This window comes from Cyclospora cayetanensis, unplaced genomic scaffold (genome assembly GCF_002999335.1).
Source record: "Cyclospora cayetanensis isolate NF1_C8 unplaced genomic scaffold, CcayRef3 CcayRef3_contig_88, whole genome shotgun sequence".
Classification (NCBI taxonomy): Eukaryota; Apicomplexa; class Conoidasida; order Eucoccidiorida; family Eimeriidae; genus Cyclospora; species Cyclospora cayetanensis.
The window spans coordinates 1-55,438 of NW_020312761.1; the positions used below are offsets into that span (position 1 = coordinate 1).

The following is a 55,438-nucleotide window of genomic DNA, read 5'->3' on the forward strand; positions in this document are numbered from 1 at the left end:
AGGAAAGGGAGAGGCTGAGGAGAAGAAGGAAGGCGTTGAAGGTGTGAAGGCAGCAGTGCTGAGCAAGCCGGCGCCTCCTGCTGCTAAGGCACTTGGCCTCAAGATGCCTCCTCCTCCTGCTGTCAAGGCTAAAGCGGCTTCTGGAGTGAGCGAGGGGGAGGGAGTGGTTGTTGAGGGTGAGGGTGCGGCAGGAAAGGGAGAGGCTGAGAAGAAGAAGGAAGGCGTTGAAGGTGTGAAGACAGCAGTGCTGATCAAGCCGCCGCCTGTGGTTGCAAAGTTCGTGGGCGTTGGAGAAGCGCCTGTGAGTTCGCCACGCACTGAGGATGATGAAGGTTTGCAGATATTTGAATCGCGATCGCGTGCCACTGTTGCATCAACGGATGGCTTTAGGGGCATGGAGAAAATGGAGAATGGCAGCAGAAAGGATACTCAGCTCCGGATGCTGGCTAGTCAGTTTGACGTCGCAGGTAGCTCTGAAACAAAACAAAGGCTCATCGTAGCCTCCCAAAGTGTTGCCGGCTCAAAGGTTTCCCCACTGCATCCACCGCTCAGAGAAGATGCCTCAGATCTCTCGGCAAGCAGCATGCAAGGCTTTGGCGATACTACAGAGTCGTCCAAAGGCGCGCCTCTGAAACCGTCAGCTGTTATTGAGAGAGATGAGGCACTCCTCATGGATCGTTCAGCAGTGTCTTTTATTAAAGCACCGGATGCGTCTAGGGCGAGCTATTACGGCTCACTAGGCTTCGGGGATGAAAAGCAGGTGGATAAAAGAGTTCTTTTGTCCGCTGGAGAATTCGGGGCAAGTCAGCAAGACCCTGCAGAATGGTTTTTCCCTCAATCAATTGTTGATGCTGAGCTACTTCACCTCGAGACGAGAGACTACGTTTCAACAGGGAACTGCTTTTACAGTCTAGGCCCGAAGGCGGTTGTGGAATCGCTGTGCGATTCTCAAACGGAGTCTGATATCCAACAAACTGCATCTCCGAATTTGAATGCCAATGAAAGTATACTTATTGCTATTGACAGAATTAAAGGCCTGTACGACTCACCCACCAATCTCCTGCAATGGGATAGCAGCCAGAGAACCTCAGCGAGCATTAGCTGCACGCAGATTGGCAAACTCCCATCTGTGCAGTATGCAACAGTCCTGAGTTTGTGGAGCGAGCTTCTGCTTTATCAGAAGAGCCAGGTCATTTTGGTGGTTGGGGAGCCTCCACAAAGTAAGGTGCCGTACACTGACGCTTCTCGATATAAATTTGGCTTTTTGACGTCTTACGATGGATTTTCGGGTTCCTGTTGCTGAGAATCACAAGCACTCGAGTATTTACATGTGTCGACGTTCACAGACAAAGATCGAACTGTACCCTCACTTCTTTGTGGCTTTGGCCTTGTAATCGGATCCACCGTTAAAGAGCAGACATGGTTTGCAAGTAGAATCAGGCGCATCTATGACGTAAGTGCCACCCTCTCTAGGTGCCTGAGTTTCCCCTGGGCCGTACAGCCATCTGTACCAAAGTCCATTTCTCTGCCCTTTCTTAGCCCTTACCCAACTATCGATTTCTGTTTACTTTACAGGCTGTGACGATGTGGAGCACAGTTGTCTCCAATACATATGACAACGCATCTGTGTGTCGGTGGAGGTGGAGTCTCGGGTTTTGTAGTAATGGCAAGGCTAGAAACATCTCGCTTTCAGGAGCATTGCTAAGTGATGGGCCCCCTGCTGATGAGGGCTCCTTTGTAATTGTTCTTCATATTGTTCAATGTGAGCAAGAAAACACTACACACACACATCAAGAACCCGTAGGTACCGCTGCTCAATTATCCACCAGCTCGACACATTCGCATTCAAGGTGTATCCTTCTATCTTTTCATGCTTTTTCTACAGGTGCTTTGTCCGACTATGCCACTCCTCAAATCCTAGGAATCCCGAAATTGCCGCTGCAGGTTCTCCAAAGCTCTCTGCTACATGGCGATGCAGTGCACATCAAAACGGGCTCTCACACCTCGAAGGGGCTTTCAGCCGTCTCAGAAGAGCTGCAAGCAGCTTTAGGATTCAGTACTGCGGAGGTCAGCAAGTATTACACGAAAAATCGTGCTGTTGCACAAAGCGAGTTACAGTACTGCAGATCCTTCCTGAAATGCTTTGATTTGTTATGGTGTTACTACAGGCGGTGGCTGCAGTACGTATTTGTTTGGCTTACTGGATTCTGTCTAAAGGCATCAGTTTGAGGCCTGAAGACGCAGATGTTACTGAGATACTTCTAGGATCACAGGCAGGATCAGTGCAGTCGCTGATCCAACAGTGCACCGGGAATCAAGAAGATGTGCTGCGTCACCTACGAAATGCTCTTTATGATGATCTATTCGAACACGTCGTGAATCTGACCAATAAATCTTTGCAGGTCAGTTACACCGTGTGAGCCTACTAATCATATTGAATACGTTCTCAAACTAATTGAACTAACTGCGTAATTTTCTGTTGCGTGGGGACCCTGGTGTTCCTGCAGAGCGCTTTCCAACAACTAGTCTCAGCGATCCCATTAGCTCCGCAGGGCAAAGCTCTCCAGATAATAATTGAAGGTAGGAGGCCTACATTTACTTTGAAATAATGATTGATACGTTCTGGTTGGAACAGCCATCAGCATCTCTTCGGTAACAAAAGAGTGAATTCTTTGGGTGCGTACAGAGTCGCCATACTCGAAGTTTGCAAAAGATCGTCTGTCGTTCAGGGGCCTCGCTTGCAGAGCTTTTGAGGTACCTAGTGCGCTGAAATATCATATTCCCTTGCAAGCAAAAATTTTCTGGCTTGTTTGCTTGGCTTATAGCTTGGGATATTCTACAGTGAGGCAATGAACCAAATGGAATATTCGCTTTTGTGTGTCGCTAAGCCGCTTCCACCAGTCAGTACAAGAGATTTCCTTAGCCGATCGGAAAAATATACTGATGCTTAATGTTGCCGGTGGCTCACAGGTGCTGCAACTAGCATTTGCTTTTCGCGGCCTTCATAACCTTCAACGCATCATGGAGACTGACAGTGTGAAGCTTCCACCGTACCTGGAATCGATAAGGCGGACGCCTCAAACTCAACTTCTTGTGCAGATCCTTTTTTCCAGATATGGCGGACTTATACCATTTCTTGCTCAAGAACCCCGAAAGCCTGCAGGTTGGCAGAGCATCGATGCTTATCAAAGATCCGTATCAGCGTATAAGTTTTTGTCTCGCGGCCACTGTGTTCATGACTGGGGGTCCTTGTATCTGCAATAGCCATGGATCAGCCATTAACTGTTTCCTGGTGCAGACGTATCAAGGTGGATGGCTTGGATGACCGAAAAGCCATATATAAGAGAAGTCTTGAGAGTAATGCCCAACGGGTCGTTACTTGTCGACTGGCTGGGAAGCTGGGCGAGCACGAGCTTAATGGAGCTAACCGCAGCTTCGTGGACCGTTGATGGGTATACTTATAGCAAGATAGAAAGCTTGCTTTGCTCAGTAAGCGATCGAAATAGCAGTTTTGTTGTTCCTGTGGGCACTATGTAGTTCGACATGTTTCAAGCACTTGTCGATAAAGACGGATAGTGGAAGGATATAACCCAGCAATTGTTGAACTTTGTAATACATACGTCTGTGCAGGCATCAGCTACAAGGATGTGCAAAAACATGATTCATCCCGGTTATGCGCTTCGCTTGTTTCACGCCGTCAAGGATTCTCTAGCGACTGAACTCGTGGAAAGGCCCGTACTAGTCGTACGGTCGTCGGACTCGCGTATGTATGCACTTGGCAAAGTACCATTCGGTCTTGGCAGGAAATGGGACAAATACATCTTCACAACTTATCAGATAATGACTCATACTTCTGTCTTTATTCTCCGCAGGCCTGGTTAACTGGACGCACCAAGAGCTAAGGATAGTAGAAGACTGGCAGAGGTATGCAGGTTTTACGAGCGAGGCGTACGCATGAACTTTATATGAGAATCATAGGTAAGTATGAGAGACTATGAATTTTTGCAGGCTTTGTAATTGTGAATGTGTATCTCAGTTTTGGCTTTCCAGTGCTGGCGCGATTGAGCGATCTGCCAAAGTACTGTCCTCATCTTTTTGAAATGGGCATGTTTTATGGCCACGAGGAATCCTGGCAGGTTCTTGCGGAGTATCTCAACACGGAAGACTTTGCCGTTGGTAAAGCTCTCATTTTTGCAAGGAGTTCAGCCTATAACGCTCTGTATGGCTTCGAGTTAGCAGCTAAAGCTATTGAGAAAGACCGCGAAAACCGGCTACAAACCCTTCGGGCACAGTGGGACAAGCTGCAAACATTGAAGGCCGAGCTGTATGGTGGCGCTTACATGGAAATTCTACCTGAACAAATGCTTTCAGAACCCGTGGTAAACGATGTAATACCCGGAATCTTATTGCGACCAAGTTCAGTTGCATCATCTGCTTCGCCTGGCAAAACAGTATATCCTCACAAGTCAACGGAATCATCCATTGCTAGCATGAAGGTATCGGACAGCACGGAATCTGACGAGCACAACAATATCAGCTTAAGTGCGCGAGAGCCCCTTCAGCGAGGAGAAAGTTGTAGTAACCTCTGTCAGCGAACACACTCTCACTCTGTTCAGACAGCAACTTCCTCTAATATTCTACCTCAGTCCAGCCTTTTGTTCCGTGAATCGCTGAATGAGCCAAATGCTTCAGATCTCAAACCCAGCAGCTCCCTTGATTCGGCACCAGCTTCACTTGCATCGGCTCTTCCAAGATTTCTGCCATCGAAGTCTAACGGTGGGCAGCCTTCGCCACCCACTGCAAAAAACAGTTGCTCCCGGCTGCCTCCTCAAGTGATGTCAACCAGTTCTCCAGAAACAGATAGCACCAACAAAAACATGGAAGCCGCATTTGCACATGGTGATCCTAGTAAACCAAATATGGTGGAAAGTTACTCCTGTCAGACACCCCTTGGCAAGACACCTGTTTCAGGGAAGACTGTGACCCAGAAGCTGCCTTCTGCTATAGGCGGCGGTATGTCGACTGATGCTGAGGATGCGAAAGATGAGAATGCTATCTACACAGAAAAAATGGCAGGAGAGGAAGCACAACAGGGGCTTGAACCAACAGACGCTGCAGGATCGGGTTCCCCAGTTGAGGAGAAGCACATGCTCCGTATTTGCACCGTAGATGCAGAAGGCGAAGAAAAAGCTTGTGAAAATCCGGTTACTCAGAACGAAGAGGTAGCATCACCAAACACGGACGACATTTCGTCATGTGAGTTACCATGCAGCTCTACAAATACAGAAGATCCAGCACGTGCACTTTCGAGAGGGGCTGATGGTCAGAACGGGGAAGTTCAAGAAGCCTCGGCGGAAGGTCTTGTGCACGAAGAAATCGAACGTAACTCTGATGCTCAGCATCCTCAGTCCAATGTAGCCAGTGAATCTGACGATGCTCAGGAACAAGAGCAAACGAGTAAGTACGAGACTGCCTATGTTGCTTTAAATTTCCCCTGAGCTACTCTCGAGTCCAAAAGAGCACCGCCTGCATGTGTGTGTATTCCTACAATCTGTTCTTCTTAGCTGCAGCGAAAACGGGTCTTCGAGCAATGTGGCGTACGACTACAAACGACGGAGCTTGGCGAGGGCTTGTAATCCTGCCAAAAGAAAGCACAGAAGAGTCGGCACAAGCGTAGCTAAGTGATAGCCAATAAGCAGCTCATTGCATCCTGCTGACGGCCAAGACAAGATCATGGAGAGTACTGGGGTCGCAAAGAAAAGCCATTGGACTGCAGAGCCGAAGCTAACACGTGGTATCCTCCGCCATTCTTACTGATGCCTGCGAGCGAGGATCCGAGATTGCGTAGTGTCTTCCTTCTCTGTTAGCTGAGTCCAACATAAAGGTGTGTTACAACGGTCGGTGACACCAGAAGCGGCCCTCTTTAAGGCTCCTCAAGATGCTTCAAGAGCCACCTTCAGGAGTACTTCGTTTCTGTGGATGAGACCCGCTAAGTAGCGAGAATGATGAAAAATGCAGACTGTAGGCGCACGCATTGTAGACAGTAGGTACTCTATCAATTGATATGCATCTTAGCATCGAACGCTTTCGTTGACGTGGTACTGTGGAGATGCTCCGAGCCCAAAACGACGTGCTTGTTTCTATTTTTTTTTTGAAAAAACAGGTCTTGCCAGCAGATAGAATAGGTTAGAATAATTGAGGACGCTTGAAAGCTCTGAATAAATATCATCTCGATATCATAAATACTATACTAAAAGTAGTGTTCAGATGAGCTTACTGCCTGTTTCACGACTGTACTTTGCGTTTCGACTGCTCGTCTCCTCATTAAGACAGCGTCCAGCATTTACAGGATTTCGACCTCCAGGAAACAACCTAGTTCTGTTTCCTGAAATCTTTTGCTGAATTTTCGCATACAAATCAAGAAAGAAGAATGCTATTTGTCATTACTAACGACGCTGGTCTATAAGAATTCGCTGCAGCGTGACTTTGCAGCAATTGGCCTGCCAATGTCCTTGAAGTAGCACTCACTAGTCCCTTTTTTTTAAGCAATATGAAACTGCATTGCTGTTAGTTTCACATGTTCGGTACCCTTTCATACAGCTTTAGTATGCACTAGCCTCAATCTCTAAATGTCCTAACAGATCCCAAGTTTTGCGGCTAAAGAGATGAAACGAACATGGTCAATGGTAAGGTGAAGCATTTATGTAGTCGGTGATTGCGCCCTCTACAGAACCCCTCTCTTTTCACTGAGGCGGACGTTTTATTGCAATACTAATGACTTGGCCAGGCGTGGGTCTGTATATATCAGATTGTCGCACACGACAGGTGAGAAGATAACGTCATTTTCGGTCGCTACTGTGACCCTACCATCGAAGCAAAGAGCAGGGATAGGGAATTTACCACCGCTGGATAATGCATGCCAGATGCTCGAGTAATACTCCATTGAAGTCTAACTACGAGCGTTGGACGAGATGTAGCAGTGTGCCCCTTGAATCTGAGCACCTGGAAGCCCTAAGCATTATTCGTGTTGGTCAATGATTAAGGAAAGCCTACACTGAATTATTGATTGTAGGGCTATACCACTGGCTGCTAGCTGGTGAAAGTACCTATACGATGTAAGTCACTTGGAAGCAGCGAGGTGGTGCACAGATCCCATACGGAGAACTGCAAGAATGCTGGATTTTGAGCAGCGCATCACTAGTTTAAAACTCTGAATGAAAGGATTTACTTCTATGAGACAAAGCTAGTTATTTATTGTGCAAATTGCTGCAGGACACAAGCACGGTGACCAACTAAAAACAGTAGCGAGCTGAACCTGCTCGTAGTCTTCTCCTGTTTATCGCTTGTCCATGCACTTTCTGTTGCCGGAGCGCTCAAAGCGGAGTCTACCGTCGGCAGGATGTGTTACCTAATCGGTAGAAAAGAAAGTGTCTCGGTGTTCTTTTACTGAGCTGCGAACTCGTCCATTGACTGATGCTCACAGATTCGAGTAGCTGTGCTCATCTTACATATATGATGTGCTTGTGCCATATAAAAGCCGGCTTATTTTATATCTTGAAGTACTTTGAAAAATTGTAATCGTTTTTTGTTTGATGGCCAAATGGGTGGCCGCCATGTGCAGCATTTCTAGTGGCTATATGGTCATGAGCATGCGACGCCTTGGTGCCGCAGCCAAGTCTTCCGGTGAATGTGTCAAACGATGCGAAATGTTCCTAGCTCCTTGCTTATTCTATGTTTGATTGGTTTGAATTCTTCTGGAAGGCTCCGATCAAAGACGAAGCCTTTCCCCCATTCTGCAGACAGACTCGGTCACAATGTAGGCGGATCATCTCTTGTTGAAGCCAAGACACCCCCTCTCCCCTTGCGCCCTCCTCTTTGTTATAACCTATCCGTACTTCTGATTAGCAAAATTATAACGAGAGAAAGAAGTTGAGGAGTCGGAAAAAAGACGACGGCTGCAGGATTCGAACCTGCGCGGGCAGAGCCCAGTGGATTTCGAGTCCACCTCCTTAACCACTCGGACAAACCGCCATAGCAGCTGGAGAAAATCGACTGCGCTTGCAACGTCGATGTTGTCTTGACCCATAGTAGCACTTTATCTTGCTCTCTAGCCTAAACAGCTGATAGACCTTGGGCCCCGATGGCAGACACAAGCAAACGGGCAAGTGGAGTGATGCACATCCCTGGTACGTCGTCGCGCCGGCGATCTCAGGCGAAGAAGGGAGTGACACCCCAAACGAGACCTTCTGGAGGACCTGTCAGCGCTCCCGGAACGGTAATACACCCTTTGGGGGCTTCCACAGGGAATCGACAACCTATCACTGGATCGAGGGGCAGCGATGCGGAGCCAATCCAAGACCGGATTCATTCATCTACCATCTTGGCGCCTCCCCAATTTGAACCATCAGAATTTGTGCCTCTCGCAGAAAAGTGTCACTCGCAGCGTCTTTCTGGCGTCGTCCGGCCGCTTGTTCAATCAAACTCCATTGCGGGTGGCCCGAGAACAACCAGCCATGCAGGGCTCATTATCCCACAGCTGTTCAACCCTTCAGTCTTCAGCCATAGGACGCAATACATGCGTTCGGCGCAGCATGTTGTATATCGGCCAAATGCATGCCCTTCAGGCCCGAGCCCTGTAATTGCTAGCATGTCGGCTCCCCGTAGGGCAGCAGTGTTTGCAGCCAGTACACTAGGGGCTGCTTACCTGCCATATGTCTCCACAAACAGCGCCACACTAGCATATTCAACTGACCTTCAAGCAGGCATTCGCTTTCAGCAGCTCCAAAGGGAAGCAGGCGGGAGAAATGCGCCAAGTGAATCTAAGAGCTTGAGCAGCTCTTCCATCAAAGGTCTCGGTAGTTCCCCTGATCTTTCAGCTTGCGAATCCCCTAAGTTCGTCGCTGCTGTGTCTCATGGCAGAACAGCAACTACAGACTTTTCTCCCCCTCCTTCTGATGGAATACCCTCCACACCTGAGAGCCAGCAGTCGTTCGCCAACCAGTCAAACAGAGCCTCATTGGCATGTTGTGGCATGGATCTACAGCCAGTGAGCATCTGTCAGCTTTTCTTATGTGAGACCAAAACACCATGCTCCACGACTAGTTTCCTCGGCTCGCTGTTGAGGACTAGTTCTATGTTATTCTATCTGCCACTGAAGGCCCGAACAAGCAGATATAGGCGCTCTTGGTCCCCCACGGACTTGTTCCAGCTATTTCTGGCGTTCGCGCTTCAAGAACTCTCATTCTACTAGTACATGCCACTATTTGTGCGCAGGCTCTTCGTCGCCCCCAGCCAAGCCGGCGTTGCCTGCCAAGCAAGCAAATTGCCATTCAGCGATACAGCAGCTGCAAAACGCCGAGGATGAGGCTACGTCCTTAGTTCTGGCGGCACAGGATCGGGCCAGCGCCCTGCGTGCACAAGCAAGAGCACAAGCGGAGACCGAGGGTCAGCGACTTAGAAGCTCTATGGAGGCTTCGTTGGAAGCGATTGCCGAAAAAGTACGTTTTACGCCACTACATTTTTAAACCAACATAAACGGAACCGAAGATGTTGCTAACATCGCTGCTATACTTTGAGAAAAGCTTTAGCCTTAGTTTTTATGACTAAGTATTGGTAAAAGTTGACTGCTAAGCCATGTACTTCGAAGCACACAGACTCCATATCAGCGCAAGTCAGTATGTATGTGCAGCACAAGAGGGAGCACGAAGCGGATCGACAGGTCTGTTCTCAAGAGGAAGCAGAAGTGGGTGGCATACTGGAAAGGGATAAGAGTGCCAATCTACCAAGAACTGTTGCAATGATTGTCGGTACGCAAGAGAAATCCTGATTACCACGATTTTCCATGCACGAAAGCTTACCCTTGAACGGAGCCTCCCACTAGTCAATTTCATCGCGTTTTTTGTCCACTCATTGGAGGATGAACCCAGTGATTTCGTGTTCCTGCTTTGCACTGGCCCGTCCCGCCATGGTTGTGGAACCAAGTTTGGATTTCTGCGTTGTGTGTGTCGCTCGATGCTTTACCTTCCAGATCTGGTGCTGAATGTTGATGTCCAGTGCCCGATTGAGGCAATTAAGCTCTTTTGTTATCCTGAGAAATTGCTGGCATTCAAGGAGAGAGCAGCATTTCTACACCACCCCAGTGGCGAACTGTTGTTACGTACAGAGGACCACATTACTTGGGATCAGGAAGGCCGCGCTCTCCTTGAAAGAGACGCCCTCCGTCACAGGCACAGCTTTGGTTCCTTCTGGACAAGGCACCAAAGTAGAGTGCATGCTTCTGATCGTCCTGCCGTGTTGGTTAAAACCCCTTCCTTTGTGGATCCTTTGGACAGAGACATGAATCGCCGACTCCCGACACTCTGGGAACCCCAAGGAACCACCGAATTCGTGTCCTTCAAGCTCCCAGATTTTGCGCTTTCATCACCCAGCTGCTCGCCGAGCGAGAGCGAATCTCCGGCTCTCAGTGTCAGCGAACAAGTGGGCCCTTTAGAAGGTGCCATCCAGGGCACTGCGACTCCTGATGTCCTGCCTACAAACGGCGCAACCACTTCACCAAACGCAGGCCGGGTATCGAAACTCGGTAGCGGCGCGACAGAATAATGTATAATGTAAAGTTTGGCGAGTGGGGAGGAACTGCCGGTAAACTGCGGCTGTCAGCCTCGTAACATTCTCCATACCTTTTATGCTCAAATTAGGCGTCTTCGTTAGTAACTGACGTTCTCATTGCCGGAAGGCTCCTTTTATCCGGCCCGTAGTGTGCCTCTCACTCTGTGAAACTGGGCTTGCTTTATTGTAACTATTCACAGCGAGATGCAGGCAGGGTGGCGTAGGTATCGTTTCGAGATTTGCAAAAATGCACCACTGAACCTTATAAATCGGCTCATCGCCTCTATGCTGGCATTCCAGCTACCCGTCGTGGAATAGTGAAGAGCTCTAAAACAGAAAGCCCGGCGAAACCAACTCTCCTGCTCATATATTCCGCCTTCTGTAGCGAACAAGTTGATGAGGCTTGACAAAACTCTTCAACTCTTCGGGGCTTTCGCGTTACGCCATAAAACTACTAGGCCTCTAGCAGCAGAGTCACTCCCTCGTCCCAGGAGCAAAATCCAAGCAAGAGATCAAGCACTGCCACATTAGGAAAAGGCTCTGTGCTCTCTAGACAGTATGTACGGGGGCTCACTTTCAAGGAAGGTAGTAGGGCGCTGAAGCAGATGCACACCAACTGCCCATGCTGTAATGCTGCAAGATCAGGATAAAAGCTGCGCATACAATTTTCTTGGGGTTAAATCCTCCTCAGAGGCTTTTGAGTTTTTCCGCAGTGCGGTGGTGGGTAATCGCAATAGAAATTGCGCACGCAAGGGAAGAGAGGACGAACACGCGATCAAAATGAAGATGGAAAGCCCTAAAATCAAGAGACGGCGCGAGAACCTGAGCCAAGGCGTCGCGATAGGACTGAGGAAGGTAAACTCGAGTAAGGAGAAGGCAGGCGGAGAAGTACATCCCCATAACTTCAGACATCACCAAAGCAAACACATTGCTTGACACGGCCGTGGACATATAGCGAAAAACAGTGAGGAGTTTTTCGAAGAACCCACGGATTGTCAGAGCAATAATCCACCCCAAAAGCACCAGCGACAGATATGGCGTCATCAGTGTGACGTTCACTGGCACATGCAGCAGGTGTAAAAGTAATTCCAAAGTTCTGGTGGCCGGATCTGTGGTACTCACGCGGTCTAGCAAAACATTTGCGGCACTCATGAAAACGCGGTAAACGCATACTGCCGTCATGCCCCAACCCAGCAAGTTGTTGAATCTTCCCAGCCAGGTGCGCCCGTAGAGGGCCTGCGCTCGAGAGTGGACAAGATCATCTAAACCAACAAAGAGTTCGCGAGAAAGCTCCTCTAAGGCTTCTATTTCGCTCTGCAGCTTCTGGCACTGTTGTTCCAGCCGCCTGCCTGTTACAAACGCGCGGATCCTGTCCAGCCACTCACTGAGCCATCTAGGTACCCATCGCCACAGTATTTGTCGCACGCCAGCAAGTGCTTGACCTTCCGCCTGGCCTTCCGGCTCTGTGGGCGCGTTCGGACCTTTTGTTCCCCCCCGCAGAGTCGATCCGTCAATTTCCTCTCGGCTACCCGAATAACCTCCACTTGCCCCCCTGCGCGAGGCACTCGTAATCTCTCCCCCAAGGCCCCCATAGCGCCTGCGTGAAGCACTCCGGCCTCTTCGTGAGGTCGATGGATCAAGAGAAAAGGAGGAGGGGCGGTTGGATCCTGGGGGGGGTGAAAGAACTCCCGAAGTTGGCGTCGGCCACAAGCGAGCGCGTGCGGGGTTCAGAGACGCTTGCAAGTGGAGTCTTGCCCTTTTTTTTTCACTAACGAGGTTCAAAGTGTGCAGAAGCCGCTGTTCTACGCACGCGACTTCTGCTTGGGTGGTCGGATACAAGAAAGTGGCTACGTTCCTATAGGGGTAGTTCACACTTCCAAAGCCCGCCAGGGCGGAAACAACAGTAACTCCGCAAACACCTACATACGCCAGCAAGCGCTCCGTGTAGGACAGAAGGGAGAGACTGTCTGAGTTTAGATGCAATAGTCGCCCGGACTGGCAGAAGCAGAACCACAGTAAGGGCAGCACCACAGCGCTGCAAGCCGCTACTGCAACCCACTCGCGCCACCGGGGAGACAGCCTGCCGAGCTTCGACAGGATGCCGCTGCTCCCAGAGGATCCAAAGTTAGAGACTGCTGTGAGGCGGGAAAGAGCAGCCGCCCGTGTCTGCAGGCGCTGCATCTGCGGGAACTTCGCTGCCCAGTCGGCGATACGAAAAGAATCAGCGCTTGGGGCCAAGGCGTTGTGAATAATGGACACTGGGATCACTATGTAAAGCAACAAAAGTACACAGATTAAGTCTAAGTTCCACACAAAGCGTCGGATATGCGGGTTCAATATATGCAGCAGCTCCAGGATCAACAGCTGCAACATGGAAACGCAAGCAGTAAAAGTGGCACAGAACAGGTGTTGTACAGAGCGACGCTGAACCTCATAGTCACGATAAAGGTGTGTAGCGAAGAAGTAGTACGCGCCGATGAAGAGGCTGGCGTGGAAGAGGAATACAATAATGATGCCCACCACTATACCCGTGCCTGTCTGGCTCAGCGGGTACGCCGCCGAGAGGGGAGGGAGGGTCATCGCCGCGCCTAACGGCTCCCAAGCCGCTGGCTGGTGCGACACCCTCCGCTGGAAGGACTGGATTTGCCTTAACCAAATCCAACTCTCATTGGTAAGTTGCTAGGCCTGCAGAAAACGGCAATTACAGCGGGAAGGCAAGCACCTGTGTGCGCGCCCCCAGCGCAAGGATTAAAATAGCGCTCTTCCAGAAGGCTGCATACAGAAGATAAATACGGTAAAGTGGTGGTCGCGCGCAATATTGTGCACAAAGAAACCCATGCGGACGCCTCCTCCCAGAGCAACAGATGCTTACTGAAATTACAGATATCGTGTTCCGCACAGCTCATGAGTTTCCCGTCTTATGGAAAGATAATTCCTTTGATTTCATGTCTACGATTCCCTTAAACTCTCTCGAGCAGCCCATTTTGGCATAAACCGCAGAAGGGGTCACAGCGCATGCCGCCGCTCCGCAGCTGCCAGCCCTCCAGTGGACAGAAATGGCACCTTATGCACGATGCAGCATTCCTTCAGTTTAATTGTCACCCCAAAGCATTCTAATTGCAGGGCAAATTTCTGTAATATGGTTCCTGAAACTCAGGCGTGTGCTGGGAATACGAGCGTACCTGCTTTGCAGTACTCCTAGTAGAACGCCCAGAGCCGGTGCAAAAATTGGCTTGTCTGGAGGCTCCAAAGCTCTCTACTGTCCAGCATATAAACGCAAGGACCCGATGGTAGTCTTCGACATGGAGAAGCGGAAACGAGAGATTCATTTGGTGTGGGTCACTGGGGAAGATTGCACCGGCAGCAGGCGCTGCAGAGCAATGGACTCGGCTGGCCCATAGCTAGGTCCAGACTAGTCCAGGATCAAGGTTTAGAAGGAAATAACAATGTAATAAGGCTTTTAAATCTCCCTTTCCCTGAATCAGGTCTCACTCCAGGCCAAAGACCCGTACAGCCTGGATCGCTATGCTAACAGGTTGCCGTATGTAACGGCGTAAGCTACAATTAGACACTTTCTACTACGCTAGCTACATTGTTTAAAAATTAGTGAGAATTCATTTTGTGATTTGGCTTTCCATATGCATTATTGCAGAATTGCGTTGGCTCTGTAAGATAGGTATCAATGTGTGCTAAATGCTGTAAAGAAACACTTCGGGATGCTCAGAGTGCCACGCGAATGCAGCAAGATGCACCCAAGCTGCCACTCTGCCTTCAGTTCGGGACCCTGAGGGGAGAGGTCAGGAAACCAGCGGAGATCTGCATTTATACTTAGTGTAATGCCCCACCGAGTGTGTCCATAGGGGAATACCTAACTTCAGACTCAGTACAAACTTAATTTAGCATATTTATTTTTCTAAAAGATTTCACTTTTTCCCTTGGCGTGTACCTCAGTGTTCCAATGCAAAGAAGAAAGAACAGAGAAGGTCTGCGTAACTGCGCCGTCTCAACACGCCCACTATAATGCTCCATCTGAGGCCTTCGGAGAAGTACCTTTAGCTCTCTCTTAAATACGAACTGTGAACGTTTTTAATGAGCTCCCGTCTTCCCTTTTCCCTGAGCTTCACAACTCTTGGCGCTAGAGGAGCGAGTATTCTCTACTAGTTACAATAGCATCGAGCACAAAAGCACAGCCTTGCGTCTTCTTGACATCTGCCCCCGTCCAATGTCGAAATTCATGCCGTAGTGTTCCATACGGATACACTGAGGCCAATTGCATGCAGGAAAGCACGGGTGTTCCTGTTCTTTTGCCACTCCACAGGCAGGCAGGAACGCGGAAAGAGTGCAAATGAGAAAGAAATTGTGTGCGCCAACTGAACGATAGGCAGACTTACAGGTCAACGACGGACAAGATGCCGAACCATCACGGCCGTGGGGGTCCCATGGCTTGTTGTCAGAGGCTTGAATTGTATTGGCCTCCTTCTACGAGAAGACAGAACGCAATTAGAGGCGTAACGAAAGTCAAAATACACACTAGTTCAGCAGTTTCTCTGGGCCTCGTAAACAGGCTCGGCATACAAATAGAACCAAGTTATACGGTGAAGCCGAATTCAAGCCAAAAGTAGGCTCAAAAAGGTTGAGGCCACTTACCGATTAGTGCGTCTGGGCAAATCTGACTGCATAGAACACCGTAATAATAAAAACTGAGTACATTTTGAGCAGCACCTAAACGAGAGGGCAGCTATTTTACAGACCAAACTTGGAGAAAGAGCGAATCGCGCCTCCATTTGGGGGGAACTCGATACAGGAAGAAAATACATTGACTCGTGAAAGGATGGCAAATGGTCCTAGCCACCTAGCCCCCAAATTATTCGTCTGACTGCCTGACGATGCACCTCATGAAGCCTGCTGGTACGCTAGCCACCTGCTTTCAGAATTCCACCGCCGCTAAGGATAACTGCTGACCCCAGGCCACCAGGTTTAGGCTCAGAATCGGAAAGGGGCCACTCACTGTAGAAGAGGGATGCGGAAAAGCAACAGGTAAACGCTGTACTGTTATATCACCTAGTTATTGCGCAGGAGGAAAGAGTCAAGACGAGCGATTGGATTTATGTGATCACGTAGAGTAACACGTACAGCAAACCAGTGCAGTTGATGCGCCCTTTCTGGCCATCTGCCTCAGGATGGTTCGCGGTTGTTATATTTTGGCAATGCGCAGGCGGGCCATGAAGGCAAACCCCAAGGCACTACTGAACTTCGAGTTCTCATGAGTAATAATACTCTTGGGGGTGCCTTGAACGGTCTAAATGTAAGTTTAGGGAAAGCAACAACCTTCTGATCCGTGACAAAACTACAGAAAGGTTTGAGATGGGCATATTTGCTGACTCTGTTGCCGTCGAAGTATCGCTATTTTGAGTCTTGCCCTCCGGCAGTCCAACATTAAAGTCCGCAGTGATCATAGTCCAGATCGTTTCAGGAATTCTACGGTTTTGCACACAGCTGGCTACAGGGGCAATGCGCGGGCCTAGGTGCTGACAACATGGGCATGGCCGTGCACATCCTTCTGCCATGAGACCTATCCTAGGTCACCAGAAGCACGCAAGAGCTTTCACTCGTACCACAAACCCACAATTGCCTGGATAAACATAAGCTTACCCTTTGCGTAACATGGCATTGCAGAGAAAAACTCCTGAAGTACGTACGGCGGAGTCGCCGCTTTGTTATGAACTACCGAGGGCCATCCCCAACGTGGTAGTGTTTCACCCTTTTGTCATCCTGGATTTTGGCAATAATAGAGAATGCATTGCTGTCAACTGCATGAGAGTTACACTATTTGGATAGGAGCCATGACTCAGTACAGACAAGAGCTGTTGCGTTGTACGACGATGAATCACTAGGGCTTCGCGATGGCGCGTCGGCGACCATGTTGGTGATGCCCGATATACTTTGCCAGGACATCCAATCTGGCAAACATGTTGTAGGGACTTACTAATGTCCTGAAAGCTCTTTATGGTGTCGTAAAGTCCCATCAGCATACTTATTGTAACGAAGATAAGCTCGTGCACGCTTTCACGTGCCACTGCCTGTTCCGTAGCCGTTTAAGCACACGCCGTAGATGCTCTTCAGCGTTTTCACTAACAAATTGGCTAAATACTGGGGTAACGTTCATGTAGATAGCCATCCAGCCCTTGGTGGGGTCAAAACGATTTGTATCAACCTGACACTGCAGTTTAACTGGGGTAGTGACAAGTCTAGGCGGCGCACAGGTATATTGGAGGTTGCGGGTGTGGAGCGCCGCTCTGTGCTACTTATCAGAGTGAGTGGGGGTATGTAAAGAGCTGCCTTTGAAGGCCGATGTTGGGTAGACTGTTGATCCGCGTAGGTTTTAGAATTGCTCGCCAATAGGAGGCGTACGAATCTGGTGCCTGCCAGTAAATATGTCCAGGGGCTCGCGGTGAACACACATGCGCCAACTTTGATCCCGTTTGAAAGCACAACATCGGATTGTGTCCCAAAATGCAAGTCAGTTCCTGCACTTTGCCTTTTCCCAACGAATTATCAGCCTGCCGATCAGACTGTTCTTCATGCTGAGGTACCTTTCCATAGCAAGGATCATAGCTTGCCACTGGCCTGGAAGGTAACAAAATACGGTGAGCTGCATGCCCAGCAACTATCCCGCCTGGTGAGAGCTTGTCACTTGTCATCCCAGCAGTAGGCTTCTCCCTGATATCCAAGGATTCCTTTTCTTCAAGGGTCAGTAAAACTCTTTGATATAGAACTATCTCCGTAGACATCAAAAGGGAAAGCAAGCTCAAAACCGTCTTCTTATACTGCACTGTTGAGCCACCCTTGTAGGGACTCCGCTTCTCTTTGTTAAGGCACCGAGTCAAATTGGCTCACCTTAGATCAAATGAAAGTTGTTGGAGACTTAAACATACTGCTTCCCAGTGCTTCCTGGTATACTAAACTCCACAGCGCGCACCTGAGGCCTCACTGGGTCGCCCGTGGCATACCTAGGAGTACGCCATAGTGCGCTGGCTCACCAAAGAAATCAAGGGTTACCATGCTGAGTGAAAACAATTCTGATTTGAAGTACCATCCAGCTGCAGAGGTCTTGCTAATCGATGTGGTCTGCAACGTGTCAGAATGTACGAATCTTGAATACAGCGCTAACGAATGAAACGGCAGCGTGCACTTCTGCGTCGTTTCCTCGGAAACCAAATCAACTTCTCATTCAGTGGCAAGCAAAGTTAGCAACTCGTGACATTAGTCTGGGCTTGTATTCGCTCACAGTTGACCTTCGTTGGGTTGGATTTCCAAATGCGGCTTCGTCCTTTGTAGTTACTTCAGTGCGCACAGCCTACGTGGAGGCTTGCCGTTTCTCGATGCGCCATCTTAAATTGCCAAGCATCCTGGTTCCAGCGGCCGATTCCCTTTGCTCAATTTTTTGGGGATGGTTTAGAAGCCCGGCCGAGGCTCCCTCAGGTCTTCTTTTATCGTCCACCTTTTGAGTGTGGGCAAGGGCTGACGGCACAGCCTCGACATTCAAAGTTCGAGGTCCCAACTTCGCTCGTTCTTTAATCCCAAAACGCAGGAGTTCGGCTCATTCGCACGTACAACTGCAGGTATTGCTTTACTTGCGGAAGCCTTACTGGTTGTTTGTCTACTCGCTGATACCACCTCACGTGACCCTGTGGGTATACCATAGAGAACCCACTGAAAAGCCAGGTGTCTGTCTCCATTGTGGCTAGGGAAAGCCAAACCATCAATTTCTCAATATTCCCATTATTGACTTTACCCATCGATTCATGGAGTCCCCTTCTTTAGCTTTCTCGATTCTCCTAAAGTTTTCAGCTAAGATCTACATGAACCGACTTGCTGGGCTTATATGGAGGCTGCAACTGTAGTGTTTCTGTCGAGAAGGCCACTTCCTCACAGGATTAGAACCACCGCTCAAATATATTTCCATAGAACAAGCATGCAGCAAGGAACACATACTTTTTTCCCGGGGTTATGAAGTGCGTATGTCTAAACCAGCCGATAAAAGTTTGAAATACTTGCTCATCCTTGCGGACTCTAACTTCTCGCCGGCGTAACCACGTCCGCCAAACCATAACGATTTTATCGGAGGGGAAATCATGCCGCTCTACAACCTTTGGAGCTAGGGCATTCGCACCAGCTTGTGGTCCGGTCTCTACCGCCCCAACAGGCATTGTGCCACCTTCAGGCTCCGCCACCAAATGTGTTCTCCCACGCTTTGTTCCCACAGAAGTCTGTCCACTGAATTCCCGCATAACTTGATTGAGGCCGGAGAGATGTTGCGGGAAAGCCCGACATCCCAATGCATCTGCATCCACTGGATATGCGGGGAAAAGCTCAATCGAACCACGCAGTCCTACCAATAGCAACGTTCTCTCTAAGATATCCGGAGAAAGGCATTTAGCTCTACAGTCAATACAAACTTGATAATTCAATTCGTGAAGGTTTTAAAAGGAACTTTTCGGTTTTTTACTGTCCGGGTATTTCACACCTGCCATGATTGGGAAAGAGATTCAGCTGCAGTGAGCGTAGCTGCAGTCTCTGCGCACTTCCAGCATCCACAGGTTGCTTGTCGCGTCTTGCCCAGCGGCACACAACATTGCGTCCTAGGGCACCCAGGTGACACTACACGGGAACAAATGAATTGTACGAACAAACAAATTTAATTAGTCTGTCCTTCAGTAATTGTTAGCTCCATATCAATAACTTAGTAGGTAGTGTTAAAATGCAGCTTAGGCCCTTACGTTAGCTTTACAAACACAGGCACGCTCTCAGCCCCTAGCGTCTGGAGTGCGCACAATCATAGTGCAAAGATTTCCAGACTTTAGTCCTGCTTTTAGTTTCATTTATTCTTTTGTTGGTAAATGGAAAATTGTACTATCCACTATGGGGTGCATGTACGCTGTAAGTGCATGCATTCGCAAACTCGAGTCGTGTGGAGCTGTGATATGGATGAAGACATGTATTGTCTTCATCCATTTAGGTAATTTTCCTTAAGTACCAGAGACACTGACTGTCACCGCAAAGCATGAACCCCGGTGCAGCACACAGAAACCCGTTTCTTTGGGTTCTGTCTTCGCAGAGCTGTGTGAGCGATCGCGAGTCTCAGGGGTATGGCTTTCTCTGTGAGTATCCATAGCCTCCTTAATCGTAAACAGCGGAAAAATAGGCTTAGCTCGCGAAGCCTTCCAATCTGAAACTCCGCAAGTGGGCTAGGCACACAGGCAGCAGCTAGGAGCTGGCATGTCCCCCAGAGGAGAAGCGGCTACTCCGACGCCCAAAAGCTTTCGCACATAGCCCGTTGACACTAAGTGTAACAAGTCTAATGTGCACGAAATATGTGTATTGACATCTGGAAGTGCGCAGAATGCCGTATCGTCGGCTGAAACTCTGCTATGGAAGTAATGTGGTAGAGGAGCAGGCCAGAGCTGCCCCTGCACCTTCCTTTTCGGGTTCCGCCCGTTCTCAATGCACGCTATTCAGCTGTTTATTATGATTAAATTAAGTAGCATCCGTTACTGTCTTTGAAACATAGACGGGCATGGCGTCTTCGGATAGTACGCGTCAGTTGTTTGTAATAGCTGCTGCTCATCGGACACCAGCACCAGCAACCGAGGAAGTACTGGTCGATGTTGCTGTTGAACCCCAGAAAAGGCGATAGGCGCGTTACATACCGAACAAACAGGCATGTCATGACTTAAAAAGCGGTCGTTAGTGCCGAGTCTTGTACAGTTGCATATGAGGTGCGTTGTATAGCCATTTCAGGCTAGGGGCGGCTCTCGCCTCCGAGGGAGAGGGGTAGGATTCCTCTAGCGAGGAGCCATTACTGTGCTAGTAGGGTCTTTAACAAAGGTCTTCCCGTCTTTTGGTTGACGGAATTTAGGATTAAAAGTCTGGGGTTTAAGGTTTCTCTCTGGGAAGTGCTTGTGCCCCACTAAGCGAGAAGGGGTGCCTCCTAGGCAGCAGCCGCTCCTTCTCGCGCCTACCGGACCTGATGAATCACACAGCTGCTTCCGCCTATCTGATTGGACGTCCACTGCCTCTCCCTTTTTATTTTGTGGTTGTTTCCACTGACTGCCTCTGGCTAGGATGCAACGGCACGCCCGAAGGTTCTCCTAGCGGGTTCGGCAGTACAAGCTCGGCAGACTCCTTGAGGGGGTAGCAGCACAGGCATATAAACCTCGCCAAATGGTCCCGTCTATGAGGCCCCACAATCTGTTTTGCCCACTTTCTGCCTTTCCGAGGGGTCTCTAGCGGTGTGGCGCGCAGGCCTCGTGGTATCCTCTACTGACTCACCTCGCCCTCTCCTGTTGCCTGTCTTGGTACCTTAGCTCATCTATCCCTGCCTCGGACGTGCCAACTTGCGCTCCAGAAGCAGTGCTTTGTGTCTTACAGTCTTCGGGGGTCCTTCCCCTCCTGTTGACTTCCTCTAGATGTCCATCGTGCGGGGCGAGTTACTCCGTGGCGGCCCCCTCCGCGTTGTCTCCCTTCAAGTGTATGGGTGCAGCCCGCACCCCTATTCTTGACCACTGCTTCCAAGTGTGCCTCCTCCTATATTCACTCTGTTTCACAGAAGCTCGCTTGCGCCGAGCCTGTTTTGCCGGGAGTCCTTCTCGGCGAGGGATCATTCATTCAGTTTTCGGCGTTCCTTGTGCACAGTAGTGATGCCCTTGGTCGCGTCTGTCAGGGTCTAACGACAATCGTGTGCGGCAGCAACACCGCTCTAAGCGCGCCGTAGCTGGAGTTATTGTAGAGCACTGCTCTCTCTCGACCCAATTCTTCCGTTCCCCATACCTTGATTAACCAACCAGTCATTAATTTCCTCCCTCTTCCAGTACGGCGCGAGCTCCCCCTTCCCGTGGGATCCCGCCCGTAGACTTGGGGAGCTCTCCGTCTCTCCCCTTTACAGTGCGTCGGCTTGGCTGCCTTCGGGGCGAACACGTACCCCACTTGCCGTTCGGCTGGGCTCGCCTGGCAAAATGCAATCGGCTATGGAGGGACCGCTGTCTCGTCACGCGGTGTCTCCTAGTCCCTCTCCCTTCCCCTCCTTGCCATTTCTTACAGACGCCTACCTCCCAGGGCACCACGCTGTAGCTACGGCAGCGCACCAGCAGCAGCCCCTGCTGTTGCTGCAGAGCAACTCGCTGGAGCAAGGCGCAACCCCCGCCGCGACAGACAGGCTTTCTGCTAGTGCAGAAAGCTGGTGCGATCCTAGTGGCGCCGCTGCGCTCCATCTTCTGGGGGGCCCTCGAGATGGAGATGGCGCGGGGGAGCTCCTCTCGGGAGTACAGGACCCTACGCCTTTCGCAGCCTCCTGCTTTGGCTCTTACCTTTGCTCTCCTTATATAGAATCTCCCCAGGGGCCAGAGGGCCCCTCCGGCCCCGAGGGGCCCCCAGGTTCAACGTGTCGGTCTTTTTCGCCTCTCAATTTGGCTGCAACTCCTGATAGTGCAAGCAGCAATTTTGTCGGAGCTGTTCCATCCGGGGGGTTCTCGCTCTACTATGGACCCTCTTTCCCCTTTTCGCTGCCAAATCCTCTGGCTTGTGGTGTCGCACAAGACGGATCATTGGGAACCTTCGGCACAATAACAAGTACTCCTCCGCAGCAGAACACAACGCAAGAGACACAGGGATTTGCGTCTGATTATGACAGACTCACGAGGGAACTTGGCAGGTTTTGTGCGTCTCTGCGAGATATTGTGACCGATAAGTGAGCAAAACCTTTGACCGCTTCCTATGCCTCGAGAGCATCACTTAATTTTGCGTAGAATACCGTTGAGGACTACCTGGGATGTCGGAGGTGCGGGTGCATGCAGCGGGTTCGGCGTTTCCTTTTTTCAGCGTGTCTCTGGTGCTTTCTGTTTCTGTGCAGTCCGTCCTCTGCCGAGCTGAACTCAACGCTTGAGACGGCAATTGGCTCTGCTGACCAAGTTTCTCGAGTGCAGCGAAAGCTGCTGCTTTCTGGCCGTCAGCAGCAGCATTTGGTAGCTGACAGCAAGTTAATTCATTCTAAGGTGTACATGTTGCACCGCATTCTGCAAAAGACAGCACCCCGATACAGCCAGTTGCTCGCGGAGCATCCGCACCTTCAAAATCACATTGAGCAGCTCGAACACCATCATAGGGATCCTGTGGGATATGCGGCGTGTGTCGGGAGTGGAAGTATCACCGGCAGCGTCCAAAACTGTACCATGAGCCACCGCAACAACAGCAGCATCAGCACCAACAGGCGTCGTAGTGTTCGTCAATATAAACGGCAGCAAACCGCATCGCCTCATGACTTCTCAGAGGGAATGCTGCTACCAACTATCAAGACCGAGCCAACATCAAGTTGCGCTTGAAAGAACGCACCCGCACTTGTCCTCCGTTGACTCGGGTTTATCTATGCAACCGAGCAAGGGCATTATATGCGCCCAGGCGTCAGACCGCTAAGGCGCCGCGAATTCAGGCATCCAAGCTGCACCTTAGGTGCAAGAGGGAGAACAGTGTTCACGAGGCGGTCTACCGGGGTGCGGGGCAGACGAAATATGCGTTTGTTGTTGCGTTCAAAATGAGCGATATTGGTGGTGCTTCTTCCGCCCACTGCAGCTTACTCTCCCACTTCTGTTGCGCGAGATGAGGCGATTTTGGAGCCAGATCAGCACACATGCATGAGGGATGCTTTCAGTTTTCTTTTTTGAGGGCTGTGCTTGCTACATATGCGGTGTTGCTTTGTGGCTACTGGTATATACCTTTCCGGAGGGCCATTGGGCCCACCAGCGAGAATGTAGGTGTTGTGGATGGAGTAGTTTTTTGTTTCTGTGTTCTGTCCCGCTTGTTGTGGAAGGGGGATGTCGTATAAAGGCTCGGCGCGTTTTTAGTGTCTGTGCGGCGGAGCCCCTGTTTCGTCGTTACTTCGGTCCCGTCTCCCGTTTCATTTCATATGCTTGCTTCATGGGCACAAAGGTGGCACCTCAAAGCAGATTTGCTTGCAGGAGTTCTAGGCTTGTTGTGTTTCGCCGGCCGCTCCGTCATCGTGCCCGTCCAGCAATACATTTCCCACGAGACTCAATGCTCTGTGTGGCCTCTCCTGGCATGGGTGCGTAAAGCCCCCCAAGCACAGTCTTGTATGGCAGCAGCAGCGTTAATGCCATTCTGGTCCCAACTCGCCAAACCAAGATCGGGCCAGTGTTTCAGTGTGCCACACCTCGTTAACTGCAAGCCCCCAGAAAATGCTGAGGCAAAAGGCAGTGGGTTTGCGGGGTGTGGAAACCGTTTCAACCAGCCCACTGACATTTCAACCGGCTCTCCAGTATTCAAAGCTCGAGGTTGCTGGGACCGAACGTTTTGTAATCCATTCCCAGATGGGAAGGCTGCAGTCTTCGGCGGGTATCCCAACTGCGCCCCCAAGGCTTTCCCTGAGAAGTCTCCCACTTGCTCACCGTGAGTGCAACGCTCCATCTAGGGTCCCCGGAGCGAGAGATTCAACGTCAAACTCGATGAAAACTTGAGGTTATGCTGAGTATTTTTTTAAGAGTTCCCGACTCGGCCTGCCCTCGAATATCTCAGTTTTCTTACTAGGGGAGAGGGACAGCTCGAGTGCCTCTAAGCTTTCTGAACATTAGCGGCTTCTTGCACGTAGCATCTAGCACACGGGCACACAACACTGTGCCTTCTTGTATCCACATAACGGTACTCTGCAATGAAAAAAATATACGGGCAGGCAAACCAATTAGTAAGCTCCCCACTAATGCCCAGTTTAGTACAACGAGCACAGTGCATGTTGTTCGTGCAGCACAGCCCTCTCTACTAAAACGCATTTGTTTGTACTTCGTTTCGCACCCAAGAATGAAGGTGTGTTCCGTAGCTAAGTGCAGGCAAAGGCTACGCTTTGTTGGCTGGTAAGTTCTTTATTATTTTGAGCACTATGCAAGGGCGCACGTCTCTTGCTTATGTGTCAGAGTTTTGATCCCATCACATCCCTTGGAGTCGGCGTTTTACTTCAGATCAGGCACAATTTGCAAAAACTGCTTTGTTACTCTAGATTTAGCGACATTACAGTTTAGGAGCGGAAGACATTATTGCATTGTCCTCGTTTCTAGTAAGTACCTGAACTGCATTACACAAGCACGCAAAATACCATGAAGAGCCAATCGCTCTAATGGCGGTGCGGCATCTCAACAGTCAAATGAAGACAACAGTCACACAGCAAGGCCATCCGAAGTTTCAAATACTTAATAAAGGAAAAAAGTCAGCAAACTGTCTTGAAGCCCCGCCGCAGGTCGTAAGTGGCACAAGGTACCGAACACTTCTTTGTGCTAAATCGCAAATTCAACAGCACTTATACCTTCATGAATCCAGAAGAGGGACTTCCGGTGGTGGTCACTGACTTTCAATTCTTCAGGCCCAGGAACCCGTAGGGTCGTCACATGTGCTTGCATACCAGCCCTGTAGGTGGGAAAGCTTTCGCATTCTATCAAGACATATTCCTCCGTAGATTCCTCTAAGGCAATTCTTTTTACAAAAAGGAATTTAAGTATAACAGGGATGTGAGTAACGCTAGTAGGATTGTGAGATGCATCCGCTACTGGGCACTCGCCGATGCAGAGTCCAGTTAGATGTGGACTGGCTGTGCAGCTTAACCCTTCTTTATGCACTAGCGCAAGGGCTACTCTGCAGCTCAGTAAAGCCACAGGTGTGTTGGCACTCTACTAAGAAACTGCCCCGCACACCCTACCACGGGACTGCTTGCGTTTTACACTATATGGGCCGCGCGAGAGTCCCAGCAAACTTTCTTCCACATTGTGTTTCGTCTGACTCTGTTTCTTACTTGCGCCCCTACAAAATATCGGTGTGAGTCAATATAGCTCACTGCGACCGCTGAAGCTTTTATCCCTAGATCTAGTCTATGAGCCAATTTCGTTGACATCAGCTTGTGGGGCAGGTGACGCTTGTACTAGAAGCCTCGCACGATACCGTATTGATGAGCTATGGAATTTGATTATTGGCCCCTATCAACTACTCAACTACTTACCAATGCTCGTACCATTCTCTATATTGAAAGAACACTTTTAACTTGTTCCCACAATCTCTGTGATTGATCGTGTAGTGGACTGGAGTCAGCTGCATCTGTAAACCCACAATCGTGAATTTCTTTGCCGTTAATAGTAGTGCTACTTCAGCCAAGCCAAAAATCTACGCTTATACGTCTCGGGATAGACCTACTCGTATGTACAATATTTTGCTCCAACTGGTTTCTTTGGGATAGCTTGCGTGTCATTCTAACGGAGGCTATTGAATGCCTCTGCCAGACTTCTGCCAGCTCATCTTGAAATATTATCAAATTGCACGAGCATCCTCTCTGGTGCCTACTTTTCTGATTCATTTCATGGCGTATTGCCTCTTCGTCTTCATCTCCATTGAATTCACTACCTGTTCTATTATTCTGTATTTTTATGTGTTTAGGGATACGCTAAAATTTGGCCCTCGTTTTTCGAGTCACACTTATCGTCTGTGAACACTCAGTATTGCATAAATGGTGTGGCTAGTCTCTTGCCCTGTTCGCTGCAGTACAGCGATAGCGCCATAAGAATCTACATGGCATGTGTTTTTTGTAGGCAGCTACATGGTTTACAATGACAGTCCAACTGCTTGCACCAGATGCAAGCCAAAGAAGCTCCATCCCCAACTAATTTGACTTCAAAGTGCCCTCCACTTGCCTAGTCACCATGAGCTGTCTTGCCTTATTATTCTTTGGTCTTCTTAGTCTGGTTGTGGTATAAGGGCTTTGTGAAACAAGCGTACGCACCGTGAAAAAGGTTCCCTAATTCCAAGACTTCGGCTTTCTTGGCTTTCTACGCTTGTGCTGGGCTTTCGCGTAGCTTAGCTAAGTTCCTGTGCCAAGCATTCACCGTTGCCTTTCTGTGCACTTTTAGCCACCCACTGTGGAGGCACCAAAAAGAGCTAGACAATTGCATACTGCTATAGACAGATTTGAGCGCACATGTAGTTTATCTGGAGATATGAAGACAGGCAGATGGCAAATAACAGAAAGCCACATTAGCAAGTTTAAATTGCGCCGTTGTACAGCGCACTTCGATGTCCGACTGGCTACTAAACCATGGATGAGCAGCCCCAAAGCATAGAAATGGTCTCATCCACGAACACTTTCTCAGGGTAGTTGGGAGTGATACCAACTTTGCCGAGACGCTGCCTCTCCAGAAGAAACGATCTATTTTAAAAAGTATAGTGGGCTAGTGGAACTCTAGAGTGGGCGCAATGGCTTCTGGAAGACGGTCCCGACATATTTCGATAGTAAAAACGGGCTTTCACGGAGGCCAATGAGCTACAAACAGAACATGAACACCATTGCATAATCAAACTTGTCCTTAAAAGAAGTGTGAGGATTGGAAGAGGGGTGCTGGAGCAAAAAAGGGTCGCTTACGCCATCGAAGAAATTGTGTCGTACTTCACGGCCCACTATTTAACTGTAGGCTTTAAATTATGCTGGCAAAAGGGTAAACTGCTGTGGCCCGGATCGTCAAAGGCGCCACTTGAATAGTTCAAGAGCCTTGCAAAACTGGTACAGTGGCAGAGAATGGATTTTACATGGTGAATAAGCCATAGCACGGGTCAGACCCGGGGCCCCAGAGCGAGAACGCAGAATTGGGAATTCAGCTCGCGGTTGCGACAGGCATAAATCGCGAGTTGAAAGAGAAGATGAAAGCCGCTTTCCCGCGTAGACATTTGTGAACAAGATATTTACATAGCTCCAAGATAGACCACCTTTTCCGTGGAGAATGCAATGCCTCTAGAGCAGAGCTGCAAGCATGCACCTAAAATTACTGGAAATCCTATGGCACATTAACATTTGAGATGGAAGCAATAAGCATATATTATCTGGGATCGCTTCCTCCCTAAGCTCTCCAGCTGCCCACTAAGGAGGTCGGGTTACCCGTCAGAACGATGGCTATGTTGTTGATGCCCACAACTATGCTGGACCCTCCTTGCTCTGCTTCAGACGCTACAGAGCTCTTTTTGGGGTGGGCCCTTTTCTGAGGGAGTATAGCACTCATGATCCTGGAATGAACTACCTACGAAGACATGCTCGACGCACATTAGCCATGACTGATCCGGCTACTGGGTATCAAAGGCTTCTGCGTGGACATAATACTGCTGAACTTGGGGGGTGGAGGACACGTACACATTGCCCAATGCTTTCCTGCTTGTGTCATACTGGTATCTTGACAAAAATTGAATGACCATCGAACAGAGAGTCCGTTCTGTACAAGCGGTTTCAACCTTTACTAGTTCTGATGAGTCTCGTGTACGCTTTCCTCTTTGATGCTGTGCACGATAGCCAATGAACACATTCTCACCAGCATAGCCCTCCACACGCAAGAGCACTTGAGATAGGCATGTTCCCCGGGCATCAGAAGCGTGCCCCAAGGAGCCATGAATAAAAGCGTTTGAGGCTTCGTTGCGGATGTAGCAAAGTAAAAGCCTTTCTCTGGGCATAGATGGTGATGAACTGTATCAAGCAAACAGTGAATTTCGATCCCTAGATCTCCATATCGGCTTAGCGCTTAGAATCAAAAAAAACCTGGGGTTTGTAGCTTCTACAGCGAATCATGTTTTAGAATGTAGATCTCTCATTGTTCTAAACATAGCACGCGCAGGTCATCTGTGGTTTTACTTGGCGAACCCGAAGCACAGCTATCAAAGAGCTTACTGTGACCCGCCGTGCTGGGTCTACGCATAGAGCATACCAGGCAGGTGCAATGCTAGAGTGCTGATATCATTACGAGGAGCCAAATACCCTGCGCAAGCCGAGCGGCAGCTTCGTCTCCCACGGTCTCTAAAGGTCCGCGAGTCCCCAGAAATTCATAATATCTAAAGAGCTAGAACAGATGCAGTAGAGGTTGTTAATTGAATACGACCTTCGTCCATATTATTGACATGGTTTCCATCGCAATTACCTGGTTGGTTGTGACATTCCCAGTTGTATTAAAGAGGCAATCTATAGTAAAAGGAACTATTTGAGATTTGCATGAGCTGCTCGTTTACTGACTTTATTCTAGTTGCCTCCATCGTATTGGCCTTCTGTAGTCGAAGTGAAGAGCGACAAGAAAGTATCTGGTTCAAGACATGCTAACCACCCTCAAAGTCTGTATTTTGCCACTATAAGGTTGTCCTTTTAATTAGATGAAACCACACGGTTTGTTATCCTGCGCCTTTCCAATTTTTTCTCGTTTCATTTTGCTGTTCTGTTCTGTAATCCCACTCGCCTCTACAGGCTCGGAGCAATTAGGGACAAAGCACGAGAAAAAGAGAGCAGAAACTTTATTTCAAAGTAAACAAGGAAAATTGCCGCTGTTTCTGAGGAGTATCAGGGGCTGTGAAGTGGTTACCAGGGTGATCGTCTGGGCGGAACTCGAGACATCATCTGGTGAAGCACCTACTCCCCATAAGAGGGATCTACTTATTGCTCCAGGATAGGCTCACAGAGCGAAAAGGGTCAAAGGGCACGGTTGAAACTGCTCATGACACGTCGTTTTACTAAACTCAAACTGGAGTGATAACGAAAAACCTTCCGCCGCCGGGACTCGAACCCGGGTCGCGCGGGTGAGAGCCGCGTATCCTAACCACCTAGACTACGACGGATCGAGGGACACCCGGAAGGTGTTAGCCACGTATGTTTCCTGAATACAAGAATGCGAGGAAAACTGCGGCATGCATTGGATGTGAGTCCTCACGTGAATACTCAGGTTATTTCTGCCGACGACGGCGTGGTCAGTTACACCCAAATACGTTTGCCTTGTTACTCCCCAAACCCCCACACTGACATTCTGCGTCTACCCCTTTCCAGCACTGTTTCCCGCTTTTACCACGAGCCCATAGATTGGGGGGGCCGGTAAACCGCGGCGGCAGTAGTGGACTCAGCAGGGCCAACTGCGGAATACGCGCCTCGCACTGCACGAACACGGTGCCCTTGAACTATTACTTTTGCCGATATCCACCCTCCTGTCCGCTGCTCTTACAGGTGCCACTAAGGTTTTTGAGCTGAAATGCACACTTAGCTGAGACACTGCAAGATGAGCAGCTGCTGCTCCCCAACGAAAGTAGTTATTTAGCACGTAAAAGTGTACAGCCTCGCATTTTTTGTCATTCCATCGACGCCCTTGGAAGCAGCAACCAACGTAAAGACATCAAAAGCACGTGCTCGCATGTCCGAAAGAAAGAAAGACGCACGCTGCAACCACCACCCGGCGGCTCCTGTAAGCCGCTCTAAGGAATGATGGGTGTAGCAAGCGATGTCGCAACTTTCGGGAGGAATAACACGAGTAGGCGAAAGAAGGTTCTGCCATGGGCTCCTCGGTCTTTAAGGATAAAAGGGCCCTTCGCTTGCTAGAACGGGGGGGGGCAAGGCACTAAAGGAGGCGGGGGGGGCCTTAAAAGCTCCTCTTTGTTGCCCCCAACGACAGGGATCCCCTTTGAATGCTGTCGCTTTGCCGCTGCCTGCGCTCTTCTCTGTCGGATTTCTGCCCATCGCTGCCTGTGCCTTTCCTCGGCCTCCTGCGTGCGACGCTTTGGCTTCCGCTGCGTTTGGGGTTGTGGACGCGCCGCCTCTGATTTCTTCAAGCTGTACAGATTAGCGAGCACTGCTTCTGAAGAGAGGGGCCTTGCGGCGATCAGCGCGTCGAGCACACTCGCGTCTGGCGCTGCAGACGCCTCGGACTGCGGCGAAGCCGCGCTAGCAGAGGAAACGGAAAAACTGTTTTTTCCACAGGCACCCAGGCGCTCCTCTCTGCCTCCCGCGCTACTGCGAGGGTATGAAGCCTCTGCAGGAGCCCGCAAAAAGGGGGCTTCGAGCTGTTGCGTTTCCTGCACGTGGAGGTGCTGCTGGCAGTGCTGCTGCATGGGCTGCTGCTGCTGCTCTTGTTCTCGCTGCTCTTCTTGCTGCTGCTGCTCCGCAACAGACTCTTCGCGATGCTGTCTAGCGCCAAAATTCCCCCCCGCAGGCGCGGCAGGCGAGGAGGAGGGCCCTCTAAAGGAGGCGGGAAGATACTTTGGCTGCTCATAGTCCGATATTTCCCCTTCTTCTGCGTCTGAGTCTTTTGAAGGGTTGGGCTGCGATTCTGTTTTCCTGGAGGACGCGGTTGGGAGAGCGGCTCTTTGGGCAGACGCCGGTTCTGCGGAGCAATGAATTTCCTCTGCCCTCCCTGGTTTATCCGTTCCCGCCCTCCGCTGCAGCTTTTGCCACCTCGCGTCTGGATCCAACGCCTCCTCGACGTCGTGTCTGCACTCCGCCTCGGACGACTCCTTGTGCATGCAGCCCGCAGCAGCGCTGCTGGCTTGGCTTCCCCCGGGAGACAGCTGCGCGCCGGCGTCGAGAGCAGTTGTCAGCGACAAGGCGCTAACAAGATCGAGAGCTTCTGCCCGTTCCTTCGCGTTTAGGGCAGTGAGTGCCTCCAGCGCCTCCGCCGAGAGACTTGACTCTGTCAAGTCTCTCGAACGTAACGTGCGAGCATCAAGCACGCCTGCAGACTGTGCTGCTACTGCTGGGGTAGCAGTTGCGGGAGGCTTCGCGACTTTCGCAGCCATCCGACGAGGAGCAGGGGGGGGCGGAGGGGGCACAAGCGGCGGCTCGCGCGCTGTAGGAAGAAAGAGTTGCTCGACGGAAGACGATGGAGACGCAGGCAGTGGCGGGGGAGGCGGCCTCTCTGGCGGGAGTGTTGTTTCTGCCTTGGAAGTAGAAGTTTCTTGGGGGGGGGGGGGCAGCGAAAGGGATGTCGAAAAACACGAAGAAGTGCTGCATGCATGCGCACCAAGCGATGCTTGCGCCGGTGACGCCGCAGCAGCAACAGCAGAGGCATGCACGGCATTCGCCTCTCGAAGTTGTGCTCGCTTAAGTCGTCGCTGCTGGGGATGATGCAGAGCTGCAGGAGCTGCCAGTGTCAGATCCGGCGGTTCTGCCTGCATGCAGAAACCCCTGGTGCGTTTTTCACCTCTGGCAACGCTAGAAACAAAGATCTCCTTTGGAGAAGGCTGCCTCTGTGAGGACGGCTGCTCCCTGTAAGCTCTCTGAGATGTGCAAGCCTCCGCTTCTGGAAAGGCGCCTTCGAGAGCTGTTGCTGCTCCTGCTGCTTCTGCTTCTGCTCCTGCTCCTGCTTCTGCTCCTGCTGCTTCTGCTTCTGCTCCTGCTCCTGCTTCTGCTTCTGCTGATGCTTCTGCTCCTGCTGTCGCTTCTGCTTGTGCTCCTGCTTCTGCTCCTGCTCCTGCGCTACGTGCTGCTGGCGCGTCGCTGTCTGACAAGGCTCCCAGAGGGGGGTTCTCTGGTGTCGAGGCGAGGGTTGCTGCCGTCAGGAGACTCGGTGAGGCTTGGCACAGAGAGTGAGCAAAGGCTGTGTCTGCCAAGCACTTGCGATGACACCGTAAAGGAAGACTCTCAGAGGGAGTCTCCGCATCGCGAGCCGTGCGGGGGTTGTGAGGGCCTCCTTGGGTGCACACAAGAGAGGAGAGGAGGTCGGCGAAAGTCTGTAGATCCCTCACCGCAGCGGAGCCAACGTGCTGCTGCTGCTGCTGCAGCGTCCTCTGCAGCTCAGTTTCAACCGCAGTAAACACCTGCTGAGCGCGCTGCAGCAGCGGGTGCAACAGCCACAGGTTCCTTGCAGAGGAGCAACAAGCGGGGGGGGCCTCCCACACGTGTCCAGCATCCCTTTGGAGTTGCTTGCTTAGGCTGCTACTGCTGCTGCTGCTGCTGCTGCTGCTGCTGCTGCTGCTGCTGCTGCTGCTTGTTTGCAGCGGGGGCATCGTGGGGGGCACGTCATTCGCCGAAGGCTTCTGCACCCCCGCTTGCCGAGCTGACGCCTTGCTGCTGGCCATCAAGTGGGCATCAATTTGTGCCTGGTGTCTGTACGGTCTGCCCGTGGTGGCTTTAAAACACGTGCGGATAAGCGACGGCGTTTTCCGCCTTCTTCAGAGGGGCGGGAGCCTCCAAGCAGCCACGCTCGCCTTGCCGCTAGAAAAAGGCTTTGCTATGAATCCGCTGACACGCAAGCGACTATATAAAGAGGCCCCTTGTAGTCTCTTGCAGCTGCAGCTCCCTCAAGGACTGAGGGTGGCCTTCGCATTCCGAACGAAGGGATGTATGTGTATCTGCATATGCCCCTCGAGAGAGTGGGTGCAGATTGTTGCGCCTTCGCCGTCGCACGTGAAAAAAGCGCAAGATTCGCGCACAAAGGGAATAATTATTTCGCAAGGATCGCGCTAGGAAGAATCGGAGGCGGTCGGAAAGAGAGCGCTTCTGCGCGGCTGCCCCGGCTGCCTACAGGGGGGCCCCCGTCGGTGAGGAGGGGGCCCCTCCTCGTCCAGCCAGCCCGCAAGTTCGGGTGCCTTGATCTAGGCTTGTTTTTTTTTTCGTTCCACTCGCGTGCTGCACACTTTGGCCATTTGTGGGTGCGGGGAGCCAGCCGCGGCGCTCTGCAGTGGTCTCGATGCATCCTAAGTAGGCGTCAGCGAGGCAGGGGTTGCCTCCGATCGCGGCGCAAAAAGGCTGCAGCGCGTGAGACGCAGCACCCCTGCGTAACAGGCATCCGCAAGGCTTGGCCTTTTACGCGTGCTTTCCGAGAAAATGCTCCGCTTCGGCCTCCCAGCCGCGGGGCCCCTCAAGGGGCCCCTAAGGGGCCCCTCAAGGGGCCCCTTTAGGGGCGCCTCCCGCCGTTTCCGCGGCATCAGGGGCCTTTTGAGAGTCGCAGGGGGCCTGCGGGGGCCCTTGTCGTGTGCTGCAGCTCCAGCAGCACCAGCAGCAGCGGGGGCAGGGGGGCCCCCTCGACTAGGGGCCCCCGTCTTCTTGGGGGGAGCTGCAACGGAATCCACTGCAAGCAGCAGACTCTTTCACACGCAGCAGCGTCTAGAAAATCCTCCCGTGGCTTCCTCGCAGCCTCCTTTCCGTAGAGGCTCAAGCGTCTTCGACGCGGAGTGTCTAGAGGAGACCTTCTCAGAGGCTCCCCCCCCCCTTTCAGCAACTCCCGTCACTGGATCTCCGCCGGTGCCTCCTCTCGCTGCAACAGACGCAGCGGTACAGGCAGCAGCTGTGCAGGAAGGCGTTGGCGGCAGTCTTTGCCAATTGCCTGTGCTGGAGCAGAGGCTCCCCAGCGTCGGGAAGCCACCCCCACCCCAGCTCCACGACAAGGCTCGCCAGCCATCCAGTAGCTCCTTGACGAGGGCTTTTGATTCGTGGCAAAACGCTTCTGTGGATACTGTCGATTCGGCAGAGACGCTGCAACGACACTGGCGGCTGCTACGACGTGCAGCAAAGCAGCAAGTGCCGCTGCCACTCAAGGCAGCAACACACCTCCGCTGGCTGCTGAAGAGGACTGCTGCGTTTTTGCTGCGGCAAAGGGCCTCTCCAGTCGCAGCTGCACAGCTTGGCTCTCCCGCACAAGTAAGACTTACAGCAACAGCAGCAGCTGCTGCTGCTGCGACAGCAGTACCAACACCAACAGCAACGACACCGTCACCCCCTCCCGCGGCAGTACCGACAACCAGTGCCGATGGGCCCTTGTTGCGGCTGTGCCTCAACATCTTGTCTTTTGCTGCCGTGTGTGTTGAAAGACAGCTTGTATGCACAGCAGCGCCAAGTGCTGCAGGGGGAAACGTGCTTAGAGCTAACCTTCCCCTGATCCAGCAGCTTTCGCTGCAGCACTTGTTGCCACAACTGCGTCCCCACCAGCAGCGCAGCATCAACAGCAGCAGCAACAACAGCAGCAGAAACACCCCCAGCAGCAGCAACAACAGCAGCAGAAACAACAGTCCTGCGCTGTGTATGCCTGCCGATCTGTTGGTGGATCCAGCGATCTTGATGCTTCAGTGGCTGCAGCATCAAAATCGGCGGCTAGCAGCAGGAGATTTGCGCTTTGAGTTGTTGCAACCCGCGGAAGTGGCTGCAGCGGTGCGATGTTTGTTACTAGTGGTGTCGCATTGTGCTCCAGCGCATCATCTTCAGCTAGCTGCGGCTGCTGCCTCTGGCCCTACACTGTTGCACCTGCTGCAGCAGCACGCGCTGCAGCCTCTGGCTGCTCTGAGCACGTACAGCGTCTTGCTGCTTGCTGAGAACATGAAGGCTAGCTCGCCGAAGGCGTCGTCTAGCCCACACGCGGCATGCCAGCCGCCGCCATTAGCGCCAGCGCCGAGCACTCTGACATCTCCACACGCGCAGTCGCAAGAGGGGGAGCCGTCGCCGCATGTCTCTCGGGAGCTGTACGATCGTCTGGACCGTGCGCTTCTCGCCTTTCTCTCACAGAAGGTCTGCTCTCTTTTCTCCGAGACGGATGGTGGACGACACGACGAAGTACAGAAGCGGCAAGCTCATATGCAAGGCGAAGAAGCGCTGATGTCAGGCTCTATCTTCTCAGGGGCATCTGAGGCGTGCGCAGAGCTGCTGTTGCGGCCGTTGGCGTGTGCTGCGGTGCGGCTGGAGGCTGGCGGGGAGTTGCTGCAGCAGCTGCTGCTGCTGCAACAACACGGGGGAGCGCTGCCAGTGCCGCAGCAGACGGCGCTCCTCGCTGCTCTGGCTGCGACTGCTCGGAACGTTTTCGCATGGCGCGACGCAGCAAGCCTCGAAGCCAGCAGCAGGAGCAGCAGCAGGAGGGGTAGCGATAGCAGTAGTAGGAGTAGCAGCGGCAGCAACAGTGTTCACTCCCCGCAGCAGCAGATTGCACTGTGGTCTTTGCGGCGGGAGCTGCTGCAAGCTGCACGTGATAGCGTCTTGTGCCTCCTATTCCACTCTCCGTACCGCCGTCCTGCTGACGTGGCGCGTGCGTGCGATCACTCGCAGTTTTTTCTGCAGCCGCAACACCTGAAGCAGCGGCTCAAGGCCCTACAGGGGCTCTGCGAGGTGTACAGACACCCGGAGGTGTGCACAGCGCCGATCGCATGCGCACTGCTGTGGGAATCTCTTTTGCTGCTGCGTAGCTTCACGGCCGGTCCAGGAGCAAGCGACTCTGCAGCTGCACCTCAGCAGCCACTACTGCCTCCTCTCGTGGCTCCCATTCTGAGGCTTGCTGCAAAAGCGATCTGCTTCGCACCGCTCGCAGAAATGCAGCTTGGCAATGCTGAGAAACAGTACTCGCCAGCGGCAAGCGTGGCAGCGGCGCTCGAACGGCCCGAGGCAACTGCACGAGGGAACGGACAGCTGCTGCAGCAAGCCACGCGTTTCTTTGGAGGCTCTGCTGCCTTCGGCTTGGAGTTGTTCAGGGAGGTCTCTACACAGCAACAGGCGTGGCAGACCAGGGAAGGGGAGCTCTGGGAATATCTCCTGCAGCAGCAGCAGCAGGAACGCACAACATCTCATTGGCAGGAAACTCCTCCCGCACGGCGGTACGGGCACCAGCAGATGGCGTCTCGACGCGTAGCAAAGGGGCCTCTTCCTCCTGCTGCTGCTGTTGATGATGCTGCTGCTGCCGTAGCTGCTGCCGGTGCTGCCTGCATTACAGCGTCTCTGATGGTCTCCTTTGGAGGCTTCCAAGGCGCTGCAGGCGCTCTCGTATTTCTTCAGCTGCAACAGGCACACAGTCAACTCGCTGCACTACACGCAGAGCCAGCACAGATGGCATTTCTTCTCAGCATGCATGCGCATTGGCAACAACAGCAACAAAAGCAGCAGCAACAACAACGGCAGCAACAGCAGCAACGAGGTGCAGTGAAGCGTCTGCGGGAAGTATACATGGATCCTTGGTCTCTGATGAGCCACGTTGATGGCTGTTTTAGACTGTGGTTGCAGCAGCAGCAGCACCATCTGATGCAGCTGCAGCACCAGCAGCACCAGCAGCACCAGCATCTGATGCAGCAGCAGCAGCAACAACAGCACCAGCTGATGCAGCAGCAGCACCACCACCACCATCTGATGCACCAGCAGCAGCAACAACAACAACAGCACCATCTGATGCACCAGCAGCAGCAACAACAACAACAGCACCATCTGATGCAGCTGCAGCACCACCAGCATCTGATGCAGCTGCAGCACCAGCACCAGCATCTGATGCAGCTGCAGCACCATCTGCAGAATGTTTCGGCTTCAGCCGCAGCGCCGGAGTGCGCTCCTTCAGGCATGAGCATGCAGCGTCTTTCTTCCCAAGCTACAGGGCGCATGTACAACCCGCAACAACAACAGAAGCCGTCGACGGCAGTGCAGCAGAAGCAGCTGCAGCTTCAGCATTGGAGGCATCAGCAGCATGGTCAGCTGCAGCTGCCTGCTGCAGGTTACGGCAGCAGCGTGAGGCCAGCCAGCAGCAGCAGGAGAAAAAGCAGTCTTCTTTGCGATTCATGTCTTCTTGTTGAAAGCGCAGCCCTCCTAGCCTCTGCTGTGCCGGCTGCCCCTCCCGCCTTTGGTAAGACAAGGTTGCTCCTAGAGGAGCAGCAGCAGGAGCAGCAGGAGCAGCAACAGCAGGAGCAGCAACAGCAGCAGCAGCAACAAGAATTGACACTCCCCTTGGGCGCAACTTTGCGTCGTGTGAAGAAGACAATCGCATTCAATAGTGCAGCCATGCGTGCTGAGACGCCCCTGCCACAGCGTACGAGGCACTCTAACGAGCAGCTCCTCCAGCTGTTGCAGCAGAATATTTGGGAACTTCAGCAACAACTGCAGCATCCACTGCAGCAGCAACGGCAACAGGGCGGAGAGCTTCACAAGACATCTCTGCATGATGCGGATGCAGGAACTTATTTACAAGGCGAGCAACAGCTGCATTACGGGGTGCAGCAGGAGCAGAAGCGGCCCCTTGCATCAGCGTTAAGGCTGCAGTGGTTGGCGCACGCGTTCGCATGTGGAAAATACGGAGCTTTGCAGTGCCCAGAGGAGCTTTTCCCGCTGCTGCAGGACGTGCGTGGGATGGTGCGTGCGGCTGAAGACGGCGTCATGCTGCAGCTTGCCGCTGGAAGGGCAATGCTGCAGCAGCAGGATACTGCCGTCCGCGCACATGACGCAGAGTCAGCAGCTGCCGCAGGAGCAGAGAAAGGCTCGACGGCTGCAAGCCTCCCTGAGCGTGCTCCTGAGGACGCTGATGCAGGTGCTGGCGAAAGGCAGGGAGCTGCTGCTGCCTCTGCTGCAGTCCCTAGCGGCAGCAGCAAATCCGCCAGTTATCGCAAGCGTCACGCTGAGACGGCAGCCGATGTAGGGGTGGATTGGCGGCTTGCCGCAGAGCCTCTTTTTGCGCCTCCAGATGCGTTGCTGCACCTGCTCTCTGTCTTTTTGAGTCCTTTTTGGCTAGAGGAAGTGCTGCCCGCTGTTGCCGCCGCTGGCAATCCGCTACGTGAGAGCATCGGCAACTTGACGAGCCCGCAGAAGGGGCTTTCCGTACTTGTGCAGCCTCACCAGCACGAGCAGCAGCAGCTGCAGAAGCGTTTGGAGCAGTTGCTGCTGCAAAAACGGCTGCTGAAGCTGCAGGAACTGCTTGCTGACGATGTAGCGAGGCTCCAGGAGCTGCAGCAGCAGCAGGCCGAACAGCTGCGCGCCTTCCCTGAAGCCTTGCGGGCACTGCGGCAACAGAAGCCTCGCCAAGAAGCCCGTGCAGAGGGCTTGCTGCAGCGGCAGAAACTCCAGCAGTGCGCCATGGAGGCGGATGCCAGCGAACGCAGAAGCCTCATTCTCTCCAGTGCATGCGCAGCGCTGGCCTTCGCTCAGGAGCATTTTCGGCAAGCCTTGCTGCAGCAGCTCCTGCTGCCCCGAATGCAGCAGCAGGAGCTTTTTCTTCACCGCATGGAGGCTCTTATGCAGCGCTGTCGAAGGCTAGGCTTTCTGCGCCGTCAGCTGAAGAAGACGGGAGCCTCGAGCGACAGCAAAGCCGTAAGCGGCGTGGAGGGGCCTCCACAGCAGCCTCAGCAGCAAGACACACTGCGGCAGGAGGTGCTGCACTTGTTGGCGAGCGGCTTTCAAGAGTTTCTTGTCCTTCTTCGGTCAGTAGAATAAAGGTTCTTGAGGTCTGAGTGTTGGGGGCGGGAGGGCAGTTGTTCTCGATGACGCAGTTCATTGATGGCGTCGTGCTAAGTAACTGCTACTGCGCGTTGAGCTGCCTTCTTTCCCCTCCTCTCTGGGCGGCTGCTGTTAGACCGTGTGTGGCCCCTCTCTCGACTTCTTCGCTTTCCGCTTTTTGCGCGCGCGCTGCCGTTAGCCATCTCTCTGTCCCTTGAAATTATTGCTCTCCTCCCTGTGGGTGGACGCGACGGCTGTCGCAGTTGGGGGTACTGTAAGGCGTCCTGGCTGTTAGAGGCGATTTTCTTCCCGCGTTTGAAAAGCACAGAGATTCGCAGCTTTGGATGATGCGTAGCCGTGATGAAAAAATGTCAAGAGATTTTCGACTTCTCAGGGAGGCCGAAGGGCTACAACGTGCAGGCTTGCCACATGCGTCTTCCGAATTCGAGCGACTGCGTGCCGCTCTGCTCTCCCCGCAGCAGCAGCAAGAATTCCGCCGAGATGCGTTTGCTGCATGGGTACGCACTGCCCTGTGCAGCTGCAGCAGCAGCTTGTTGCAGGCAGCAGCAGACCTTAAGACTCCTCCCTCAGTGAACTTTATCATCAGCGTCTGGCGGGTAAGGCTGCAGCAACCAGCAGGCATCCTGCGTATGGTGCTTCTCTCAGACGTCTTTTTGCTGCTGCCGGTGCTCTCAGCCTTGCTTTGCGCCTTGTATGCTGCCTTTTCTCGCTGCTTGTTTGCTGCTTTTTCTCGCTGCTTGTTTGCTGCCGCGCTGGCGGCCTTCTCCATGCCCGCCTGACTGACACTGCTGCATGCTGACGCCTTTAGGCCTTCCTCTTGGAAGACTCCTTGTGTGCGAGCAAGCAACAGGCGCACCAGGATCAACAGGATCAGGAGCTGCAGCAGCTGCTCTTTGGCGCACTCGCCATGCGCATTCGAAATCAGACAGCAGCGGGTTTGCAGCCCCTGGATGTGTCAGAGGTGCGGCGTCTGTTAGAGGGCTCTCTGCCCTCGGAATAGCAGCCACAGCAGGAGCAGCAGCATCTTGTGTCTTTTTGTTTGTGCGTGCGACGCATACGGATGTGCGTGCTGCATGTTGGGTGCGCTGCAGCTGCTAAGCGCGGACTGCCCCCTGCCTCCCCGAGTTTCTGCTGCACTATTCTCTTCGCTGTACCGCCACAGCCTGCCCTTGCTGCTGCACCCTGAGCAGCAACAGCAGCTGCTGTTTGCTGCGTTTCGAGCCGAACAGGAGCAGCGTTGGGCAACGTCTCCAGGCGCGCGCGACACCCTCCTCACCAGTATCTCCCCCGTAGTGATACGGGGATACCTGGCGGACGCCTGGTTAACATGCCAACGGCATGCAGAGGTCGTCAATCAACAGGCTATCTTTCGTCTCCTGGCCTGCTGCTTGTAGGGCTGTTCTTGCTGTCACTGCTGCTGCTGTTGCTGGCGTTGCTCTTACTGCTGCTGTGCTGGCGCTGCTGTTACTGCTGCTGCTGTTGCTGGTGCTGCTGCCACTCGTGTTGCTATTGGTTGTGCTGTTGCTGCAGGTGCGTTACTTGCCTCCCCATGCATTGGGGGTATGTGTCTATATCTCCGTTTGCGCATGTGGCTAATATCTTCTCTTAGGGCTCGCCGCCGCGTTGAGGAGCGGCTGCTCTCGCTAGTGCTGCCTCACGTCGAGCGATTTGCTGGAGAGGACCCTGCAGCAGCAGCAGCAGCAGCACGGGGAGCAGCAGCATCGGCTTCCCGCGGAGAAGAACGTCTGCCACACGAGTGGCTGTCTCAGTGCGAGCAACTCCCCAGCCTGCTGGCCTACGCCTCTCAAGTGGCCGTGTTTGCTGCTGCGTCGGTTGCTGCAGTTCCCAGTCCGTTGCTGCCGCAGGAAGTTGCAACTCTCTGGAAGCAGCACCACCAGTTTCAACTGCTAGAGCGCCGAGCAGACACAGATGTAGCCACCGAACTACCACGAGCAGCCGTGCGCAGAAAAGGGCCTGGGCATGGGCTTTCTACAACAGAGCTCCAGCAGCGTATCGGAACGGTGCTGCAGCAAGTAAATGCTTCTTTGTTGCTGCAGCAAGACACCTGGTGCCGTTTGCGGCGTGTTATTCAACACGTGGTGCAGCAACAGCACCAGCAGCACCAGCAGCAGCGTGCGCAGCTTCGACACGTACCCCACCTAGCGACATCATTAGGGGCTAGTGCGGACTACTCAGGCCTCTCCCCTAAGTCTGCTGCTGTATCTGTCCCAGAAGGTTTAGGCGACACACACCTGCACTTGTTGCAGCCGCTGCTGCAGGTAGTGCACCAGTGCAGCCGGCTTTCTCTCGCAATCTGCGCGTGGGGTCATTTCGAAAGTTTGGCCTTGCAACAGCTGCTACAACTCGCCGCCGTCGCTGTGCATGCCCTGCTCCCCATTGCAAGTCTCTGGCTACAGATGCAGCAGCAGGCGCTGCGGCAAGCCGCAGCGAGCGGAGGCACTCATCCCCCCATGCTGGTGCAGCAGCAGCAGCAGCTTTCGCGAGCTCGTGCTGCAATCGAGGAAGCCACTGGCGACTTGGGCCTTGTAGTCTCTCTGCTAGAGGCCTTCTGCCCCCAAACCCTTCACGTAAAGGCATACATATACACTCGCTTCTAATAAGCGCCCCACACCAGGCCAGGGTGTTGGACGCTGAGTGGAGTGCACCGCACGCATGTTTCTTTCTTTGTTCTTGGATATGGACGTCGTGCCCCCGCACACTTCTTCTTCATCTCCCAAATGCATGGCTGAACGCCCTTGAGCAAACGGGGGGAAAAGGGCTTTCAGAAACACGCTTAGTGAACGTGCTGCTGCTGTGGCTGTTGCTCTTCTCGCAGGGGCTGCTGAGGGAGTCAGACATGCAGCAGCTGCTTGTGGACTGTGACGCGCTGCTGGATGCAGCAGCGGCAGCTCGTCAGCACAGTGGGGTGCTGCCTCAGGCTGCTCGTGCTGCAGCGCATCCACAGGGCGGCCTTGATGATGCATGCTCTTTCGTCGAAGAAACTAAAGCCGCAGACGTGAGAGAAGCGCCTCCAGAGGATGATGCTCTGGATACAACACGGGGAGCAGAAACGGCATCAGCAGCTCATTTTTTGTCAGCAGCAAGCGCACCAGAAGCGCAGGCGGCCGCAGAGTCAGAGACAGCAGATGCAGAAACAACCCAAGATGACGCAATGTCGTCAGAGGAAGCAACCGCAAGAGCGAGCAACAGCCGATCCGGCGATTGGAATTCCCTAGAGGCAGAAGTTGTGACAGCCCTGCGTGTGCTGCTGCCAGAGGCCGAAGGCCCCCCTGCCAAGGTGTGTTGCTGCCTTCTTGAACTATCACTCCCTTCAATTGGCGGTCTGGGGAGGGGCGTATAGCTCTGTTCTCGGGCAACACCCGACAACTGCACACTGCATCTCAAATGCTGGTGAGAACGTTGCCGGAAAAAGCCTTCTTAGAGACATACTTGACGGCGTCCACCACACAGATCGGTGTGCTTGCAGGCTGCACACATAAGGCTCCGCGGCGTCGTCGTATCTACAAAGACATCTGAAGGCGAATCGCAGCGACAGGCACAGCAGAGACCTTTGTTACTGGCATTTATTGCTCCCGCGGACACCCAGGGCCGTCGTCAAGGAATTCTACTGCCGAAGAAGTTGTTGCAGCTCTTGGTTCTGCGGCGGCTGGGCTGGGAGGTACGCTATGCTTCTGTTGCTCAGTTTAGTAGAACTCGAGACCTTAAGGCGAGAGGCTAGGTGCCTCTCTCTGCCCGCATGATTTGCAACTCATGGAGAGAAAACTGGTAGCCTGCGAGCGTTTCTCTGCTGCCTTTCCAGGTGCGTCTTGTAAACCTCTCTGACTGTCGAGGTAAGGGCCCCCTAGAATTGCAGCAGCTCCTCGCTGATATTTTGCACGCTGGAGAGAATTCCTCATGTCTGTGGGATCTTCATCATAAGGTCCAGGGCGGAGGCACCATAGAGTCTGGTGGTCTCCCACACTCTCCGTCCAAGATGTAGACGCTGGTCAAAGTTTCGTGTTTAGGGTGTCAAAGAGACACCCGCCTACTCTGATGGTGTATGTATGGAAGGGAGCACCTCTAGCAAGTCTGGCCTTCTTGGCTTTTGCGGTGTACGTATGCTCTTTGAGGAAATGATAGCACCTCTGCTCAGTTCGGCTTGTTGGACCTTAGCTTCCTTAGAATCCATCTAAGATCCTTGTAACCCACATCTTCCCTCTTTATCACTCTGTCATCGACTCCCTAACAGCAACAGTGCGGGGGACAGCGAATTCTAGAGAGTGAGAGAAGCAGGGGTTAAAGTTTCTGCGGAATGCAGATTGCATACCATAACCAGCGCAGTATGTGCCGTCTGTTGACTTCTTTTTCTTTACCTTTACTCATCAAGAGAAGGCACGTTTAGAAGGTGACTTGCTGTAGCTTTGTGAGGCGCCGCATAGGGTGCGTCTCCAATCTGAAGTGCAGGCTCAGCCACTCTGAGATTGAGACGCTGCAGTCATTCCCCTTTTGGCCCCTCTGTAGGCATCTCAGCCAGTCCACCGGTGCTCTACTGACCACCTCATAATTGTTGCTTGAGTCCACAAGTTGCGAGGGTGGATCTATACACGTGTTTATGGCTAGATTAGCATCTTACTCTGTATTACTTACGTAAAGAGCAGGTGTGTCCAGAGCAGGCTTCTGAGAAAGAATTGCCTGTTGGTGACCCTGGTTATTTACACTGGGGCTCATCTATTTGGCAACGACACTTTGCATGAAATTTGTTTGCTTTTCCCTCCTCATCATCCCAATTTTCAAGAGCCACACGGGCGACTGGCCACGCTATGCCTGGCGATCCGCGTCCCCAAACGTGGGCATTATTTTGATACAACGTACATCACCTTTAAATATTCAGCATCGTTGTGAACTTTCAGCCTTTAGAAGGTCTAGGGAACTGTCCCTGGGTGCCACTGTTAGTGTACTGTGGTGCCACTGTTAGCGTACTGTCGTGCCAGTGAGGGAGAGCAGTAGCGGCGCTAGAGGTAGCTCGCTGCGTGGTCGTCTTTGTTTGTTTCTCCCCCAATTGATCCTTTTTTTGCACGACTGTGATCCTCAATCTATTTAGCCTTTTGCTGTACTTTCTGGCCGTTTATTTCCTTAGAAGGGCCGACGCTTCGGTACCCAGGCCGTGAGCCGCTCAAGTGACCTCGAGCTAGGCACAAGCCTGAAATCTTCGTGTACTGTCCTTGAGCATAAACGCCATTTCAGCCATTTCGACCTCTTTGAAGTTTTATTTGTAAACCTCGTTTATTTGCTCTCGTACCAAAACGCTGAGAATCTAGGCCCACTCAGAACTCGAAGATACATTCCTGACACCACCTACACCTTCCGAAGATGTTTATCCTGTCTCTCCTATTGTTCATTTGTTTCATCCCTATCCTCGTCATTCTTTTTGTTGTTCAGCTAGTCTGCTTCATCTTACGATGCATCTGCTGTTGCTGCCCATGCAAGGCTGTCTGCCACTCCCCCGACACCCTGCATGCCGCCAAACTCCCTGGGAAAGTAGGCGGTGGATGGGGTTGTTGCTCAATAAAATATGGAAGTGATGTTGTATAATGGGATCTGATCTGCAGCAGGATATCTCAGGGCATAGCCCTCTGGGGCCATTGGGAGTGAGCGACGCCGTGCTGTCGCCTTTATTCCAACCCCTCACGCACGACTCGGACTCCAAGGAAAGCAACCCGAGGGTTCAGCGCCATGCGGGCCTTGCATCTATGGCCAAAGAGCTGTCAATGTCTCCTTTTCCTCAGTGCTATAACGTCCCCCACTATAGCGCTGCACGGCATTGTGCAGACGCGAAATTTGAAGTTACTCATGGGGTGTGCTCATCAACGAAGGTGTCAAGTTGCCTCACGAACAAGAGTGCTTTGAAATATATTTGACTTCAGTCTTGTGACCCAGACATGGCTTATTGGCCAGTAGCTGCAACGGGGTGTCCGGGTGTGATATTTGCCCTGTGTGTGCTAGCTTCTCATTTTCGGAGTTACAGTGTACCAAAGGCGCCAACGGGAAAAGCTTAGAATATCTGGGTCCAACCACTACCCTTAGATGGGAGAGGCATAGGGACTGTCACATTCAACCCACGATGCCATTGTAAAGACACTTCACCCCAAGCAAACTTAATGGAAGATCATTTCCGGGGGAACTCCTTTCCCTTGCCACCTCGCTTCACAGTTCGGATACCCTGAGAGAGGGTCAGCTATGATGGATACGTCCATTCGATAAGACCAGCTCACTTGCACTGCAACGCTGCGGCTGCCAGGACGCACAGTTCTGCATGCGGCATATGTATGGTATCGCTTCACCAAGCATAGATACTCCGAGCATTTGACTTGCACTTAACATCTCGCGCACACTCCCACAGCATTGCCACTTCTTTTATTGAGCCAGAAGCATTCCCCAATAAAATGATGTACAAGCAGTGAAAAACAATTAGTCAATTCTTTAACAGCTCTTGGATAAATGTAATGTAAGTGTAGTAGAAAGCGCTGAAGAGGAGCCTAGTCGGCTGCGTAGAACCCTATGGTGCTACCGACTGAAAAGCTTTACCTCTGGTCTCTCTAAGGAGACACTTAACTCCATATTCATACAAGCTTGGTAGAAACATATAGTCTAGAGTCAAGTGTGCCCCTATGGGGCTTTAGGTGCAGAGTAGCAAAAACCCCACGAACCCTATCTGACTCTCGTTTCTCGTTGTTGCGGAAGGCTGTAGAGTGAAGAGGGCAGGATGCGGTAGGATATCTTTCAATGGAGCTGCTCAGAACTTGGGCTACATGGTGGTGGTGGATACACAACTAAACACAGCAGTAGCTATAGAAACAGGTAGAAGAGCAGATTAGTGAGCAAGTAGAGGGGCATGTAGAGCTTCAAGCCCAACAAGAACATAGGATTCCACAGCGAAGCCCAAACCAGTACGAGTGTGGCGTCCCGCATAACTGCTAAGGATGAACAGGCACAAAACCTTATTCAGTGTGGTTAAGGTAAGTAAAAACTCATTCTCTCGTTGCTACCTGATCCATTGCTTCAAGGTGTGAAAGTATTCAGCGGCAAAATCATTCGTCTAACTGACAGTCCATAGGCAGTTGGCTTTCATGGCTTTGACCACTCCGTGCATTACCCTCACAACACCTTCCCTTCATGCGAAAATTCATGTCAATCGGTGCGAAACAAGCGTTCGATATTTTAGAAAGAATCTATTAGATCAGAATAGCGAAGACTCCACTCCGGTTAGGGGCTGTACTCATCGGTGGAAAGCTTTTGCATGCGATGTATCCAAGTGGAGATCGCACGTGTTGTAGATTTGTGATGACCCATTCCCTGTTCATGACAGCGTATCTTTGAATCAATTTTAGATCGGCTGCACAGCTACTCCCAGGAAGCCTCATGGGAGGAGAGTGCTGCACTGGTGTGTGCCTCTTCGACGCCGTACCTTTTCTTTCATCTCCTGAGCTTTTCGTAGCTGTCGTTGGTTGATCACCATTAAGCTGGCCCCTGCTGCTCTTCAAAACGGCTGCGCGCCATTCCATATCTCTCTCTTGCAGCCCTTGTTCCGTTAGGGCGCTGTAACTACCTCTAGGTTACAGTGTGTCCACCCACAATTCCTTTCTGTTCTGCTCGAACTCACCCGTGGGAATACTTCCGCACTCCCGTCTCAGCTGTGCCTTCTAGTTCACTTTCGTTCAGGTCTGCATTCAGAACTGTGCTTGCCCATCCTTGCTTCCAATGGGGTGGTGCCACACCTGCATGCAGAAACCGACCAGACATTAGTTGCCCTGCAGCTGCGAGTGTTGCCTCCTGTGTGTCGCGCCAGCTCTTCAGCTGCTTCTCCTTGCATAATTGCTACTGCCTCCCTCCTGTGTAGCGCTAGGACCCCACAGACAATGGAGTCGTTCCTCGAGGGCTTGCCACTGGGGGTGCGCGTCTTTACCGCCTCCTCTGCTTTGCTGCTGATGGTTGGCAGCATTGCGACTGTGGCTGCACCCGCGAATTACACCAATTGCATTGTCTCTATCTATCTCATCTGCTTGGCAACCCTTTGTTTGCTCTGTGAATTTTCCCCATACGGTCTCAACGTTCTTATGGGAGTGTGCCCCCTCTTGGGCGAGTACATCTTCAGAGGCATCCTGTATATCCTGTAAGGCAGTGTGAATTTCCGCAGTCTCCATGCTCTGACCCTCTCTAGCGGCGGAAAAAAATAGACGAACCTCTGTCTTCCCTTTGCATTAGATTTGGGTGCCTGGAGGGCTGGTGGAGGGGCACGCACGGGTTGAGTTTGGCGGGAGTCTCTATGCATACAGACAGGTGTGTTTTCAATTGCGAGAGGTGTTGTGTTCGATAGGGTTGGACTTCTGCCTCTGGGAATTGACACCTTGGGCCTTTGGGGTGGCATTCTAATGATTATCTCGGGAGGTCTCAACATTCTCATCCACGCTCTACTTCCCGTGCACCCGTACGTGTTGTATGGCCGGCGATCTTCAGACACTGTGGACGAAGAGGAAGCGCGATTTCACGAGTATGCTGCTCCCGAAGCGCACAGAGCGCCTTTAGACGAGGCTTTTAGACGCCGGTGTTCTGGGCACCCAGTGGGGTTGGACGAAATCTTTCGGGGGAACCAGAGGAGCATGTATCTTTCTTTTCGCCATCCCTTTCTTGATGGAGCTAGGGCTCACGATGAGGCTCGAAGAAGTGCCGCACTGTCTGCAGACGGGGGGCCTCTTCCGCGAAGGGATAATCACGAGGGCATGGGTGTTTTTTGCGCGCGCTCCTGCCTCTTCTGGGTATAGTTTGTAGACAGGAGGCACACATAGGAGGGGCCGAGTCAAGGTGGACTTGTTTCGGGGGTGTGGCCGTGTTGTAGCGTGCAATCGCATGGCCACGGTACACCTCTAGCGTTCGTGAACTCGAAGTGCAGGAGAGCCTCTGGGGAGCTGCATCCTACGAGTATTTGAGGCTGCTGCGTGTATGTCTGAGTATGTGTTGTCTGTTTTCTCAGCGATCCGGAAGCGGAGGAAGTCAGCGATCTGCGGTAAAGGGGTTCTAGGGCAGAACCGCCGCGCGGCAGTGCCAGGGGCATGACGGATGCGGCAGAGACATTAAGGCCCCGTTTAGAAGAATTTGAGGCCTCCTTCCAGAGAAGGCCTTCGAATTTTCCCCCCCCCTCTGGCCTCGTTTGCTGCAGCGAAGGTAGAGGCCTCAGCAGCACGTTATGGAACGCGATGCTTGCTCTCCATGCTTTGATCACCGCAGCCGGTTCGCTGAACTGAGACGTATGATGCAGCAGTAGCAGAGTGTGGGCCTTGTGCTCGCGACTCTACAGGGACAAGCGCGAAGTCAAGTCTAAGGAGGGACCTAAGAGGACAAGGCTGCAGCTATTTGCATGCGCTGCGCCATTGTACATCTTGGTGAAGATCCCAGTATATTTATTGGCAGTACGGAAAGCGTTAAACATAGCTATCCACTGGGACGCCAACTACAGAAAGTCCTCGACCGCAGCGGCAGCAAGAATGGGGGTGGGGCACTCGGTGCGGTAGTTTTTGCAGCAGAAAAAGAGCTGATTTTAGCTGGTGGAGGGGTGCGGGGCGGCATATTGACATTTACTGTTGGGGTTTCTTAAGTGAGGCATTCTGGTAGCTCCGCCTGCCAAAGAGACTGACTAGGACGGGCGTGTCATCGTCACCCTCTATGTTCCCTAGCAACTGGCGTCCTGGGACGGCAGCTTGTGTGAAAATTCAGAGTGATAGGTCCACAGAGGGAAGCAGGATAGCCTTAATGTAGTGAAGCCGCCTCTTGTGTCCTACCTTCACTCTTGTCGATTTACCAGTACAGGAAGAAACGGTGCTGGCCCTGTCGAATTGAGTGGCTACAGCTGTGCAGCGTGCAATCTTGAAAAAGGCCCCAGTAACAGAATTTCTATTCATGTACACTTCTAGGAGAGAGGCGTTAGCAAAGGGGCCGGCGACAGCTCTGGGCCCACATGGAAGCCTGTCGTTCCAGATATAGTCGTAGCGGAGATGAATGCCACCGTTAGATTCTCAGTCTTGGGAGGCAGCAGTTAATCCTTATCAGGAATGTTCAGCAAAAGCATTGCTGCTGTGATTGACATGAGCCTTTCTTCTAGGGAGATCGATATCTCCCGGTTGCCTTGATCCTTTGAAGCACGGATTCTCGTAATATTTGAGGGAAGAGGAACGAACATGCGCAGGTCTACAATGTGAGAGCTGAGACAGCGCATGCGCTTTGCAAGCCACATTAAGATATTCATACTGTGTATTGCTTCCTTTCCGTGCCTCACTGTATTTGTTTTACATGTTTGCGGCTTCGCAAGTGGCTGGAGCCATGGACATTGTGCACCGTCTGACTCGCACCCTTCGATTGAAATGTTCGGCTACCACGGTACACTGAGTGCTTCTACACAGAACTATATGCCTCTATGGTCTAACATACTTTTCGAGTAATCGTCTCCACATAGGGCAATATTTTGAGTCCGCTTTTGCCTGCCCTTAGAGCGTGTGTGGCGAACCAAGTCACCGTAGTGGCTATGTGCACCCCTTCAGCACCTCAAATGTGCTCGCAATGATCCAAACGGACTGCATCCGTGCCTTTGTAGTGCCCATATTCTCGGGAGAATGACCAAGAAGGGAGTGCTTTATGCTGGGTGCGAATTTTGTCCATTAAAGCCGACAGAAGGAGTCTATTTTCAACGATACTCCATTCAAAAAGGCACAGCGACAAAAACATCGCAGCGCCTAGAAGTGTGCATCCTTCTGCCTGCGTTGGCTGTAGTCTGCGCGTGTCCTTACTTTCCCAACGGTGTCTGTACTCGTCTGTGCTTCTGTATCCCTCGACGTTCGCTTTTCATGGTTTCCTTCTCGATGGGCCTTGCAGCCACTCCCTTTTGAAGCGGCGATGATTTCGCGAAGGCCTGCAATTTTCTAGTCATGAATAACACAACACGGGGACAAGGACTTTCCTCAACTCTCCAACGTTATCCAGTGCATTTGCAAATATGTTTCATCCGCCTTGCAGTGGTAGCATCCACAGGCTAATGGTTTATCGCTGAAGAACCGTAAATATGGCATGCTTCTACGCCCTGTTACACAGAAATTTCAATGGAGCTCCGCGGGGGCGGATAAACGGTGGGAAGCACTGGAATACGTGTATTACTGGTAACGGCACAGTCTCTGAATTCCTGCGCAATGGCTGAATTGTGTGGAAGGTCTCCACTTATCACAAATAAATAGGTATTTTAGCTTGCATCCGCACACGGGCTAAGGAAACGGTGCTGCTGTGCTTCACATATCTGCTAACGATAGACCATTGGTCGGAGATCGGTCAGGTTCAGGAGCTGACACTTGGAGCCAGTAAACTGTAGAAATGAGGGGGGTCCTGCTTCCACTATTTTCGCAGTATGTTCATTTCGTTGCCAATGCTTCGGATTTTACTGAACCAAGTAGAAGTACACCCGTGCACGCACCTACCTGCCAAGTAAACTAAAAGGCATACGTGCCCCCGCTTTCGGTCTGCTCGGAGTCACCGGGCTCCTGATGTACCGTCAAGTTGGTCTTCAGTCAATTGTGAATAACGGCCAACGCTCCAAATTAAAATCTGATGCAATACTTCAGGCGCGATAATGAAATATGTATGATTGACCTGCAGTATCGTTGAGGGTTTCCTCTCTTAACCCTTATTCCATACTGCCCCTTCCAGCCCTACGTAGCTTCTTTTAAATTTAGGATGCTCGTGCATTCGGGCTTCTCATTGGCCGTTCATTCTTCTTTAGACTATCGTGAGAGCTACGGCTTTGAGAGGCTCGCCGATCTTATGCTTTGGGCAACAGTTTTCCAGGGGGGTATTCATGTTAGGTACATCGCCGCCAGTCTAAAGAAGGCACTTGAGAAGTCAGGTGTTTCCTAAATGCTGCGCCAGAGGAGCGATTTTATCGAGATGAACCATTCAACACGCTGATTGATGCAGTAATGACCAAACGGACGAATTGGCGTCTGCGGCTCTCACGGAAGCCAGCGAGGTGATGATTCAGAAATTAGAACAAGCAAAAAAGTACGCCTTCCTCAGATGCATCTCTGGCCTAAGTGCCCTCAGGGAGAAAGCCGAAAGCAAGGAGGCCAGGTGAATGTGGAAGATTCTATGGCGCTGCTAGCATGCGGACTTTCCTGCAACTACAAAAGGGTTAGGCGCTCAGCGTTTTGATGCAAGACACAGTTCGAAGGCAGTTCATTACTTGTGGGGGCGAGCACTTGTTCTATGCTACTCAGCATTTTACCGTACAGCACCTCTTCAAATTCCGTGTAATGCCACTGCTAGGCAGTTTCACTAGTAGCTGACTTCTCATCATAGGAGTGATGCGATGGCCTGTACAATACATCGCCACGCAATGACTACTCCAGAAAGATTCATGTGTCCGCCAGTATTCATGCCGGTGTTCTTGCTGCCACCCCAACAACTATTTTAAACCGATGCGCTGCTTGTTTCAGGGAAGGATGCGTGCGCAGAAGGGCAGGGAGAGCCGCACTCGCCAGATTTGAAAAGGGCTTCCCAATACTTTTCCCATCCGTCGTTTAAAAGAGACGGCTCACTCTTTTGGGTGCGACCCCCACCCACCACATGCCCTCCAGGGCCCTTTTTTACATAGGCCGACCTCCGCCGTTGAAAGATGTAGTCACATGGTCAACGTCATAAGCACTGTTGTCACATGAAAGAGGAACGGAAAAGGCAACAAAAATAGCAAATATGGGAGGCCCCCCTTGCCTCGAGCTCATTCCTGCTCCTTTTCCTTGCACCCCATTTGACTCGGTAGCAGCCCCTTTTTCTTTTCCTGGGAATAGTGTAGCAAGAGTCTACACCTCTATCGGCTAAGCTCCCATGCGTTTTCGATCTAAAAAGGACCCCTAAGACACCAGTCAATCAACCGGTTGTCTAAAAGCTGCTTGTGCATTACTGTCGTGTGTCTCTGCCCCTCTGCCTTTGAGTCCGTTCTGCGGGTTTGAAATCAAAGGAGCAAGGCAGGAAGACCGATGAGCACCAAAAAGCAACAGACTTCCACGAGGCCCTCTCCTTAGGCTCGCACCCGCGTCTTGAACACAATACCGGCTCTTAAACCGTAGGGATCCATCCCATAAGCACCAGACACTTAAAGCCAAGCAGGAAGACACACCAAATGTTTGGGGGAGGAGGGCCACAGGGCACTGCATTTTTTATTAGCCCCTGGATTTCTTCTAGAGTCCTTCTTCGCAGCAGACAACATTAGAAACGAGGCAGCACTAGCAGCCACCTCCTGCTCCTCCACTGACAGCAGCCTCCCACAAACGCCAATAGGCAAAGCCGGTTGGGGAGACGGGCTCGATAGTGCGCGTCTCAGTGCTAAGCGAACTCCTCCTAACGGCATCACACCTCAAGTCCTTTGTGCGGTCCTAGATTGTAACCGTGACGTGCTGGTCAGCTTCTTGTTCAGGATCAGGACGAAGGTCTCCCCGCGCAAATCTCTCTTCGCTATAGAACTTGGCCTTAACTGTGCGCCCTCCAAAGGCGCGGCCATTGAAGGTTAAAAGAGCTCTAGTGGCTTCTTCTTTGCGTTCATATTCACAGAAAATTCGGACAGCACAATCATCTGGGACGCCAGCAGCTTCGAAGATGCGCACTTGCAAGAGATTGCCCAGCTTAGCTGCCTCCTCCTCTGTTTCTTCCTTCAAGTCCGAGTCTACCTGCCCCCTCCCCACCATATTTAGAAGCAAAAGAATGCGGGTAGGCGCCATGTTGAACGTCACGGCGCGCGGAAGCTGAGCTAAAGAAGTGACCTCCTGGCCCTGAGGGGGTGAGTAAGCACCAGCGGCACAGCACACAAACACGCACGATGTATGCGTGCTTTGATTAAGCGCTAAAGGTTCGTTGCCATCTAGTCTTTATGAGGCAGGACAGGCATGCAGGCCACGCCTGCGTGTTGCTTCCACAAAGCACCACAGAAACAAGCCAGCAGCAGGAGCCAACAACCACCAATACACATGCGGAGTCAGTTAAACGCCCACTACTGTATCAACAGACAGACAGCAAAGGCAGTATAGTTGCCCCTGCCCTCCCCCGGTAAAACATATGCCGAGCTGCTGTTCCCCTTTCATGGAGAGAGCAAAGGTCACAGAGCATCATGAGACAAGCATCCACTACAGGGCGAGATCTAGAAATAACGGGGCGAATTACTAAATGCACGAAAGCAGAGGAAACACTTCTACTAGATACGTAGGCTGAGAAGACGGCAACAAACAAAGACACCTTGAAGAGAAGCAGGATGTTGAACCATAGAACAAGTCCTGAGGCTACGGCGGTACATTTTACGGCCATCGGTCTTCGATACAACCGACAAGGTGCTCTAAGGAGAGCCGCACGAGGCAACAACGGTAAGGAAGGGAGCAGGAGGGCAATCACCGAAAAGACGCAGAATTGCAGGGAGGCTGGCTGCTGGCTGGCCTCACACATCCTCAAGTTCAACTTTGGTCGCAGCGAGTGAGAACAGGGAAAGAAGCGCACGAAAAGGGACCACAGTGCAGAGCACAGGTATACGGGGAGAACTAGACGCGCAACGAAGAGCGAAGGAAGGGCATCCATGCCATCAAAAATGACGGCAGAAAAGGCAAAACTAGAGTTGGCAGCAGTCAACGACCGCCCCCGTCTGCCCGCCACTGCGCTTACTTGGACGATAATACCACTTCTCATGGCCGTCTTCCGTGCGACAAGCGGCGCTGTAATGCCCTGTTTGTTTGCACCGAGGCCTTCTCCCTGCTTCCACCCCATCTTTTCCATCATGCGAGCTGCAAAGGTCTTCTTGTTGGGGTCGATGTACGAAGGCAGCACAGGCGCTTGCGGCTCTGGGGAGGCGATGGCGTCTGCGCCTTCAGTGCCTGGGCCTGCACGACACAGAAGATGCAGACGGAGGCTTTGCAGATCTACTGAGAGAAAGACAGGAGAGGAAAAGCGACGCAGCAAGGCACTGCGCACGTGACGGCAGAGCGTTCCCCGACAGCCGCTGCTGCTTGCGTAGGCACAGCCCCCGCAAGAAGCGCACGAAACTCTCCCGCCAACAGACACGCGCGGGAGAGGAGAAGCAGCGCTAGTACAAACACCTGAACATGCAGGGGTTACAGCGGCAGAGGGCGAGCTCGCTTGAACCTCGCCTACACAGCCAATACACATGGCCCGACGTTCATCCAGATGAAAAAAACGATCCACGGGGTAATGGGCACATGGAAAAGACGGAAAAATCAGTGAGCAAACCAGACATCTGTCCACTAGACGGGGACGCACCACTACGCGCAGTCTCCTCCTCTAGTTTTTGCTTGTCAAGTTCCTGCTGTCTGAGCCGTTCCAGCTCTTCCCTCTGTTGCTGCCGCATTTTTTCTCTGTGGATGGCTGTATAATCGTTCGGCTTCGAGGGGTCGTACTCCTGAGGCCAAAGCCCCACTGCAACCCACGTCGTTGGATCTAAGGGAGTAGACCCTCCAACGGTTACCGACAGCACATTAACGATCGGCTCTGAAGAGCTGCTGCTGCTTGCTTCGCCAGCGCCAGTCGCCGCTTTCGCTGCAGTGCCTGAGGCGCCATCTGCCCGCGCGCCAGAGGCATGAGCTGGCTTGTGATCGTCAGCGCCAACGACACCCGCATGCAACTTCTTCAAGCGCTCTAGGACGAGGGCTGCATCCGCAGCCGCTGCCTGCACGTTCAGCGAAGGCGACGGCTTCGGAGCTGTCTTCGCAAGTGTCTGCCTGCGAACTACCGCAGGAGTCAGCAGCTTGAGGCGCTGAGCTGCCCAGACAGTCCCGCTGCTGTCCGCTGTAGCAGCGGCCCCTGATGCTCCAGCACCGGCAGCAGCAGCTGCCGCAGCAGCAGCAGCTGCTGCTGCCGCGCCGGATGCGCCGGGAGTTGAGCCTGAAATGCTCGCAGTTGCTGCTGAGGACGCAGCGGCTTCCGCAGGATCATCTGGATCGTCGTACAAAGATCCTAACAGCGAGCCGCTGGGTGCTGAAGGAGTGCTGCTCTTCGTGTCTCCCTCCTCCCCCTTCGACGGGGGCGGCAAGTCTCCGTACAGAGAATCCAGCATCGTCGAGATGACTACCGCCAGCCCCCTGTCACGACGGGTCGGGGTGGGGGCAGGGTGGTAGTGTGGCCTCTTGGATTCTTTCGCTGCGAGTCTCTCCCTCTAAAGAAGGCAGATAAGCCTGCACGACAAAGCCCCCGCGCGGCGGCCAGCAGTCCCCCAGCAGCGCCCCCGAAATGCGTTACAGATCCAGAGAGAAGTCCGCATAGATCTGCCTCTTGACGTGCGTTACGTGAAGCCGCTTGTCACCAAGAAAGGCGTGCCCATGCATGCGTTCCGCGGTTGTGCGTGTCGCAGGCAGGAGGCAAGACAAAGACCTCGCCTGGAGGGAGGAGCCGCTGAAGAGAGGCTTTCAGAGCTCGTGCTTGGGCCGTCATTCAAGACGCTACTACGCCCACCACTGCCTGTCTTTCCTGTTTTTTTCCCAGCTTGGCCGTAGGGGGCAGACGGCCTTCGGGCCTCTTGAGGAACCACTCAAAAGGCGTGCCTCCTCTGAAGCCGGGTTCGTCACGAGGACGGCAAAAACCCAGACGATATGGCGTACAAGGGTTCAGAGGAAGCAACTCAGCACACACATTAGGGGTGCAGGGAGGCGGAAAGCGGAGGAAGAGGCCACACCGAGCTCCTGCGTGGGCCGCCAAGGCAAAACAAATGGGGAAAAATCAAAGAGCAAATGACGGCGGAGGCTAGAA

The 55,438-nt window shown here is 52.4% G+C and overlaps 9 protein-coding genes, 2 non-coding genes and 1 pseudogene across 11 annotated transcripts; 5 read left to right on the forward strand and 7 right to left on the reverse strand.

Moving 5' to 3' along the window:
- The first annotated feature begins 103 nt into the window (after positions 1–103).
- LOC34623176 lies at positions 104–5,677 on the forward strand. The gene is made up of 14 exons (XM_026335966.1): positions 104–145; positions 257–1,220; positions 1,347–1,453; positions 1,576–1,729; positions 1,886–2,067; positions 2,169–2,402; positions 2,508–2,580; positions 2,687–2,754; positions 2,971–3,163; positions 3,299–3,489; positions 3,631–3,763; positions 3,873–3,924; positions 4,037–5,457; positions 5,565–5,677. The coding sequence occupies exons 1-14, from the start codon at positions 104–106 to the stop codon at positions 5,675–5,677; spliced, it is 3,927 nt and encodes a 1,308-aa protein (XP_026191751.1).
- Positions 5,678–7,949: 2,272 nt separating this feature from the next.
- Positions 7,950–8,031, reverse strand: Trnas-cga. Its single transcript has one exon. It is a non-coding gene; the product is annotated as a tRNA-Ser (tRNA).
- A 109-nt stretch (positions 8,032–8,140) lies between these two features.
- LOC34623175 lies at positions 8,141–10,599 on the forward strand. Its single transcript, XM_026335967.1, has 4 exons — positions 8,141–9,101; positions 9,274–9,497; positions 9,689–9,806; positions 10,028–10,599. Exons 1-4 carry the CDS (start codon positions 8,141–8,143, stop codon positions 10,597–10,599), a joined length of 1,875 nt encoding a protein of 624 aa, XP_026191752.1.
- Positions 10,600–11,292: 693 nt separating this feature from the next.
- On the reverse strand, positions 11,293–13,185 carry LOC34623174 (Golgi pH regulator). Its single transcript, XM_022736304.1, has one exon. It carries the CDS (start codon positions 13,183–13,185, stop codon positions 11,293–11,295), a length of 1,893 nt encoding a protein of 630 aa, XP_022587454.1.
- Positions 13,186–16,987: 3,802 nt separating this feature from the next.
- Positions 16,988–17,667, reverse strand: LOC113146986 (annotated as a pseudogene).
- A 3,953-nt stretch (positions 17,668–21,620) lies between these two features.
- LOC34623173 lies at positions 21,621–22,982 on the forward strand. The gene is made up of 2 exons (XM_022736303.1): positions 21,621–22,351; positions 22,514–22,982. The coding sequence occupies exons 1-2, from the start codon at positions 21,621–21,623 to the stop codon at positions 22,980–22,982; spliced, it is 1,200 nt and encodes a 399-aa protein (XP_022587453.1).
- Positions 22,983–29,210: 6,228 nt separating this feature from the next.
- Trnae-cuc lies at positions 29,211–29,283 on the reverse strand. The gene has a single exon. It is a non-coding gene; the product is annotated as a tRNA-Glu (tRNA).
- Positions 29,284–30,027: 744 nt separating this feature from the next.
- Positions 30,028–32,505, reverse strand: LOC34623172 (proline-rich protein 36). Its single transcript, XM_026335968.1, has 3 exons — positions 31,903–32,505; positions 30,587–31,656; positions 30,028–30,442 (listed from the first exon to the last, which is right to left on the reverse strand). Exons 1-3 carry the CDS (start codon positions 32,503–32,505, stop codon positions 30,028–30,030), a joined length of 2,088 nt encoding a protein of 695 aa, XP_026191753.1.
- A 4,700-nt stretch (positions 32,506–37,205) lies between these two features.
- LOC113146987 (60S ribosomal protein L22-like) lies at positions 37,206–38,265 on the reverse strand. Its single transcript, XM_026335969.1, has 4 exons — positions 38,070–38,265; positions 37,777–37,904; positions 37,578–37,725; positions 37,206–37,417 (listed from the first exon to the last, which is right to left on the reverse strand). The coding sequence occupies exons 1-4, from the start codon at positions 38,263–38,265 to the stop codon at positions 37,206–37,208; spliced, it is 684 nt and encodes a 227-aa protein (XP_026191754.1).
- Positions 38,266–39,403: 1,138 nt separating this feature from the next.
- LOC34621099 lies at positions 39,404–42,611 on the forward strand. The gene is made up of 6 exons (XM_026335971.1): positions 39,404–39,648; positions 40,221–40,644; positions 40,879–41,199; positions 41,448–41,909; positions 42,141–42,290; positions 42,432–42,611. Exons 1-6 carry the CDS (start codon positions 39,404–39,406, stop codon positions 42,609–42,611), a joined length of 1,782 nt encoding a protein of 593 aa, XP_026191756.1.
- A 3,916-nt stretch (positions 42,612–46,527) lies between these two features.
- LOC113146985 lies at positions 46,528–47,676 on the forward strand. The gene is made up of 3 exons (XM_026335965.1): positions 46,528–46,781; positions 46,986–47,159; positions 47,640–47,676. The coding sequence occupies exons 1-3, from the start codon at positions 46,528–46,530 to the stop codon at positions 47,674–47,676; spliced, it is 465 nt and encodes a 154-aa protein (XP_026191750.1).
- A 4,398-nt stretch (positions 47,677–52,074) lies between these two features.
- Positions 52,075–54,749, reverse strand: LOC34621102 (SUPPRESSOR OF ABI3-5). The gene is made up of 3 exons (XM_026335982.1): positions 53,957–54,749; positions 53,345–53,559; positions 52,075–52,467 (listed from the first exon to the last, which is right to left on the reverse strand). Exons 1-3 carry the CDS (start codon positions 54,747–54,749, stop codon positions 52,075–52,077), a joined length of 1,401 nt encoding a protein of 466 aa, XP_026191767.1.
- Positions 54,750–55,438: the final 689 nt, after the last annotated feature.

Bases quoted from the DNA above. Each gene is read 5' to 3' on its own strand.
- LOC34621102 (XM_026335982.1), bottom strand. From the start codon at position 54,749: ATGCTGGATTCTCTGTACGGAGACTTGCCGCCCCCGTCGAAGGGGGAG. The intron at 53,560-53,956 runs GTGCGTCCCCGT...TGTGTCGTGCAG, and splicing joins GGAGGAGACTGCGCGTAGTG to GCCCAGGCACTGAAGGCGCA. The intron at 52,468-53,344 runs GTAAGCGCAGTG...TCACCCCCTCAG, and splicing joins GAAGTGGTATTATCGTCCAA to GGCCAGGAGGTCACTTCTTT.
- LOC113146987 (XM_026335969.1), bottom strand. From the start codon at position 38,265: ATGAGGCTTCTGCGTTCGCTGGCATCCGCCTCCATGGCGCACTGCTGG. The intron at 37,905-38,069 runs GTTCCTGCAGCT...CGGCGGCAACAG, and splicing joins CGCTACATCGTCAGCAAGCA to CGGGCAGCACTTCCTCTAGC. The intron at 37,726-37,776 runs GCGTGACGCTTG...CTAGGGACTGCA, and splicing joins CTACATCGGCTGCCGTCTCA to GCAGAGGCAGCAGCAGCTCC.
- LOC34623172 (XM_026335968.1), bottom strand. From the start codon at position 32,505: ATGGCCAGCAGCAAGGCGTCAGCTCGGCAAGCGGGGGTGCAGAAGCCT. The intron at 31,657-31,902 runs GCAGGAGCAGGA...CCTTCTCCAAAG, and splicing joins ACGCGCCAGCAGCACGTAGC to GAGATCTTTGTTTCTAGCGT. The intron at 30,443-30,586 runs GCAGCAGCAAGA...ATACCCTCGCAG, and splicing joins GAAGAGTCTGTTGCGGAGCA to TAGCGCGGGAGGCAGAGAGG.
- LOC34623174 (XM_022736304.1), bottom strand. From the start codon at position 13,185: ATGACCCTCCCTCCCCTCTCGGCGGCGTACCCGCTGAGCCAGACAGGC.
- LOC113146985 (XM_026335965.1), top strand. From the start codon at position 46,528: ATGGAGTCGTTCCTCGAGGGCTTGCCACTGGGGGTGCGCGTCTTTACC. The intron at 46,782-46,985 runs GTAAGGCAGTGT...TGTGTTCGATAG, and splicing joins AGAGGCATCCTGTATATCCT to GGTTGGACTTCTGCCTCTGG. The intron at 47,160-47,639 runs GTATGCTGCTCC...CTGTTTTCTCAG, and splicing joins GAGGAAGCGCGATTTCACGA to CGATCCGGAAGCGGAGGAAG.
- LOC34623176 (XM_026335966.1), top strand. From the start codon at position 104: ATGCCTCCTCCTCCTGCTGTCAAGGCTAAAGCGGCTTCTGGA. The intron at 1,454-1,575 runs GTAAGTGCCACC...TTTACTTTACAG, and splicing joins GAATCAGGCGCATCTATGAC to GCTGTGACGATGTGGAGCAC. The intron at 3,490-3,630 runs GTAAGCGATCGA...ACGTCTGTGCAG, and splicing joins TAGAAAGCTTGCTTTGCTCA to GCATCAGCTACAAGGATGTG.
- LOC34623173 (XM_022736303.1), top strand. From the start codon at position 21,621: ATGCAATCGGCTATGGAGGGACCGCTGTCTCGTCACGCGGTGTCTCCT. The intron at 22,352-22,513 runs GTGAGCAAAACC...GTTTCTGTGCAG, and splicing joins CGAGATATTGTGACCGATAA to TCCGTCCTCTGCCGAGCTGA.
- LOC34623175 (XM_026335967.1), top strand. From the start codon at position 8,141: ATGGCAGACACAAGCAAACGGGCAAGTGGAGTGATGCACATCCCTGGT. The intron at 9,498-9,688 runs GTACGTTTTACG...ATGTATGTGCAG, and splicing joins TGGAAGCGATTGCCGAAAAA to CACAAGAGGGAGCACGAAGC. The intron at 9,807-10,027 runs GTACGCAAGAGA...TTTACCTTCCAG, and splicing joins AACTGTTGCAATGATTGTCG to ATCTGGTGCTGAATGTTGAT.
- LOC34621099 (XM_026335971.1), top strand. From the start codon at position 39,404: ATGCTGACGCCTTTAGGCCTTCCTCTTGGAAGACTCCTTGTGTGCGAG. The intron at 39,649-40,220 runs GTTTGTGCGTGC...ATCTTCTCTTAG, and splicing joins GCAGCATCTTGTGTCTTTTT to GGCTCGCCGCCGCGTTGAGG. The intron at 41,910-42,140 runs GTGTGTTGCTGC...GTATCTACAAAG, and splicing joins CCGAAGGCCCCCCTGCCAAG to ACATCTGAAGGCGAATCGCA.